General features: G+C 44.0%; 3 protein-coding genes, 2 long non-coding RNA genes and 2 pseudogenes across 6 annotated transcripts; 6 read left to right on the top strand and 1 right to left on the bottom strand.

Annotated features, from left to right (window-relative positions):
• The window catches only part of LOC121560723, a 4,538-nt pseudogene extending 1,587 nt beyond the window's left edge, over window positions 1-2,951 (top strand).
• A 13,537-nt stretch (window positions 2,952-16,488) lies between these two features.
• LOC121562555 lies at window positions 16,489-29,982 on the top strand (annotated as a pseudogene).
• On the top strand, window positions 29,574-38,433 carry LOC123484928. The gene is made up of 5 exons (XM_045215708.1): window positions 29,574-29,611; window positions 36,127-36,255; window positions 36,776-36,812; window positions 37,002-37,276; window positions 38,135-38,433. The coding sequence occupies exons 1-5, from the start codon at window positions 29,574-29,576 to the stop codon at window positions 38,340-38,342; spliced, it is 687 nt and encodes a 228-aa protein (XP_045071643.1). The 3' UTR covers window positions 38,343-38,433.
• Window positions 38,434-40,256: 1,823 nt separating this feature from the next.
• On the top strand, window positions 40,257-43,424 carry LOC121564740. Its single transcript, XM_045215709.1, has 4 exons — window positions 40,257-41,804; window positions 42,087-42,295; window positions 42,638-42,725; window positions 43,170-43,424. Exons 1-4 carry the CDS (start codon window positions 40,484-40,486, stop codon window positions 43,352-43,354), a joined length of 1,803 nt encoding a protein of 600 aa, XP_045071644.1. The 5' UTR covers window positions 40,257-40,483; the 3' UTR covers window positions 43,355-43,424.
• A 2,299-nt stretch (window positions 43,425-45,723) lies between these two features.
• Window positions 45,724-48,543, bottom strand: LOC123484933. 2 transcript variants are annotated; one of them, XR_006658790.1, is made up of 3 exons: window positions 48,525-48,543; window positions 46,033-46,190; window positions 45,724-45,925 (listed from the first exon to the last, which is right to left on the bottom strand). It is a non-coding gene; the product is annotated as an uncharacterized LOC123484933 (long non-coding RNA). The 2 variants fall into 2 exon arrangements; XR_006658789.1 differs by lacking the exon at window positions 48,525-48,543 and adding an exon at window positions 46,520-46,579.
• Window positions 48,544-50,007: 1,464 nt separating this feature from the next.
• Window positions 50,008-54,888, top strand: LOC121563391. The gene is made up of 16 exons (XM_045215707.1): window positions 50,008-50,042; window positions 50,459-50,502; window positions 50,742-50,819; window positions 50,966-51,031; window positions 51,144-51,248; window positions 51,417-51,494; window positions 51,611-51,697; window positions 51,779-51,877; window positions 52,202-52,306; window positions 52,546-52,644; window positions 52,767-52,814; window positions 52,937-53,017; window positions 53,134-53,369; window positions 54,044-54,113; window positions 54,201-54,290; window positions 54,736-54,888. Exons 4-16 carry the CDS (start codon window positions 50,996-50,998, stop codon window positions 54,886-54,888), a joined length of 1,287 nt encoding a protein of 428 aa, XP_045071642.1. The 5' UTR covers window positions 50,008-50,042; window positions 50,459-50,502; window positions 50,742-50,819; window positions 50,966-50,995.
• Window positions 54,889-54,958: 70 nt separating this feature from the next.
• Window positions 54,959-55,541, top strand: LOC123484926. The gene is made up of 3 exons (XR_006658786.1): window positions 54,959-55,045; window positions 55,152-55,256; window positions 55,424-55,541. It is a non-coding gene; the product is annotated as an uncharacterized LOC123484926 (long non-coding RNA).
• Window positions 55,542-71,014: the final 15,473 nt, after the last annotated feature.

Here is a 71,014-nt window from a genome sequence, read left to right as displayed (position 1 = left end):
AAACGGAAACTCTCTGCAAGTTTCAGGCAAGTTTATGGGCCAAATGTCCCCTCCCGTTCTGAAATTGAAAAGATGCGAGCACCTGCGAAATCGGGATTTGTCCAAATGATTAGTGGTGAAAAATCAGCGTACCGGAACAAAGTTGTCACATCCCAGTCTGTTGACAGACGCTACTTCCAGTTATGTTACGTGCGTCTGTCCAAGAGAGATCAATAGCCAGCTGAGACGCACTGTAACACATATAGCACTGTACCACGGTTCAGTTGAAAACTGGGCCACGTTCAGTCGACAAATGTTGTTGACATGATTTCTCATTCTACCTGTCCGAGAGGCACGTTCGTTCTACATGCTGTATTTCTATCTGAACGTTGCACAACGTTTTGCTCAGCTGAATGCATCCCAGTTGTGAAGGCCAGTCTGTTGAAATCCGTGTGGCAGTGCCCTCTGTCTGTGTCCCTCTGCAGGTGCAGCCCATTGAAGAGCAGAGGGGGCTCTGAGGGAGCTGGTGGAGGAGTGTGACCTTCCCTTCCTGCCCACCCCCATGGGTAAAGGGGTGCTGCCTGACGATCACCCCAACTGTGTTGCTGCTGCCCGCTCCAGGTCAGCCTCTCCTTCTCTCAGCTGGCATCATATTCATGTACAGACCATTGACTGTATAAGTAGGACCAAGAATTTCCCTGACCATTTGAACGGACCAGGAAACTCCTGAAATCCCTATCTATAACTAGTCTCTCCTGGCCAGGTCATGTCAATGTAAACTGGTGTCAATCAAACAACTACACTACTCCTATAACTAGCCTCTTTTCATTACATTTTGTTTTGTCCCTGCTCTCCTCCTCCTCTCTTCCTATCCTCCTCCTCCTCTCTTCCTATCCTCCTCCTCCTCTCTTCCTCCTCCTCCTCCTCCTCTTCCTATCCTCCTGGTTCTATGGTCTTGGTGGGGACTGCAGAGCTCTGCTCCAGTCTGATGTTGTGGTCCTACTTGGTGCCAGACTCAACTGGATCCTGCACTTTGGCCTTCCCCCCAGGTTTGACACCCAAGTAAAGGTCATCCAGCTAGGTCAAAGGTCACCAGTAGGGTTTCAATTTTTTTCGGATTCCAGATTTTCTGCTTATTCCGTTCTGATTTCTGGAATCTTCCAACAGGGATTTCTGGGAATTTTGGGAAAGTAACTGTAATTTTGCAACCCTAGTCACAGGTCATTTCATAGTGAACTACATTTCATTGTAACCAGGTATAAAGGTATTTGACTCAGTCTATTGGATTTAGTCTATCAATTATATAGCTTCTCTATAAGTCTTTGTGGTCTCTCCAAATAATGTCATGGCTGTCTTAGTGCTGTACAGTACATCTATATTTAAGCAATAAGGCCCGAGGGGGTGTGGTATATGGCCAATATACCACGTCTAGGGGCTGTTCTTAAGCACGATGCAACGCGGAGTGCCTCGATACAGCCCTTAGCCGTGGTATATTGGCCCTATACCACAAACCCCAGAGGTGCCTTATTGCTATTATAAACTGGTTACCAACGTAATTCGAACAGTCAAAATACATTTCAAATCAAATCAAATCAAATCTTATTGGAAATTGAAATACAACAGGTGCAGACATTACAGTGAAATGCTTACTTACAGCCCTTAACCAACAGTGCATTTATTTTTAACAAAAAAGTAAAAATAAAACAACAACAAAAAAAGTGTTGAGAAAAAAAGAGCAGAAGTAAAATAAAATAACAGTAGGGAGGCTATATATACAGGGGGGTACCGGTGCAGAGTCAATGTGCGGGGGCACCGGCTAGTTGAGGTAGTTGAAGTAATATGTACATGTGGGTAGAGTTAAAGTGACTATGCATAAATAATTAACAGAGTAGCAGCAGCGTAAAAGGATGGGGTGGGGGGGGGCAGTGCAAATAGTCCGGGTAGCCATGATTAGCTGTTCAGGAGTCTTAAGGCTTGGGGGTAGAAGCTGTTGAGAAGTCTTTTGGACCTAGACTTGGCCCTCCGGTACCGCTTGCCGTGCGGTAGCAGAGAGAACAGTCTATGACTAGGGTGGCTGGAGTCTTTGACAATTTTGAGGGCCTTCCTCTGACACCGCCTGGTATAGAGGTCCTGGATGGCAGGAAACTTGGCCCCAGTGATGTACTGGGCCGTACGCACTACCCTCTGTAGTGCCTTGCGGTCGGAGGCCAAGCAGTTGCCATACCAGGCGGTGATGCAACCAGTCAGGATGCTCTCGATGGTGCAGCTGTATAATTTTTTGAGGATCTGAGGACCCATGCCAAATCTTTTCAATCTGAGGGGGAATAGGCTTTGTCGTGCCCTCTTCATGACTGTCTTGGTGTGTTTGGACCATGATAGTTCGTTGGTGATGTGGACACCAAGGAACTTGAAGCTCTCAACCTGTTCCACTACAGCCCCGTCAATGAGAATGGAGGCGTGCTCAGTCCTCTTTTTTTTCCTGTAGTCCACAATCATCTCCTTTGTCCTGGTCACGTTGAGGGAGAGGTTGTTATCCTGGCACCACACGGCCAGGCCTCTGACCTCCTCCCTCAACGTGACCCATGTTATACGGTCAAATATACCACAGCTTTCAGCCAATCAGCATTCAGGGCTCGAGTCACCCGGTTTATAAAAGGGAACGTGTGTGTGTCAGCCTTAGCATTATGTGGTGGTGCCTGGTTATTTCTGTTGTGTTTAGCTTGAGGTTTGGCCACTCCTCCAGCTGCTGTTACATGTGTCACGCACGGCGCTCTTCCTGTCGTGTCGTTGCTGGTATGTTGTAGTAACGTTCCACATACGTTATTTATGTCAAGGTCAATGTCAAGGTTGATCTGTGTGCTGAGGAGATGGGGAACAACGTGCAACCTGCTGCTGCTCTCCTGGGGGACATCAATACTATTGTCAAGCAGGTAACACAACACAGTCCTGGGGGACTGGAGATCCTGGTTTGAACGAACTGAGCCGGGAATGGCCGGCTCAGTTCGTAGAGCATGGTGTTTGCAACGCCAGGGTTGTGGGTTCGATTCCCACGGGGGGTAGGAAAAAAAAAAGTAACGTATGCACTAACTGTAAGTCGCTCTGGATAAGAGCGTCTGCTAAATGACTTAAACATGTTAAATGTAGAGGGCCCCGTAAACAGTTCCACAAACGTCAGCATGAGTGCGCTGACTGTGGAAGCACTAATCACTGGACCAAAGCTCACTGTCAGATGCACCAGCTGTGCGTCAAGTGCTTTTCTCCGGGCCACATGAGCTTTGACTGTAGTGAGGCTGGGCAGCGACAGAACCCTGGATGTGGACAGACTGGCAGGTCTCAGGAAAACTAGAAAGCCTCCGTTCTGAGGAGGGCAATGTGGGGCATTCTTATTTTTCCTCCACTGATGATGATATCCAATCTGTTTATTCTTACTTTTGTGAGTCAGTACCCAAGAACAACACAGTCATTTTTCAGAACACAATCAGAATGACAGTTTGTTTTACACCACTGTGCTAGTACAGGATAAAGTTGAGCTGAAGGGGATGTTAGATAGTGGGTCCATGGCTACTACTCTGCGCGCAGATATTGTACCTCGGTTGAGGGAGGCAGGAGTGGTAGAGGGGAACTTTCTAGCTCCTTCAGACATCATCCTGGTGGGTTGTGGTGGGAACAAACTAGCCCAGTGGGCATGTGTGACTTAAAAATTCAACTTTATGGCTTCTGTTATGTAGTCCCAGTGCTTATTGTTGATGGGCAGGTTGATGAACTCATTGTGGGCACTAATGTGTTGAAGTCTCTGATTAGACAGTTCAAATCAAATGACAGCTACTGGCGGGTGGCGGGTACACCAGGTTCCTCTAGCCAGTGTGATGTCAAATCTGGAGAGATGGAGAGGAGACTCCATCCCAGATAAAGTGGGCACCATTAAGTTGAAGAGAGCAGTAACGCTCCAACCCATGAGTGAGCATCTGGTGTGGGGCCGCCTACCCCCAAAGACAAAACTCTCTGTGGGCAGTACTGTTGTTGTCGAGCCCAGCACGTCTCGTTGTGTGAATCGACACATACTAGTGGGGAGAGTAGTTACGCCTCTGTGGGGGGATGGATGGCTCCCTGTGAAGATTGTGAATCCAACAACATCGCCAGTTACCCTGAGACGAAATGCTAAAGTGGCGGATGTGTACCCTTGCATTGCATTGGAGTATTTTAATGATGTCAAGCAGCAAGCAGCTCATCAGAACGTGGCAAAGGCTCAATGTGACAGATCACATGGCAGTCTGACAGCTAAGAGTTCAGTTGGTGGCAGTGTAGATAATGGCAACAGTACACTGAGGAATCTTGGACTTCAAGGCCTGTCTGTTGAGGAGTGTCCAGTTTCACAGTTCTGGAAAGATAAACTTGTCAACTTAATTGGGAAGTATGACACAGTGTTCTCTAGACATAGCCTAGATTGTGGCGAGGCAAAGGAGTTCTGCCTTCGCATACGGCTGACTGATGACCGCCCATTTCGATGACCTTATCGTAGGCTGTCTCCAGCTCATTACCAAAAACTCAGGGAAACACTGGATGATATGGAGGAAAAGGAAATCGTCAGAAAATCCAGCAGCGAGTATGCCTCACCATTGGTGCTGGTATGGAAAAAGAATGGGGACTTGCGCCTATGTACTGACTTCAGGTGGTTAAATGCCCGCACAGTAAAGGATGCTCATCCCCTGCCTCATCAGGCTGATGTACTGGCCACGCTGGGAGGTAATGCCTTCTTCAGCACAATGGATTTGACTTCAGGGTATTACAACGTGCCACTGCATGAAGAGGACAAGAAATACACTGCCTTTTCCTCCCCTTTAGGTCTGCACGAGTACAATCAGTTACCTCAGGGCCTCTGCAACAGCCCGGCTACTTTTATGAGAATGATGCTGACCATCTTTGGTGACCAAAACGTTCTAAGTCTCCTTTGTTACTTGGATGATCTGATGGTTTTTGCTAAGACGGAGGAAGAGAGTCTGCAGAGACTTGAGATGGTTTTTCAGCGGTTGCAGGAGCACAACCTTAAACTGTCTCCGTCTAAGTGCAAGTTTCTGAGGAGGTCTGTAAAGTTTTTGGGCCACATCATTTCTCAGGAGGGTGTAGCCACTGACCCTGCTAAAGTTCAAACCATTTTGAATGTGACTGAGAGTGAAGCTGAGAGTGAAGCTGATGGTGTCACACCGTCTCCTATCAAAATAGGTTCTTTCCTTGGTATGGTAGTATACTATCAGCACTACATTGAGAATTGTTCCATGGTTGCTAGGCCATTGTTTCAGCTAACTACAGGTCAGAAGAAGCCTAGGAGAGGCAAGGGTAGGAAGAGGCCTCGCAGGCTCACTGCTGCAGACTGGACTGCCGAATGTCGACTCGCTTTTGAAGCTTTGAAATCAGCACTAGTTGACCAGGCACTGCTGGTTCATCCAGATTTTTCTCAGCCATTTCTACTTTCCGTGGATGCATCTACTAGTGGTTTGGGAGCTGTACTATCACAAGTGCAAGATGGGAAGGACATAGCCAGGCCGATAGCTTTTGCTAGTAAATCTCTTAATCATGCACAATCCAAGTATCCTGCTCACCGGCTGGAATTTCTAGCCATGAAATGGGCCATTCATGATAAATTCAGCCATTGGCTGCGAGGGCATAAGTTTACTGTGTGGACCGACAACAATCCACTCAAATATATTCTTACAAAGCCGAGACGATGCATGCGAGCAGAGATGGGTTGCAAAGCTGGCACCCTTTGAGTGGCGCAGTGGTCTAAGGCACTGCATCGCAGTGCTAGCTGTGCCACTAGAGATTCTGGTTCGAATCCAGGCTCTGTCGTAGCCGGCCGCGACCGGGAGACCCATGGGGCGCCGCACAATTGGCCCAGCGTTGTCCCGGGTAGGGGAGGGAATGGCCGGCCGGGATGTTGCTCAGTTGGTAGAGCATGGCGTTTGCAACGCCAGGGTTGTGGGTTCGATTCCCACGGGGGGCCAGTATGAAAAATAAAAATGATGTATGCACTCACTAACTGTAAGTCGCTCTGGATAAGAGCGTCTGCTAAATGACTAAAAATGTAAAATAAAAATGATATCCAGTACATACAGTGGGGAGAACAAGTATTTGATACACTGCCGATTTTGCAGGTTTTCCTACTTACAAAGCATGTAGAGGTCTGTAATTTTTATCATACGTACACTTCAACTGTGAGAGACGGAATGTAAAACAAAAATCCAGAAAATCACATTGTATGATTTTTAAGTAATTAATTTGCATTTTATTGCATGACATAAGTATTTGATACATCAGAAAAGCAGAACTTATTATTTGGTACAGAAACCTTTGTTTGCAATTACAGAGATCATACGTTTCCTGTAGGTCTTGACCAGGTTTGCACACACTGCAGCAGGGATTTTGGCCCGCTCCTCCATACAGACCTTCTCCAGATCCTTCAGGTTTCGGGGCTGAGATCCCCAAAGCCTACAAGAATTCTGATAGTGAAACTCCACTCAGCTGGGATGGTGCTGTGCCTGATGTTGTTAACTTGGTTGAAGATGCTTTGTCAGTCTGGTCTGTGACAATCTACCAGGATTCTGATCAGTCGTCTGACACTACTAGTGTTGAGTCAGAAATTGAAAGTGTGCTGGCTCCGGATATGCTGATCTGTAGTACTCCCCAACCTGAGGTTAGACCTTTGAGCACGGTTGGTGCTGTCCGTGACATTCCTGCTAGGTTTTTGGGTGAGGGTGTTCGGACAAGACTAGGTAGATTCATTAATCCAGTGAATAGGCTAATCCAAACTATGTCTACACAGGAAATGAAACAATTCTTGGTTTCTCAGTGACATTTACATTTACATTTTAGTCATTTAGCAGACGCTCTTATCCAGAGCGACTTACAGTTAGTGAATACATATATATATATTTTTTATACTGGCCCCCCGTGGGAATCAAACCCACAACCCCCAACCTTTTCTTTGCTGTGTGTATGTGGTAATCTAAGTGGGTCTTAGAGTGATTTGTGGGTTTGTCTAATATTTTTGACAATTCATGTAACTTTGTGTGTAGTTCATCAGCATAAAATGTATTTGGCATTTTTTGTATAGGGTTGAATAAGGGATTAGCTACCTCTTATTTTTCCTAATCCTTCACGTGATAGCTTTCCAGCTGATCGACCATTTGTGGGTCTAGAATTAAGGGACTACACTGGGTTACTCTGTCGCCCTGAGCGTGTGAAATGTTTTTTTTTCTTTCTTTGCTTTGTTACCTTCGAGGTAATGTGTTTTGTTTTGTGTTTATAATCTAGTGTAAAACAGTAGGGGTGAATGTAGTAGTGGGATGTTGTTCCCCTAGATTATGCACCAAGTTGCACACAAGGACAGTTCAACTAGGCCAGGTCAAGAGGGGATGTTAATAAGTTAATAATAATAATAATAATAATAATAATAATAATTCAATGTGCTTTTTATTTAATTACAGCTGCATAGCTAATGTAATTTTTTGGTGTACAATTTTTTTTATATATCTATATTGCAAATACACCTAATTGTAAAAGTTTTGTATATTTTGGTTTGGTCCATCGCGGGTTATCTGTATTTATGTACCCTCTTATTGTTCTCTTTTGCCTGTCCTTCAACTAGCAAGGTATGTTGTCCTTGGCGCCGTAATTTGTCAATATAAAACTGTGGTAAAGTTACACAAAGTGCTGTTACGCAACTATAGGTTTTGTTACAATGTGGACAATATAAAGATTTATGTTAACAACTTTCACCGAGCTCGCTAATTTGGGTACCTATTGTAACTCGGGAGTATTTGGGTCAGTGTTTGAGTGAGTTTCTATGTGCTCACGCAGGTGCCCGAGAGCTGTGGCTGCACCAAGGGCTAAGCTATTGTGTGTTGTCTCTTCGTGTACAGGTATGTCATTTATTTTGTCAGAATTATGTTGTATATCATTTTACTTGTATTGTATAGTGTGTTGTTAGGCACTGAATGTGTGCATGCAGCACCTGTTCTCTTTTGCCTGACCTTCAACTAGCAAGGTGCCCGAGAGCTGTGGCTGCACCAAGGGCTAACATCATTTTCTTGTCTCTTCGTGTGCAGGTCGAATAAAAATTATCCAACCATCAGAATTCCAGTTGTGGCAGTGTCCTAATTAAAAGTACACAACGCAGAACGAACCACGCTACATATGCATAATGATGTAGTAAACAACATCGCTCTGCGTGGGAACTTTTGGTGGGGGGAAGTAGCCTTTATAAGTCTCCATGGTGGGTAAAGACCATCACTTCGTTGTCTTGTTGGGAATAGTAATAATTTGTGACAGTACGCATTGTATTAGTCTAACGGTTGTTTTTAATTTAGTTTCTCACATTAAACAGACATTTGAGAAGGATTTGAGAAGCGAATTGCTTGCAGTTGTACCTATGAGACACAGACACACTAAAGCTGTACAGTGTAGTTAGAAAAGTCAATTTACATTATTTGCAGATGTGTTCCCTTTTATTTACAAATCGAAAAATGTAACATTTGAAATGAATGTGGCAGAACAGTTAAGCATAGAGTTCCTGTGGAAGTCTTCTCCTTCAGTCTTTTTGCCTCCTATGCCTCGTTTCCTATTAGATGGGATTTTCCCAATGCCAAGTTCACCTGAGACAGCCGCTATCCAGTGTCATGTGTTGCTGAATTACAGATCTCGCTATCCCAATGTCGCTGCTGTCCATGGTGCTGAAATATCCAATCTCGGCTATTTGCATACATAGGACCATCCACACTTGACACCACACACACAAGTTAATGCTAATATCACACACACTTTTGAACATTGCACAACCTGCAACAAGACACTGAAACAGCACTTAACAGTTTGTTTGTTTCTGAATAAAGATGCGAAGAATGAAATCAATGTGTGGAAGGAGATTGGACAATGTATAGGCATTCCCTATAGCTGTATTTGACTGGAGCATGATCAGATTGCTTTGTTTCAGCCAGAATGGAAATTTGGTCTGAGAAACTATGCCCATTATAGCATGACTATTTCAGACAGAATTCACTTAATATTGTCTGTAAAAATATAAATAAGGCAATGTTTATATGACCCCCTTTCAAACATTCACATATTTATCATTTTCTTGCAGATATACAGTGCATTCAGAAAGTATTCATACCCCTTAACTTATTCCACATGTTGTTTTCTTACAGCCTGAATTCAAAATGGATTCAATTATAATATTTTCTCTCACACAGCTACATACAATACCCCATAATGACAAAGTGAAAACACGTTTTTGAAATTTTTGCAAATGTATTGGAAATGAAATACAGAAATATCTCATTTACATAAGTATTCACACCCCTGAGTCGATTAAAGCTGTGTCTTTCTGGGTAAGTCTCCAAGAGCTTTGCACAACTGGATTGTAAAATATATGCAATATACATTATATAGACAGCCATTTTTTTTTTTTGCCATAAGTTTTCAAGCCGAATTAAGTCAAATCTGTAACTAAGCCACTCAGGAACATTCAATGTCATCTTGGTAAGCAACTCCAGTGAATATTTGGCCTTGTGTTTTAGAGAGTGTGCGGAAAAAGTGTGACACCACTCCGGCCCCCCAAGGACAGGAATTGTCCATCCCTGATCTATATGGTAGGAACAGTACCAGACCTGAATGAATGTGTCTGTTTTGAATATTCACGGAGACAGAATGATGTGGTTGATAGCAGAGACGTCATGCCCAAAGGGGGCACAGGGTCACCTGCCCCCTCAGATTTGTGATGTTTAAATTTGTCTTGTTATTTTTTCTCTGTCATACTACTAACCATGAATTTGGCTTTAGCTAGCCCAGATAGGATCCCATTCTCCCAACCTAATAACTACACTGAACAAAAATATTAACGCAATATGTAAAGTGTTGGTCCCATGTTTCATGAGCTGAAATAAAAGCGTGAAATATTTCGTTTGCACCAAAAGCTTATTTTTCTCAAATTGTGTGCACAAATTTGTTTACATCCCTGTAAGCGAGCATTTCTCCTTTGCCAAGATAATCCATCCACCTGACAAATATGGCATATCAAGAAGCTGATTAAACATCATGATAATTACACAGGTGCACATTGTGCTGAGGACAATAAAATGCCACTCTAAAATGTGCAGTTTTGTCACACAACACAATGCACAGATGTTTCAAGTTTTGAGGCAGCGTGCAATTGGCTTACGGACTGCAGGAATGTCCACCAGAGCTGTTAACAGATACGTTTATGTTAGTTTCTCAACCATAAGCCAAGGCGGCTTTAGAGAATTTGGCAGTACTTCTAACTGGCCTCACGACTTCAGACCACTTGTAAAGCAGCGTATGGGCGAGCTGTTTGCTGATGTCAACGTTGTGAATGCTCCATGGTGGCAGTGGGGTTATGGTATGGGCAGGCATACGCTACAGACAATGAACACAATTGCATTTATCGATGACAATTCGAATGCACAGATATACCGTGGGATAGTGTACGTGCACAAAGTGAGTTTGTAGCATGTATATCATTCTTACTTGTTGTTCTTTATATTTACTACCATTGCCTATTGTAAGTTGCCTCTCTGTGTTTTACTGTGTTGTGTAATACTCCGCAGGTAGCATTATGCCATTAATACAGCCCTTCCTTTGTTAATAGCGTTGTTGCTCTACTTGTGCTATCAGTTATTGTGCATATTCATTAGCCCTGTTATCTGTCCATTACAGGACCACTATCATTCCACTACCTTTCCATGTCCATTTCATCCGTGTGTGTCAATAAAGTATCCTTGAATGTAACTCTGAGGTTGCCTTATTCCCCTCTTACCGGGGAGGTGAAAGCGCAACCTGGTCTCAGAACATTTCGTATTATTCTGTATGTACAAAGCTGTGATCAAGCAAAGGGTGGCTACTTTGAAGAATCTCAAATCTGAAATATATTTTGATATGTGTAACATGTTTTTGGTTACTACATGATGCCATATGTGTTATTTAATAGTTTTGATGTCTTCACTATTATTCTACAAAGTAGAAAATACACAAGACACAGAGGAGGAGAAACTATCCAACACCCTGGGAGAGAGAACGAGTGACCTCAGTCGAACTCACAGCCAGAAAGATGGGTTAGATACAGGAGAGGAGGAGGTTACCCCGGATGCCATCACCCCTGCTCCTGTGAGCAAGGAATGAGAGGGGAAGCCTTCTAATCAGGCCAATGGGCAGGCGGAGCGAGAGGTCATAGTGATAGTGATTCACACCCAGAGAGAGACAGACAACCCATACAACCTCTTGGCTGAGATTAACCACACAGAGGTAGAGGCAGAGGGCCTTCAGGGCAAGCCAGTCAGCCTGCCTGCTCTGATCCTCAAGTCAATTGTATTTAAATTCATATTCATTAAAGATTTTTAGTCAAGACTTGAAAAGTGTAATTTATTTCAAATGATAATTATTCTGTGTCTGCAACCCTCAAGAACCAGGGTGAGTCTGGGTCCCCCTTTAACTGGGCAAACACAACTTGCATATTGTCATAGACTAGGCCGAAACTTTAATCTTTTAACCTTGCTTAAATAAAACAATGCATTTTTAATAGTGAGCAAGAGTTTTCTATGATGATTAAAGTTTTTTTGTCGCGCCCTCCACTTTTTTGTCAAATAATACATCTAAAAAAAATGTAATAAGTTAATTATTAAAAGCATTAAAATTGGGATTGGGATGTTTCCCACCTATTTATACAACCTACTCCACAAAGTTTAGAGAAATGTTCTGAAATTAATTAAGAATTAAACAGAAGAAAATCAGAATTGAAGGCAACTATAATGCAAAGAATTTAATGGTATATGGTTCAATCCTGTTTCTGGTCTAATGAATAATTAATATTGTTCCTCCTCTTCCTTGTGGCAAGCGCAGCAGCACACTGCCCTCCAAAGCCTGCAAAAAAAACGCTGGACTGCCCCTTTCCTCGCCCTGCATGGAACATCCAGGGTCACGTCCTTGGTGACGTGTGGGGTGACGTCCAGGGTGACCACAGCAACATCCTCTGGAAAGGGACAAAAGCGGGACAGAATGTAAATAAATGCAAACCGTAGGTTCTAAACACTGGCCAGTTGAATGGGATCTTTTATTTCAGCTCATGAAACATGGGACCAACACTTTACATGTTATCATGATGAACGGCACCTGTCAGAGTGCTTTCTATAAGTCTTACTCACCTGCTTGGATGTCAGATGGCAGAGTGGCGTAGACGGCCACCATGAGAGGCTTTTCTTCAGGTGTGACGTCCACAATCTCCAAGAGTGAAGAAGCAGGGTATGCATCTGTGTTAGGGGTGAGGTCCACAAGCTCCAGGTGGGAAGAAGCAGGATGTGCCTCTGTGTTTGGGGTGATGTCCACAAACTCCAGGTGGGAAGAAGCAGAATCTGCCTCTGTGTTTGGGGTGATGTCCACAAGCTCCAGGTGGGAAGAAGCCGGGTCTGCCTCTGTGTTAGGGGTGATGTTCACAACCTCCAGGTGGGAAGATGCTGGGTCTGCCTCTGTGTTAGTGATGATGTCCACAACCTCCAGGTGGGAAGAAGCTGGCTCTGCCTCTGTGTTAGAATTGATGTCCGCAATCTCTAGGTGGGAAGAAGCCGCGTCTGCCTCTGTGTTAGGGGTGATGTCCACAAGCTCCAGGTGGGAAGAAGCCGGGTCTGTCTCTGTGTTAGGGGTGGTTTCCACAACCTCCTGATAGGAAGAAGCCGGGTCTGCCTCTGTGTTAGGGGTGATGTCCACAAACTTCAGGTGGGTAGAAGCCGTCTCAGCCTCTGTGTTAGGGGTGACGTGCACAATCTCCAGGTGGGAAGAAGCCAGGTGTGCCTCTTTGTTAGGGTTGATGACCGCAATCTCTAGGTGGGTAGAAGCCGGGTCTGCCTCTATGTTTGGGGTGATGTCCACAAGCTCCTGATGGGAAGAAGCCAGGTGTGCCTCTGTGTTAGGGGTGATGTCCTCAACTTCCAGGTGGGAAGATACCGGGTCTGCCTCTGTGCTACGGGTTTTGTCAGCAACCTCCAGGTGGAAAGAAGCCAGGTGTGCCTCTGTGTTAGGGGTGATGTCCAAAACCACTATGTGGGAAGAAGCCGGGTCTTCCTCTCTGCTACGGGTGATGTCAACAACATCTAGGTGGGGAGAAGCTGGGTCAAACTCTGTGTTAGGGGTGAATCCCTCAACCTCCAGGTGGGCAGAAGCCGGGTCTTTCTCTGTGTTAGGGGTGATGTCCACAACCTCCGGGTGGGAAGAAGCTGGGTCTGCCTCTGTGTTATGGGGGGATTTCCACAACCTCCAGGTGGGAAGAAGCCTGGTCTGCATCTGTGTTAGGGGTGACAATTAAAATCCTGATTGGCTCTACTACTACAAGGCACCAGGATGTCATGACAAAAGGCATCTGTCAGAGTGCTTTCTATGAGTGCTACTCACCTGCTTGGATATCAGCTGGTAGTGTGGCGGAGAAGGCCACCACTAGGACAGGGGGAACTCGCAGGGTGTCTGCAGTAGGCTGGAAGTAGCTTTTCACCTCGTCCGCCACAAAGGCACAGACAGAGCTCATAAAAAAGGGGGTCTTGAGGTCATCCAGGGAGAAGGACTGGCTGATTCTCCCGAGGATCGACCTCACAGAGTCAAAAGCAGCAGCCCGGGAGAAAGGGGTGTGAGGAGAAGAGGCCTTCAACGTGTTGGAGAGCTTCTCCCCTACGGCCACCACCATACTCACAGCCATCCCGCTTAGGAGGATGGGGTGATCTGAATGGCCTTCCTCTGGCTGAAGCCACAGGGCCAGGAGGATCCTGGGCACCAGCTCCACCACCACCTGGGATGGGCTGAGCAGGTTGCTACAGGGCTTATTGGACAGCTTGTCCAGAATGCTCCTCACAGCTCTCTCCACGATGATGTGGACCTTGGGGTCGCTGAAATCAACAAAAAGCAGCAGAGAAAGCTAAACGATGTGCAATGTTCACACAGAGAACACTGCCCTAGTTATTTTCTACATAGCTCCAGATGTGTAGATGAATGGAGCAAGCTGTATGCAGGGCAGTACATGGAACTCACATGTCAGCTCCAGCTGGAGAGGTGGTGTGCATAGAGCGGCGGAGCTTGCAGACAGCCTTGTGCTCCATGTCAATCATTTTTAGGCAGGTGTTTACTTCCCAGGTCTGCCGTAGGAAACAGGAAGTCCCATTAGTGTAATTTCACAACAGATATATTCTGCTGTACTGACTAGTTGTTGAAAGGCTAGAAAGGAGCTCACTGACTGATAGTCTAAGTCTCTAACTCTCATTCTCTTACCAGCCGAGCGAGTTCGTTCCCCTCCTCCAGGGTTTCCTTCCACACCCTTCAAATAAAACACAAAGCATTTCAACTTTCCTGGCTTCCTATTTATCTGTTGTTTATTTTACCCACACCTCCTGGAGTGCTGCTGGTGACAGAGAATGGCAGTGAAGGTGAGAGCTGACGTGGTACTCACCTCTCCCTAAGGGATTTTTTGCCCTGAGACACCAGCCAGTCGCTCATGTGCTCCATGGTGACATGGGGCGAGACCTGGCCTCGACTCTGGAGCAGCAGATAGTGGACCATGAACTTCTTCTGCAAGATGAGGTAAGGTGTGAAACCGTGCCACTAAAGACCATATAATGTGCTTTCAGAAGGGCCTCTCGCAACATTTCACAACTGCTCATGTCTCACAATTTGCAAGTGATATTAAAAACTCTTATGACCATCTTCTCTAAACTGTCTTGAAATAAAACTCTTGTTTTGGGATTAAATCTATCTCTTTTTTTCTGTGGTTACTGTTTTTGTGGGATGAATCTTACCTGTTTATTGTAATATGCTTCCTCCCAGCAGGCCTGCAGAGTCTGAAAATAAAGGCTGCTTCTACAGAATTCCTTTGAAGATAATTAAAATAAGTATGCTTTATTAGGTACATTATGCACAGGCATTTACAGTATGCCAAAAGGAATATCTCCTAAGATTACCTTAGTGGGACCATAAGTGAACTCAGGAATGCTCCCAACCCTATCCATGGTCAGAGGGGGACGAAATGCAGCGCTATAAATATACGGGATGCTCTAGAGATAACAGGAATGACTTAAAGTCGCGAATGATCAATGCCTGTGGAGTCGTCCAATATGCTGCGCTGAGAATTGAGTTGTAGGCGATATTTGGATATGTTTGGCGCAATTTACATGTTTACATTCTATTGCCATGGAGAAATTGAGTTTCTAGAACCTGTTTTCTTCTATGTCTTTATTTCGTGAAATATTAAGATCTTTATTTTGTCATAATGTGTATATGAGGACGTTGGAGCCCGTTCCGATTCATGACGCGGTTATCCAGCTGCATGTTGCATAGACCTACTAATCCAACCTTGGCTTACAAGTTAAATTAAATTAGTATATATGCCTATACAAATCTATTGACCACATCCATTTAAATCAATGATTGTCAATTGAAAATGTGGTAGTTGTGTTATCCTGTTGTGCGTGTCAGGGCTCCTCTTAAGCACGTTATTCCAATATTTCCTAGAATTGACGCAGGTTACACTTTTGCAAAACTACTAGGTTAAAAATAAGAGCATGAATGACAATAAAGGTATGACTTGAATTATATGTGTAGTAGTGTGATGTTGTTCCCCTAGATTATGCACCAAATTGCACACAAGGACAGTTCAAGTAGGCCAGGTCAAGAGGGGATCTTAATAAGTTAATAATAATAATAATAATTCAATGTGGTTTCTTTATTTAATTACAGCTGCATAGCTAATGTTATTTTTTGGTGTACAAACATTTTTCTGTATCTATATTGCAAATACACCTAATTGTAAAAGTTGTGTATATTTTGGTTTGGTCCATCGCGGGTTATCTGTATTTATGTACCCTCTTATTGTTCTCTTTTGCCTGACCTTCAACTAGCAAGGTATGTTGTCCTTGGCGCCGTAATTTGTCAATATAAAACTGTGGTAAAGTTACACAAAGTGCTGTTACGCAACTACAGGTTTTGTTACAATGTGGACAATATAAAGATTTATGTTAACAACTTTCACCGAGCTCGCTAATTAGGGTACCTATTGTAACTCGGGGAGTATTTGGGGCAGTGTTTGAGTGAGTTTCTATGTGCTCACGCAGGTGCCCGAGAGCTGTGGCTGCACCAAGGGCTAACCTATTGTGTGTTGTCTCGTGGTGTGCAGTTATGTCTTTTATTTTGTCAGAATTATGTTGTATATCATTTTACTTGTATTGTATAGTGTGTTGTTAGGCACTGAATGTGTGCATGCAGCACCTGTTCTCTTTGCCTGACCTTCAACTAGCAAGGTGCCCGAGAGCTGTGGCTGCACCAAGAGCTAACATATTGTGTGTTGTCTCTTCGTGTGCAGGTCGAATAAAAATTATCCAACCATCAGAATTCCAGTTGTGGCAGTGTCCTAATTACGTGACCTGCCGACTGGTCAGCTCAAGCCGACCGCCGGAGCTGTGCATGTGGATGAGGTGCACGACCTGCGCATGTGAATTTGTTGATGGCTTACTGTAAGTGAATATATACTGTAAACAGTGAAAGTGAATGTAGCATATTCATTAGATACAGGTATTCGTGCTTATTTGTATGTTTTGGATGAATTTGTTAATTGCATTTATTTTTTGGGTATTTGAATGCACTAAATTACATTGTATTTTAGTGCTCTGTTGAGCCATGGAAGATTCTCAAATCCATAAGACGTGTTATGCTGGGGATTTTAGTGTGGGTAGAGGGAGGGGTGTCCTTCCATTTACACCAATTGTACAGTCAGCTCCTGGGAGTAGAGCGTTTGCTAGTCCTGAGTTTGCAAGCACTGGGAGGGGTAGGCTGTTTGTTCCACCTGACCAGGGTATCCCACCTCTGTCTTTTGATGTACCATCATCCACAGTACTCGGTGATAATGGGACGCCTCCGAGTCAGCTTAGTGACCTTATTAAGCAGATTGGTTCAGAGATAGGAGAATCTATCAGAGCGAGTTTACTGCAGCCTGGGGTTTCAAGTCTTTCTCCTGCCCGTCCCCCTCACCAACCCCAGCAGTTTCCCCTGCCTGAGCAGTGTGGGTCAACCTTTATTGATGCGTCCAAGCTGAATCTGGTTGTGAAGTCAGATGTTAGTGCTCCACCTCTTTTTAGGGGTGATGGCTCAGATAAGTACTCTGTCCTGGAGTGGGAGGAGTTAATGGAAGTCTACCTAGAGAAGAGGGGTTACACTGGGTCTGGGAATGTTGGGGAGGTGATGTCTAGGCTCATGGGGAGGGCACGGGATGTGACCAAAGTCTGGAAGCGTAACAACCTTGTTGTCACAGATGTTAAGGCGGTGTTCAGTGTTTTCAAGCAACACTTTGGGGATACTGTCTGCTCAGGTATGCCATTAGCTGATTTCTATTCAATCAAACCATATGCTAATGAGGGTCCAATAGATTTCTGGATTAGGCTTAACAAAGCTGCAGAGGCAGCCGAACAGTACCTTGTGAGTGAGGGCAGGACCTTACCCAATCAGTGCTCAGAGTTGGCAGTCATGTTTGTACGCAACTGTCCTGATAAAGAGTTGGCCCAAGTGTTCAAGAGCAAACCCATTCGTGACTGGACAGCCAGTGAGGTACAGGATCGGTTGGATGAACTGTTAAGGGAACGTAAAGCATGTAGAACACAACTTTCACAGCAGGTTGCTGCTGTTTTTGACTGCCCTCAGGAGGGAGTGGGTCCTGTGAAAATACCTAATGTGTCATCTTTTTCTCAATGTGGCCGTGAACCAGACCAGGCACCATCTGTATCTGAGGGTGGGACATTAAAGAAAGTTTTGACTTTGTTAGAGAAGGCTCTGGTCAGCAATACTCAGCAATACTCAGTCTGTGAGTGGCGCAGTGGTCTAAGGCACTACATCGCAGTGCTAGCTGTGCCACTAGAGATCCTGGTTTGAATCCAGGCTCTGTCGTAGCCGGCCGCGACCGGGAGACCCATGGGGCGGCGCACAATTGGACCAGCGTCGCCTAGGGTAGTGGAGGGAATGGCCGGCTCAGTTCGTAGAGCATGGTGTTTGCAACGCCAGGGTTGTGGGTTCGATTCCCACGGGGGGTATGAAAGTATGTAGCCTAGTTGCAGTATGTAGCCTAGTTGCAGTATGTAGCCTAGTTGCAGGACGTAGCCTAGTTGCAGGATGTAGCCTAGTTGCAGTATGTAGCCTAGTTGCAGGATGTAGCCTAGTTGCAGTACGTAGCCTAGTTGCAGTATGTAGCCTAGTTGCAGTATGTAGCCTAGTTGCAGTATGTAGCCTAGTTGCAGTATGTAGCCTAGTTGCAGGATGTAGCCTAGTTGCAGTATGTAGCCTAGTTGCAGTATGTAGCCTAGTTGCAGGATGTAGCCTAGTTGCAGGATGTAGCCTAGTTGCAGGATGTAGCCTAGTTGCAGGATGTAGCCTAGTTGCAGTATGTAGCCTAGTTGCAGGATGTAGCCTAGTTGCAGTATGTAGCCTAGTTGCAGGATGTAGCCTAGTTGCAGGATGTAGCCTAGTTGCAGTACGTAGCCTAGTTGCTGTATGTAGCCTAGTTGCTGTACGTAGCCTAGTTGCAGTACGTAGCCTAGTTGCAGTACGTAGCCTAGTTGCAGTACGTAGCCTAGTTGCAGTACGTAGCCTAGTTGCAGTATGTAGCCTAGTTGCTGTACGTAGCCTAGTTGCAGTATATAGCCTAGTTGCAGGATGTAGCCTAGTTGCTGTATGTAGCCTAGTTGCTGTATGTAGCCTAGTTGCAGTACGTAGCCTAGTTGCAGTATGTAGCCTAGTTGCAGGATGTAGCCTAGTTACAGGATGTAGCCTAGTTGCTGTATGTAGCCTAGTTGCTGTATGTAGCCTAGTTGCAGTATGTAGCCTAGTTGCAGTATGTAGCCTAGTTGCAGTATGTAGCCTAGTTGCAGGATGTAGCCTAGTTGCAGTACGTAGCCTAGTTGCAGTACGTAGCCTAGTTGCAGTATGTAGCCTAGTTGCAGTATGTAGCCTAGTTGCAGGATGTAGCCTAGTTGCAGGATGTAGCCTAGTTGCTGTATATAGCCTAGTTGCAGTATGTAGCCTAGTTGCAGTATGTAGCCTAGTTGCAGGATGTAGCCTAGTTGCAGTATGTAGCCTAGTTGCAGTACGTAGCCTAGTTGCAGGATGTAGCCTAGTTGCTGTATATAGCCTAGTTGCTGTATGTAGCCTAGTTGCAGGATGTAGCCTAGTTGCAGGATGTAGCCTAGTTGCAGGATGTAGCCTAGTTGCAGGATGTAGCCTAGTTGCAGTACGTAGCCTAGTTGCAGTATGTAGCCTAGTTGCAGTATGTAGCCTAGTGGCAGGATGTAGCCTAGTTGCTGTATATAGCCTAGTTGCTGTATGTAGCCTAGTTGCAGGATGTAGCCTAGTTGCAGGATGTAGCCTAGTTGCAGGATGTAGCCTAGTTGCAGGATGTAGCCTAGTTGCAGTACGTAGCCTAGTTGCAGGATGTAGCCTAGTTGCAGTATGTAGCCTAGTTGCAGGATGTAGCCTAGTTGCAGGATGTAGCCTAGTTGCAGTACGTAGCCTAGTTGCTGTATGTAGCCTAGTTACAGGATGTAGCCTAGTTGCAGGATGTAGCCTAGTTGCAGGATGTAGCCTAGTTACAGTATGTAGCCTAGTTGCTGTATGTAGCCTAGTTGCAGTATGTAGCCTAGTTGCAGGATGTATCCTAGTTGCAGGATGTAGCCTAGTTGCAGTACGTAGCCTAGTTGCAGGATGTAGCCTAGTTGCTGTATGTAGCCTAGTTGCAGTACGTAGCCTAGTTGCAGGATGTAGCCTAGTTGCAGTACGTAGCCTAGTTGCAGGATGTAGCCTAGTTGCAGTACGTAGCCTAGTTGCAGTACGTAGCCTAGTTGCAGGATGTAGCCTAGTTGCAGTACGTAGCCTAGTTGCAGGATGTAGCCTAGTTGCAGGATGTAGCCTAGTTGCAGTATGTAGCCTAGTTGCAGTACGTAGCCTAGTTGCAGGACGTAGCCTAGTTGCAGGATGTAGGATGTAGCCTAGTTGCAGTACGTAGCCTAGTTGCAGGATGTAGCCTAGTTGCAGTACGTAGCCTAGTTGCAGGATGTAGCCTAGTTGCAGGATGTAGCCTAGTTGCAGGATGTAGCCTAGTTGCAGTACGTAGCCTAGTTGCAGGATGTAGCCTAGTTGCAGTATGTAGCCTAGTTGCAGGATGTAGCCTAGTTGCAGGATGTAGCCTAGTTGCAGTACGTAGCCTAGTTGCAGGATGTAGCCTAGTTGCAGTATGTAGCCTAGTTGCAGTATAGGCTAGTTAGTCTCCTGAATGGCGCAGTGGTCTAAGGCACTACATCGCAGTGCTAGCTGTGCCACTAGAGATCCTGGTTCGAATCCAGGCTCTGTCGCAGCCGGCCGCGACCGGGAGACCCATGGGGCGGCACGCAATTGGCCCAGCGTCGTCCAGGGTAGGGGAGGGAATGGCCGGCAGGGATGTAGCTCAGTTGATAGAGCATGGCGTTTGCAACGCCAGGGTTGTGGGTTCGATTCCCACGGGGGGCCAGTATAAAAAAGATATGTATTCACAAACTGTAAGTTGCTCTGGATAAGAGCGTCTGCAAAATGTAAATGTAGTGCAGAAATTGCTATTTTTGGAGTACCAAACAACAATCCTTCTCTGACCAATAGACAGCTAGATGCCATTGCCTTTGCCTCCCTGTTAGCCCGCAGAAGGATTTTATTGGATTGGAAATCTATCAATCCTCCCTTAGCCTCTCTTTGGCTCAAAGATCTGAAGCTGTTCCTAAAATGAGAAAAAATGAAGTTACCATTCGAGGGTCAACCAACTCATTTTATTCCTCCTGGGACCCGATGATATCCTATTTTGAACAGCTCCAAACACTTCCTCCAGATTACTACTCTTGGCCCCACCTTGAGATTACTGCTATATAGGCCTATAAAATCACTTAATCACCTGAAATTGTTAGGCTATTACATTTTTGCTTGAAGTAACGTTGTTGTATACTTTTGTTTTGTTTTCTGACATGTAACTCAATTACTTTCCCTTTCTTTTTAAATGTGTTTGGAGGCATTCTGGGGGGAGGGGGAGGTCAAAGGGGGACTAAAAGGGGAGAAATGTACCATGTCTTTACATGTTATCTTTCATTCATTGTGAATACAAAATATATCATTTTAAAGGGAAGGCTTTGAAGCCAGATTTAGCGGATTTTGCTGTTTAGTTTTCCTCAACCTGTGTTTTGTTTCTCTCTCCTCTCCCTGTTAGATGGTGAGGCTGCTTCTCTCCAGAGGAGCCAACATTAATGCCTTTGACAAGAAGGATCGCCGAGCAATCCACTGGGCTGCTTACATGGGTGATGAGTTTACCACATCATTTACATTCTGACTAATGTCCTTTATACCAATGAATGAATGAATGAATGGACTGTGTGTTAGTCTCACAGCTCAGCTGTATGAGCCACGTCTAGTGTGTTATGTCAGAATCATGTACTAAGTAGGTTGATTAGATGTTTTCAGTTGTACTAACATGATGTAGGTGTTGCTTATGGTGCTGTGTACCACTGTAAACTAATCTATCTCTCCCTCTCTCTGCCTATCTCTCTGTGTTTGTGTCTCTGTTTCTCTCTTAACCCCCTTACTATCTCTCTCTCTCTCTCTCTCTCTCTCTCTCTCTCTCTCTCTCTCTCTCTCTCTCTCTCTCTCTCTCTCTCTCTCTCTCTCTCTCTCTCTCTCTCTCTCTCTCTCTCTATTTATCCCTCCCCCTCTCTCTATTTATCCCTCCCCCTCTCTCTCTACCATAGGGCACATTGAGGTGGTGAAACTGCTGGCCTCTCATGGATCAGAGGTGTCCTGTAAAGACAAGAAGGCCTACACCCCTCTCCACTCTGCAGCCTCCAGTGGAATGATCAGTGTGGTCAAGTACCTCCTGGACCTTGGTGTGGATGTGAGTCAACACGCATTCAAATGTGTAGGGGGTTTTTCATAATAGTAATGAAGAGAGAGAGGTTAGAGCCAGTGATTTGGACCAGGGGGTTTTCATAACCAAGTGATGAAGAGAGAGAGGTTGGACCAGGGGGGTTTTCAGAACCAAGTAATGAAGAGAGAGAGGTTGGACCAGGGGGTTTTTCAGAACCAAGTAATGAAGAGAGAGAGGTTGGACCAGGGGGTTTTTCATAACCAAGTAATGAAGAGAGAGAGGTTGGACCAGGGGGTTTTCATAACCAAGTAATGAAGAGAGAGAGGTTAGACCAGGGGGTTTTTCATAACCAAGTAATGAAGAGAGAGAGGTTGGACCAGGGGGTTTTCAGAACCAAGTAATGAAGAGAGAGAGGTTGGACCAGGGGTTTTTCAGAACCAAGTAATGAAGAGAGAGAGGTTGGACCAGGGGGTTTTTCAGAACCAAGTAATGATGAGAGAGAGGTTGGACCAGGGGTTTTTCATAACCAAGTAATGAAGAGAGAGGTTGGACCAGGGGGTTTTCAGAACCAAGTGACCTGATCAGGAATGTATTGTTTTGTTCTCTCCCCCCTCTCTCTCTCTCTCCACTCTTTTCCCTCCCTTGCTCCCTCCAGATAAATTAGCCCAATGGGTTCGGTAACACCCCCCTCCACGTGGCATGCTACAACGGGCAGGATGTGGTGGTGAATGAGCTGATCGAGTGCGGCGCCAACGTGAACCAGGTGTACGAGAAGGGTTTCGCCCACTCCACTTCACGGCCGCCTCGCGCCATGGGGCGCTCTGCCTGGAGCTGCTGGTGGGCAACGGGGCCCTCGTCAACATCAAGGTGAGGAGACCGGATGACCAACACTGTGTCTGAACTAAATAACACCCTATTCCCTATGTAGTGCACTACTTTTGACCAGGGGCCCATAGAGCAAGGAGCCGTGATGACACTGCCTGTGTCCCAAATGGCACCCTGTTCCCTTTATAAGTACACTACTTTGGTTCAAAAAGTAGTGTACTTATAAATAGGGTGCCATTTGGGACGCACACACTGACGCAGCACATGGCTTAGTATTTGGCCCTGGTCTACATTCAAATACCAATGGAATAGGCCTAACAATGCAAACTAAATGCAATCAAGCGCTCCTCCAATACGTGTTTGATTTTGCCTGTGGTCAGCAGCACAGACTGCCGTGTGAACCATCTTTGTCTTTCTATCTGCAGAGTAAAGATGGAAAGACCCCCCTCCACATGACGGCCATCCACGGACGCTTCTCCAGATCTCAAGCCATCATCCAGAATGGTGAGTCGCTGTGAATGCTCTCAACTGAATATATATGAACCAGTAGGCTCTTCAGCATTGTCTTTTGTCTTCAAACCATGATTCACTGGCACAGAGCAATGTTACTTGCAATGTGGTTGAACATGAAGCTTCATGAGGCCTCTAGGGTCAAGTGGTTGACGTGTGTGTGTGTCTGTGTGTGTGTATGTGTGTGTGTGTGTGTGTGTGTGTGTGTCTGTGTGTGTCTGTGTGTGTGTGTGTGTTCTGTAGGTGCTGAGATCGACTGTGAAGAAAAGAATGGAAACACACCTCTGCACATCTCTGCTCGCTACGGCCATGAGTTACTCATCAATACACTCATCACGAACGGAGCTGACACAGCCAAGTGAGAACACACACAGTTTCCAGCAAAAATGCAACATGCATCTGCAATTCTGTCATTGACCGAATTCCCGCTTGGAGACTATGCTCAACACATTGTGGTGTGTGGGGGTTGATAGACAGGGCATTGCAGCATGCTGATGTGTTGATCTGCTGTGGGGTTTAATGAGGACTGTGATGTGGTGCTGTTTCCAATCTTAGCTGAATCAACTGTAAGTCGCTCTGGATAAGAGTGTCTGCTTAAAGTCTCAAATGTAAAAATGTGTTGCAGGCGAGGCGTCCATGGGATGTTCCCCCTCCACCTGTCTGCTCTCAGTGGGTTCTCTGACTGCTGTCGGAAGCTCCTCTCATCAGGCTTTGATATAGACACCCCTGACGACTTTGGAAGGACCTGTTTACATGCTGCAGCAGCTGTTGGGTGAGTGGACTGGTCCAGGCTTTACACCAAGGAATATTTAGTTCATGAACTGGAAAGCCACCAGAAAGAACAAACACATATTCACACTCTTACATTTCACATTGTTTAGCAGTATTAAAAAATCGTATAGATCATTAGTGCGGTATCATTTCTGTATAATGTGGTTCCATGCCATGGTGGTATTGACTTGCGCTCTGGTCTAAATTGTCTTTATATCTTCTTGAAAGAGAAGAGAAACCTGCAAACTGCTCTTGCTAGTATCACTTTTTATTATTGCTTTTATTAGCATTATAAAAACAGTGATACTAGCAAGAGCAGTGTACGGGTTTCTCTTTTCTCTAAGGTTCTCATTGTTACCATCCACCTGATAGCTCAGATGTGAAAGGGCCTTTCTGAACTTGATATCTTGTTACCAGGAACCTGGACTGTCTGAATCTGCTGCTCAACACAGGGGCAGACTTCAACAGAAAGGACAGCTTCGGAAGGTCTGTCTGTGGCATCAAATAACTTTCATATGTGATCTTTATGATAATGGGGAATATAGTATAGGGGCATATAGGAATTATTATGGGAAATATTGGGCGGCAGGTAGCCTAGCGGTTAAGAGCGTTGGGTCAGTAACCGAAAGGTTGCTGGTTCAAATCCCCTAGCTGACTAGGTGAAAAATGTGTCTATGTGCACTGCAGCAAGGCACTTAACCCTAATTGCTCCTGTAAGTCGCACTGGATAAGAGTGTCTGCTAAATGACGTAAATGTAAAATGTAAATGTTTTACAGCTCCAATAAGCTGTTTCTGTTGTTGATGTTGAATGGTTTCTGTGCGTTCTTCTAGGAGTCCTCTGCATTATGCGGCAGCCAATTGTAACTACCAGTGTCTGTTTGCCTTGGTGGGGTCTGGGGCCAGTGTGAACGATCTGGATAAAAGGGGTTGCACCCCGCTCCACTACGCTGCTGCCTCCGACACAGACGGAAAGTACGTCTCACACCTCTCTTACTGTTGTGTGTGTTGTGGTGCCATGACCTTTCACATTTCACTGTAGTCTGGAGAGTATGTTGTGGTGCCATGACCTTTCACATTTCACTGTAGTCTGGAGAGTATGTTGTGGTGCCATGACCTTTCACATTTCACTGTAGTCTGGAGAGTATGTTGTGGTGCCATGACCTTTCACATTTCACTGTAGTCTGGAGAGTATGTTGTGGTGCCATGACCTTTCACATTTCACTGTAGTCTGGAGAGTATGTTGTGGTGCCATGACCTTTCACATTTCACTGTAGTCTGGAGAGTATGTTGTGGTGCCATGACCTTTCACATTTCACTGTAGTCTGGAGAGTATGTTGTGGTGCCATGACCTTTCACATTTCACTGTAGTCTGGAGAGTATGTTGTGGTGCCATGACCTTTCACATTTCACTGTAGTCTGGAGAGTATGTTGTGGTGCCATTACCTTTCACATTTCACTGTAGTCTGGAGAGTATGTTGTGGTGCCATGACCTTTCACATTTCACTGTAGTCTGGAGAGTATGTTGTGGTGCCATGACCTTTCACATTTCACTGTAGTCTAGAGTATGTTGTTGGCCGTGTTTGAATACATACTAGTGTTAAATCTGCAGTGTGAAAGCTTGGCCACGTCTCCTTTGGGAAAGTGTCTCTGCTTGCTTATCTGTCTGTCTTGATGTTGGTATAATGATTAGTGAACTCTTGACCTCTGACCTCTAGGTGTCTGGAATATTTGCTGCGAAACGACGCTAACCCAGGGATCAGGGACAATCAGGGCTACAACGCAGTCCATTACGCGTCTGCGTACGGACACCGCCTCTGTCTGGAGCTGGTGAGTCAGAACCACAGGGGACTAGACGCCCTGCATTCACAGACCTGTAGGGGGACCTGTCTCCAGACATCATTTGTAATAATTGATGATTCCTTATTATATCATTGATTATTAGTTATTCAAATCCATTCTTGTCTCCCCGCCCTTCCTCCCAGGCGGTGACGGGTCATGAGGAGTGTGTGGAGGCCCTGCTGCAGCACAGCGCCAGCTTCCTGGTTCGGGACTGTAAGGGGTGGACCCCTGTCCACCTGGCGGCGGCATCCGGACACATCGGGGTGCTGGGGGGGCTCCTACACGCCGCCCAGTCAGTGGAGACCCTCCCCGTCATCACAGACAACCAGGGCTACACGCCACTACACTGGGCCTGCTACAACGGTACGTACTGGACTAACGGAACACTAGATATTTTCTGATTTTCTCTCTTCAGCACCGTAAACATGTCCCTGAATTAGGCAGGCCATACAACGGTACGAACTGACTAACTGGACTGTAGCTCTGTTCTCTCCTCCATGAAGTGTACACTCATTCACTCCCTCTTGTGGCTTGAAAAGCATTCGATTGGTGTGGACGGAGCCATGTGGGGGAATGAACAAGACTACAACAGAATTAGGGGTTATGACTCTCAGTGGAGGACCTTACACTGAAACAGGACTTTGTCAGGGATTGACATAGCATATGTTGTAGCTAAAACATCTTTTGTGACTTCACCATTGTCAGATGTGTAGCTTTCTCTGAGAGTATTGTTGTGGTCTGCAGCGACGTCATCTTTTTCCTGTATGAATCAATCTTCCACTAGGCCATGACACGTGTGTAGAGGTGCTGCTGGAACAGGAGGTTTTCCACAAGACCGAGGGCAACTCGTTCAGCCCCCTCCACTGAGCTGTGATCAATGACAACGAGGGGGCTGCAGAGATGCTGATTGACACTCTGGGGCCGGCCATTGTCAACGCCACTGACACCAAGAACCGGTAACTACAGCACATGACAAAGTCTTTTTCTTCTGTAGAATAATGTTGTCTTGGGAATAAAATGACCTCTGGGGTTGGATGAGGGATTGTAGATTACTTTTAATACATCTATTAGTGATTTTATATTTCTATGGTATAAACAGGGTTAATTGAACAAACTTGTTTATAACAGTCCTACATGATATCGGTGAAATACGTTTCCTCTCTCTCCAAGACCCCCCTGCATGCGGCGGCTTTCACGGACCACGTGGAGTGTCTTCAGCTGCTGCTAGGCCACAACGCCCAGGTCAACTCCCCCGATGCCTCCGGGAAGACCTCCCTCATGATGGCTGCTGAGAACGGACAAACCAACGCTGTCGGTACGCAGCCCCCTCTCCTCCGCTTTGCCTCGCCCAGCCGGCTTAAGTTCAACATGTCTGTTTTACATTTTAATAAGTCGCTTCATTTCCTAATTGAGTTTCTTTATGTTTCTCTGTCTGTGTCAGAGCTGTTGGTGAGCAGTGCCAAAGCAGAGCTCACCCTGCAGGATGCAGTCAAGAACACTGCTCTTCATCTGGCCTGCAGTATGTTGAGCATCCCCACATGAAGATGACGTTCATCTGAACAGTTGGCTCTCTCTGGTTAAAATTTTGGTCTGACATGTTTGACTCTGGTTTTTAAAGGGGCATGAAACCAGTGCTTTGTTGATATTGGAGAAGATTACAGACAGGAACCTCATCAACTCGACTAACGCAGCCTTACAGACGTACGTATGGTTCAGCTGTATTAATTGGGCCAGAAGAATTGGTCCTCTGTAGCTCAGCTGGTAGAGCACGGCGCTTGTAACGCCAAGGTAGTGGGTTCGTTCCCCGGGACCACCCATACACAAAAAAAATTATGCACGCATGACTGTAAGTCGCTTTGGATAAAAGCGTCTGCTAAATGGCATATTATAATTATATAATTAGAAGAAGTGCACTATATAGGGAATAGTCTGGCATTTGGGAGGTATCTTCATTTGCTTCTGGCTAATCTAACGGTACTTTCTCCTCAGGCCGTTACACGTTGCAGCCAGAAATGGTCTGACAGTGGTGGTTCAGGAGCTACTAGTGAAGGGTGCTAGCGTGCTAGCAGTCGATGAGAATGGTAAGATCCATAACGCTAACACTGTTTTCTTCTGTACTTCTCTTCTCAATGTGTCCACAAATGTTTCTCTCTAGTCCACTGCTTGGTTATTGTCTTAACTTTGTATCTCCTAGCCTGGTGTTATTTCATGTTTTTCACCAAAAGTGTTGTAGTAAACGGTGATGCTCCTGAAGTGACCCTCTGCTGTTCTGTTTGAACCCCTCAGGTTACACGCCTGCCTTGGCCTGCGCCCCCAACAAAGACGTGGCGGACTGCCTGGCGCTGATCCTGGCCACCATGATGCCCGTGTCCCCCTGCAACCCTGCGCCCAGCCTGTCCTTCAGTGCCATTAACCACTACACCACCAGCCCCTCCAAGAGTGTGACCTTCGACAGCCTGCCCGTGCTGCGCAGCGAGCACAGCTCCTACTGCAGCTTCAACAACATCGGCCACCGCGAACACGATGGAGGCTTCTACAAGGATGAGGAACTCAACGACTCAGACTCAGAGACATACTGAGGGGGGTGGTGGTCGCTGCCCAGGAGGGGAGCCAAGGGCAGGCAGATGGACAGTGAAGTGGGGCAGAGGCCACAAACAAATCCACACATACACACCGTGTCTTAAATCACCACAGCCAGCTTTGGGAGGGCACGAGCCGAGACAGTCCGCACAGGAGCCTTAAGAGTCCCGCAGTTGGAGAGAGAGAAATGGAGGGAGGGAGGGAGAGGGGGAGGCACAACAGGCTGGCTGGCCACACTCATCCTCTCATACCACCAGGTGTCCTTCCAGCAGATACTGGACTTCAGAGGAACTGCTGCCTGCTATACCCCACCTTTACCTTTACCCACAAAGGTCCTAAACGGTAGAAACTGTCCAGCCAACAGACAGACGGACACCTTATGACGGCAATAACCTGTAGTCCAAGGGGATAGTAGCACTTCACTGAGTGAAAAACAGACATGGACCAAAAGATGTGGAAGAAGCCTTTTCAAAACCTGTTTTGACAGTAGAAATGGGATTGAGCGTTTTGGGCTGAGAAAAAACATAAGGAGTGATGTTTCATTTATGTTTTATGAGAGTGATGGTCATGTTTATCCGCACACTAAGACAGACAGAACGCACCTAGCCTCTTGGCTGTAATCCATGTGGGAGGAGGGGAAATCATTTATTTTTTATGAACAAACATTTAAATAAAATCATTCATGTCTTAAGCTCCTGACCCTCTGTGGGAACCAAAAAATCGTAGAGTAATTTCAAAGAATTTCCATCCCCAATGGCACCCTATCCCCTTTATAGTACACTACTTAAGACCAGGGCCCATAGGGTTCTGGTCAAAAGTAGTGTACTCTATAAAGAATAGGGTGCCATTTAGGACGTACAGTTTTGCATTTGTATGACAGGACTATTTACATTTGTGTTTTTAAACCTACCTGTCCTTTGCCCTCTAGAAAATATTTTAGAAAGAATACATGAATGAATAATTTACTTTCTTGTGATATTTATGTCATCATTTTGTGCCTTCTTTAGTTACTGAGGGGAGGTTAGGAGAGTAGAGGCAGCTGTATGAGCGAAAACAATGATGCACACTAAGTACTACAACGTTTGTGAAAAGCACTGATACTATTCCGAGGCAGAAAACATGCCTCCCTTGGAGAGGAGAAACACTGTAAACCAATGGTAGGACAGCAGCATTTAGATTTTCTTCTGTTGAAAAAAATATATATATTATTTGTCTTGGTCTTATAATCAATGTATTTTGACAGGTTTTGCTTGCTTTAACTTCTTCAAAAAAATGAAACCACTCAATCCTTTTATGTGATTGCTTGTTCAATCCCCCGTTTTTGTCTCTTTTTGAAAATCATTTTAACTGGAAATATGTACAATACATATGCTATGTTCGTCAAATCAGGATCAGGAGGTTCACAGGTTTTTTCGTGTCCTTTTTTTTTCTTTAAAAGGATGAAACTAGCATGTACATATGAAATAGTGACTGAATTCGAAACTCCCATGAATTCTTTCAGTATCTGAAGATTGCTGTATATTTTATGAGTAATACAATAAAGAAATGAGTTATGTTATTTAATAATGAACTATGGGTTATCTGTTTTATGTGACAACCGCAGTATCAATTTCTAGGTGACAGTGGTGCTAATCCCAAAAGAAAGGCTACATACAACAAGGAACAAGAAGTCTATTGGCAAAGTGATGAATATTTTTTATTTATTTATTTTTATTTATTTTATTTCACCTTTATTTAACCAGGTAAGCCAGCTGAGAACAGGTTCTCATTTACAACTGCGACCTGGCCAAGATAAAGCAAAGCAGTGCAATAAAAACAACACAGAGTTACATATGGGGTAAAAAACATAAAGTCAAAAATACAACAAAAAATATATATACAGTGTGTGCAAATGTAGCAAGTTATGGAGGTAAGGCAATAAATAGGCTATAGTGCAAAATAATTACAATAGTATTAACACTGGAATGCTAGATGTGCAAGAGATTATGTACAAATAGAGATACTGGGGTGCAAAAGAGCAAAATAAAAACAATATAGGGATGAGGTAGTTGGGTGGGCTAATTTCAGATGGGCTGTGTACAGGTGCATTGATCGGTAAGGTGCTCTGACAACTGATGCTTAAAGTTAGTGAGGGAGATAAGAGTCTCCAGCTTCAGAGATTTTTGCAATTCGTTCCAGTCATTGGCAGCAGAGAACTGGAAGGAATGGCGGCCAAAGGAGGTGTTGGCTTTGGGAATGACCAGTGAGATATATATTATTATAATATTGCATGTACCTTGGCCTAACGGTGTGGGTTATGTATTTTATTTTTCATGGCGTCCTCAACATTACAGTTTTAAGGGCAACAATAGCCTAAATTTGTTTACAACTCGCAGGATTTCCATACATGAGCTTTCAACAACACAGAGAGTTGCATCAGCACGAGATCGAAAGTGCGTCAAATCTGTACAGGTCATTGTTACGTCATCACTGATAAACGTTGAAACTGATCAGAAACCGCTGGAGCAGTTCAGTCTAATCCTCCCTAGTGCTGGAGGATTGCGTTTGTTTTCGCTCTGGATGCGCGTTCATTTTGGCAAGGAAATGTGCTGATTTTGCAAGGAGATGGAGAATAAAGAGTTCAAGGTAGACATGTTATTTATTTTTAAATCTTCAATTATATTAATTACTGTGGATTAAATATTGTTTAACAAATGAAATAATGTGCTATTCATGCTGTAATATCAAACTAGCAAGTATATGGCCGGGGAGTCATGAGAGTTGGCTAAAGGTACAGTAGGGTCAAATGGGGGTCAAAGGTTATGACAGCACCTTCATAAATTCGTCCAAAATGGCACCCTATTCCCTATGTAGGCTAGTGTACTACTTTTGACTAGGAGCCATAGAAGGGTTGGCTGACGAAAATGATGCTCGCGCATCGATGGCCGGAAGTCGTGTATCTTGTTATGATTCTGAACCTCAGCTAACAACAAGCTGCCATGTGGGGAATCGTAGCTCTGTGGCATGTTTCAGCTCGTTGTATGGTGTTATTGATACCATGTCTTGTTTTGAGGTGTTTTGACTGATATCATGTCTATGCAATGACGAAAATTCGCTACCTAGCTAACCAACAACAACTGTAACAATGTATTTGAGACGAGTTCATTGTTCAAATGTATTTATGTTTGCATTAAACATTTAGAGACTAAATATAGTTTACATGTTGTCTAAGTCAAACCCTGTCTATTTTGCCCCATAGTTGCATGCCAGTTTTGTTGCTTAACAACCAACCCCTCTATAGAGTCCCACAGTGGAGGTGTGATAATACCCATAAAACCTAGCGGTCAAACAGGGAAATGGTTCCAATCGTTTTTCCACCATTCATTTTTCCCATAGGCGATTTTAGAAACACATAAAATAAGGGCTGTATTTCGTGTAGGCTTACCCTGGCGTGACGTTTTTGTAACCATGTAAATCTCTCTCGGACAAGTTGATGTATTTGATGTATTTTTCTATTACATGTATGACATTTCATTGAGATATTTTGTGTTTTAATGACGCATAATTGAATTCCAGCCTAACTCTGCTTTCTGTTGTCGCCATCAGGATGCAGTGGTGACCAGTGGCGGCTCCTGAAAAAATTCTCAGGAGGGGCAATTTTTCTGATGATTTAGGTGACCTACACACATTTAAAAAAAGATATGTCCAGCAACAACATGAAGACAGGGGCAGCATATAAGTCAATACCAGAAGCATTTATTGACTGATCTCAAAAGTGTTGGCTTACCAGGGTTGGTGGAGCCCTCAGTTTCATCTTTGCCTCGCAAAGCTAACTCAAACACTCCGCAAAACTTCACACACTGGATTAGCCGGCTGAGGATGTGGCGGTTCTTGCTAATGTCGTAGTAAATATATTTGTTATAGTGAATATGGAATATGATATGTTGAGTAAAATGTTGTGCTAAGATCTATTTAGGTCAGGAGCTGGTTATAAGTTCTGTTCCTATCCAATAACAATGGACAAAAGGGTCCTATCTTGTCAGCCTTGTCAGCAGGTGGCCAAGGACAACACCCACGCCATAGGCCTCTCAGTTCTTCCAACTCACGAGTTCTTGCTCTGAGGACACACACACACACAAACACACACACACACACACACATCATCACTGTTAAACACACACACACACACACACATCATCACTGTTAAACACACACACACACACACACACACAAAAATCCCCTCTCTTAGGCTGAACATTTGAAGACAGAGAACCCGACTCAGAGCCAATGCAACAGTGACAGTAGCCTGCAGGGGACCTCGCCCAACTCATCAGGACCAATCAGAAGATCAGAACTACTAGATTGAACCTACTTCATTTATTGCATAAAATGTCTGCACACAATGTTTCGGGGCTCTCTTCAGATAATAATAATAATAATAATAATAATAATATATGCCATTTAGCAGACGCTTTTATCCAAAGCGACTTACAGTCATGCGTGCATACATTTTTGTGTATGGGTGGTCCCGGGGATCGAACCCACTACCTTGGCGTTACAAGCACCATGCTCTACCAGCTGAGCTACAGAAAGTGGATACTCATGGATGCGCATTGCAATTGTAAAATGTCAACACAATTGGAGACACCACGTCATTTTTGGAGACATGTTATTGACAGTAAACTATTGTAGATGCGACTGCTAACTAAATAAAACATTTTAGCTGGCTAGCTAATCATCTTAGCTAAATGTGGGGCAAACAATTCAGTTATTTACCGTTAATTTGAGGGATTGGGGTGAAAGAAATCGAGTTACATAGTGATACTTTACGATATACTGTATTGACAATATCGCAATATTTTAGCGCTAGTTGGCTGTACCTGCACCAAAACACCATTATTGTTCCTTCATAGCTTGTTCTCAATCTTTTCACATTGGGAGCAAATTTGTTTTCAGCACTTTTATTTCCATGACTGATCAAAACTCGTTCTCATGGCTTTCTGATCCCTCTGCAACAGACATATGGTGCGCAATAAAATCACAGTATCGAATCGCAATACGTATAGAATCATGAGACTCGCAATGCTGATGCATATATCTTATCGTGAGGTTCCTGGCAATTCCCAGCCCAAGTTCATTTGCCACAACAAATCTCTTCGCTAGCAAACGCGATGTCTTCTCCAAAACGGCAATGTGTCTCCAGCAATGTTTACTTTTTTGACGTTCTATGGCATCTCCACTTTCCAAGCATATATGACCACATGTAATATTTTGGTAAGTGATGCAAATAGTGAACTATGTAGGGCCAGGATGTAAAATATATGTAGCTGCAGCAATTTCTCTTATCTGATATGGTAAGTAATGGGGCTTAATTTATAGCTCCCTAAGAGTTTGACGAACGGGTCCGTGAACGCGATTCCAGATATATTTACCTCTGAATAAACTGCCTTTATTACACCATATCCACATCCAGTAAACTTGTGATTATCAACACTAACCTCATCGTTGTGGCGGCGGACAGCTAGCCTGTATCCCTCGTCATCCAGTTGAGTGAGTGGCAATGTCTTTTTTCGTTCGTACCAATTTTTGGAAAATCCTCGGGTGTAGGACTTTCCGCCTTTAGTAGAAACCTGTTGAATTATTAAATTTGGTCTGGGAGGTCCTAATTGTTTCGTTGCCAATTTATCTTCATTTGTTCGCCGACAAAAAGGAACTTCTTTCAAACAATCCACTCTTTTCTCAGTTACGTTCATGGTTACGTAACGTATGACGAAAGCGCGTAAGTGCAAGCCCACAGACACCCATTGAGATTGTATTGAAGGCTCTGAAATTTGAAAAAAAATAGATTTTACATGGGAGTCTATTACAGACTTCTGGGCGATTTTCAACCTGACTGAAATCGCCCCAAAAGGGGGGGGAGCCATTTGAAGCACGACTTTAGCCTGATTCGACATTTAGTGGCAGTGTGGCACTATGGCAGATCAGACGTATAGATTACAACACTGATAACTACTGTTGCCGTGATATACAGTGGGGCAAAAAAGTATTTAGTCAGCCACCAATTGTGCAAGTTCTCCCACTTAAAAAGATGGGAGAGGCCTGTAATTTTCATCATAGGTACACGTCAACTATGACAGACAAATTGAGAAAAAAAAATCCAGAAAATCCCATTGTAGGATTTTTAATGAATTTATTTGCAAATTATGGTGGAAAATAAGTATTTGGTCACCTACAAACAAGCAAGATTTCTGGCTCTCACAGACCTGTAACTTCTTCTTTAAGAGGCTCCTCTGTCCTCCACTCGTTACCTGTATTAATGGCACCTGTTTGAACTTGTTATCAGTATAAAAGACACCTGTCCACAACCTCAAACAGTCACACTCCAAACTTCACAATGGCCAAGACCAAAGAGCTGTCAAAGGACACCAGAAACAAAATTGTAGACCTGCACCAGGCTGGGAAGACTGAATCTGCAACAGGTAAGCAGCTTGGTTTGAAGAAATCAACTGTGGGAGCAATTATTAGGAAATGGAAGACATACAAGACCACTGATAATCTCCCTCGATCTGGGGCTCCATGCAAGATCTCACCCCGTGGGGTCAAAATGATCACAAGAACGGTGAGCAAAAATCCCAGAACCACACGGGGGACCTAGTGAATGACCTGCTGAGAGCTGGGACCAAAGTAACAAAGCCAACCATCAGTAACACACTACGCCGCCAGGGACTCAAATCCTGCAGTGCGAGACGTGTCCCCCTGCTTAAGCCAGTACATGTCCAGGCCCGTCTGAAGTGCATTTGGATGATCCAGAAGAGGATTGGGAGAATGTCATATGGTCAGATGAAACCAAAATATAACTTTTTGGTAAAAACTCAACTCGTCATGTTTGGAGGACAAAGAATGCTGAGTTGCATCCAAAGAACACCATACCTACTGTGAAGCATGGGGTTGGAAACATCATGCTTTGGGGCTGTTTTTCTGCAAAGGGACCAGGACGACTGATCCGTGTAAAGGAAAGAATGAATGGGGCCATGTATCGTGGAGATTTTGAGTGAAACCCTCCTTCCATCAGCAAGGGCATTGAAGATGAAACGTGGCTGGGTCTTTCAGCATGACAATGATCCCAAACACACCGCCCGGGCAACGAAGGAGTGGCTTCGTAAGAAGCATTTCAAGGTCCTGGAGTGGCCTAGCCAGTCTCCAGATCTCAACCCCCATAGAAAATCTTTGGAGGGAGTTGAAAGTCTGTGTTGCCCAGCGACAGCCCCAAAACATCACTGCTCTAGAGGAGATCTGCATGGAGGAATGGGCCAAAATACCAGCAACAGTGTGTGAAAACCTTGTGAAGACTTACAGAAAACGTTTGACCTGTGTCATTGCCAACAAAGGGTATATAACAAAGTATTGAGAAACTTTTGTTATTGACCAAATACTTATTTTCCACCATCATATGCCAATAAATTCATTAAAAATCCTACAATGTGATTTTCTGAAATTTTTTTCTAATTTTGTCTGTCATAGTTGACGTGTACCTATGATGAAAATTACAGGCCTCTTTCATCTTTTTAAGTGGGAGAACTTGCACAATTGGTGGCTGACTAAATACTTTTTTTCCCCACTGTAATTGATTAGAAAAAAAATCCCTTCCTTTTCCCGTTTGGCAGTGCGTCGCCCATTTCGCCCTATTGAACAGGCCGCCCCTGGTGGTGACGTTCACTACCGTGACCCACAAGGATGAAACTTCCCAGACCAGCCTCACCCTCAGCAGGGGAAAGAGAAGCTACCCAGACCTACACACCTTTGTGCAGGACATGAAGGACGAGTAAGTTGCTCTTTGGCTTCCCCATGCATCCCCTAGATATGTTCCCTATCTCAATTGCATACTCCTCGTGTCCTCTCTTCTCAAAACCCATTGGATGAGAAAGCCAGAGGTCCCGCCCTTCTGAACTTCTCATCCATTGGGTTTTGAGAAGGAGGCGAGGAGATTGAGAGTCTCCCATAGTCTCGGGCCAATACAAAGGACTCAACGGACCAAATAACCAATCAGGGATGTCTGGGTGTGGCCTAGTTCCATAGAGGTCCATCCATAACGTAGTCTAAGATAATAGAGGTAATGTCCATCCATAACGTAATCTAAGATAATAGAGGTAATGTCCATCCATAACGTAATCTAAGATAATAGAGGTAATGTCCATCCATAACATAATCTAAAATAATAGAGGTAATGTCCATCCATAACGTAATCTAAAATAATAGAGGTAATGTCCATCCATAACGTAGTCTAAGATAATAGAGGTAATGTCATGTAGTTCATTGTGTACTTGCATTTATTTACTTTTCAGCCATTGGAATCTGCTGAGTGAGAATATGCGTGCCGGGGTGAGTTATAGTCACCTCTAAAGTAGTTAATGTTGGTAAAATGGACCAAGCATTCATTTGTGGAAATCCTGCAAGACCTTTAATCCTGAACCACTGCTTTAATTGACTAGCTTGAGTAAATGGTTCTACGTTTTATATCAGTGCAGCCCCTTTAACAAACTAACTCTGTATGGTCTTTTAACATTGCAGATGAGCAGACATGAGTTTAGTGCCAAGTGCATGGATATTGTAGCATGGGTGATGGAGTCTACATCCACTGTGGTTGTTCCCGCCCTTGACCTCACCATGCAGATAGAGCTCTCTGATTCGCCAAGCTCTTCTGGATCAGGAAGTAATGAGGCAGGAGAGGTGACCTCTCTTGGCCGCAGCGTCAGATTCAGCTGTAGTGGAGGAGCCAGCAGGTGCACCAGCGCCAGAACTGCCTACAGCACACGCACTCCCACGCCTTTCCCCTCCTCTCACAGGTACCTAGCCCTATCCCCTCCTCTCACAGGTACCTAGCCCTATCCATGCCTCTAACAGGCACCTAGCCCTATCCACGCCTCTCACAGGTACCTAGCCTTATCCACGCCTCTCACAGGTACCTAGCCCTATCCATGCTTCTAACAGGTACCTAGCCCTATCCATGCCTCTCACAGGTACCTAGCCCTATCCCCTCCTCTCAAAGGTACCTAGCCCTATCCTCTCCTCGCACAGGTACCTAGCCCTATCCCCTCCTCTCAAAGGTACCTAGCCCTATCCCCTCCTCTCACAGGTACCTACCCCTATCCACGCCTCTCAAAGGTACCTAGCCCTATCCCCTCCTCTCACAGGTACCTACCCCTATCCACGCCTCTCAAAGGTACCTAGCCCTATCCCCTCCTTTCACAGGTACCTAGCCCTATCCCTTCCTCTCACAGGTACCTACCCCTATCCACGCCTCTCACAGGTACCTAGCCCTATCCCCTCCTCTCACAGGTACCTAGCCCTATCCCCTCCTCTCACAGGTACCTAGCCCTATCCCCTCCTCTCACAGGTATCTAGCCCTATCCCCTCCTCTCACAGATACCTAGCTCTATCCCCTCCTCTTTTTGCAGGTATTTCCTGTTATAGGTACAAATATCCATTCCAGATCCACTTAGTGAGAAATACTACTTAGACACTACACAACCACTCTAAAATGTTTACTCTGAATGTTAATGTTTGGTCTGAGTGTGGTTTGAGATGGTTCACAATGCTTCCTTTGAATAACAATAACAAGGTTGAGTTTGTGTCCCAAATTCTTGGATCATATTTTTTATTTTGTTACCATATACTATTCATTTCTGTTGTGCATTCTGCAGGTCCATGACCTCTTTGCTAAGTGAGAACGAAGAGCGATATGTCTCCTCACCTGAGGGTGGCGATAGAGAGATGAGACACAGACCACACTCAGCACCACTGAGATCTGTGTTTGGCATCTCTGAGGACTCTGTCTTCGACATGGTCCAGAGCGGCCAGTCGCAGGGTGACATCATACCGCCGCCCAAACGGAGTAGACAGGAGAAATAAAGACCTAGCAAAATGTCAACGGATGGCAAGTTTATGATGGGTATTGTCTAGTTGGTTATAAACCTTCTCAACTCCAGATTGGCTGAGCTAATGCGAAGTGTCAGTTAGGGAACTCTAGTTCTGCTGACTGGAAGTATCTCAGCAAGTCAACAGTTTGCCCAAGAGATGCTAAGCATGGTGACTTCTAAGATGTATTCCCATGCCATAGAGCATATTGCGCTCGGCCACAAGTCTCCCCTTGAGTTAGAGAGGGAGCTTGAGGCCATCTTGGGTCCTCTGGCTGGACAGGTCATAGTCATCATCATAGATAGCATCATCAAGGCTAAAGCCAACAGAGGAAATGAGGGGAGAGCGTCCAGCCCCTTGACCTATTTTCTAACTGACATTTAGGCAGAAATACAAAGCCTAGTGGTTCACAGATCGGCTAGCAGAGCATCCACCAGACTGTCCAACAATGACCCACTGCTGAACATTTCCAAGTCAAAGGTCTTAAGATCAGTTCTGCTCAAAATGGCAGAGCTCTTTGGCCAAGGTCCAAGTGCAACCTGTCTAGTTCCACTAGTCCAGAGTCAGTCCAACAACTCAATTTGCGACTGGACTGTGAATGCAGGCACCATTCATCCAAGTACATTTCTGTCCGACAACAGAGTGACAGAAGTGTCATCCGATGTTGTGGATCTTGTACTTGAGTTTTTTTGGATAACAGGATTTTTGGATAACAGGAACCCGTCAAGGCCACAGAGTGCCTGCTCCCACAACTCAGCTAGTGGAGCAATAGATATGAGAGCTCTTGCTGGGGACTTGGTCAGACAGGTGTCTGTCAAACTCAGCCCATTTGTCTCTGAGAGTCAACTCTCCACCATGTCCATGACAGATCTGTCATCATCTTTTTCTGACTCCACCTTGAAGCAGTTGTGTTCTCGCTCTGTTGTTGCTCTGGCAACTGCCTGTCAAGCAATCAAAACAGAGCTCGAGAACCAGATACCTACCAACCTGGCAGCCAGAGACCTACTATCGTCTCTGGTAGAGACCATTGAGGACATGGATATCTCTGACATCCTCCAGGGCCCGTCGGCCATTTTGGAGGAGGCTGCTGTGATAAAGCACCCAGAGATGTCCACCTCGACAATATACAGATCTCTGCTTCTCGACTCATCTCTCGCCTCCTCTAAGATGGTCACTGAGAGCATTATCTTCAACAACCCATGCCCATCAGAGGAGAATGTAAGTATTCAGAAGGAGCTCCCTGCTGATAAAGTTGACATCCTCCATGGTCAACCACTGGAGGAGTATATTGTCAAAGCTGAGCAATGCATCACTCAGGTCATTCAGGATGCAGCTTTGACATATACTGCTGCGCTGGATAAAACCGACACTTGTGGGAAACTGTCGGAAATCCTATCTGTCCATGTTTCCTCAGAGAATATTGAGGAGGCATCCTCTGATCTCTTTGGTGGAATTATTTCCGACCTGCATGAGGTATCTGAGGTCAATAAGGCCTCCATGCGTACGAAATCAGGTCACAAAATGTTCTGGGTGGAAGTGAGTTCAGGTTCCCAGAAGATTTATACCAAAACCCTGGACAAACTAAGGAAGCTGTTCACCTCCCACCATCTCACTGAGGGAAAAAATACTCCTGTGCAAATCGAGCTTTCTGCAACTGGACTACTTGTAACTGAGACCACTGTGCAGGAATCTCCTGTAACTGAGGCCACTTTGGCAGTGTCTCCTGTACAGAAGACAGACAGTAAGACCCCTTCTAAGTCCCCAGCTTCAGCCTACCAGCTCACCCTCGACACCTGCACTAAAGGGGTAATCAAACAGGTGATCTCGGTGATGAGAGGGACACTTCAAAGGAAGACTGCTCCGCTTCCGTTGGGGAGAGCACGTAAAATTCATCCTTCGACTTCAACCAGAAGTTGGACTCGATAATTTCGAAATTGGAGGACCTCTCCATTTCGAGTGATGTGACGTCAGCCGAGATTGCCACACTCACGCGATCTCTTAGTGCAGCCAGCAGAACCTCTAACATTTCCATCCAGAGCTTTCACAGTGCTGAGTTCCGAGCTAAGGCCAAACACATTGTGAGTGAGACCATTCTCAGAGCTGCTAGCAAAGCCAGCCATTCTTTGCTACAGAGCATGCCTAGCACCACCTTCTCACACCATGCGGTTTCTACAGCCGAAGATATAGTAAATATTATCATGCAAGACCTTGAAAGTGTATCCCAGTACACTGTGGACGACGCAGACTCCTTCCCACTAGGAGAGAAAAAGCTGGAGTTCCAGCTCAAACCCAGAGTTGTCTTTGACAACTTATTGGATGCTGCTCAAACCATGTACCACAGAGTAAAGGATAGACTGAACATCTTTTTCTCTTTTCCACCAGTGTCAGTCACCACAGCCAAATATGTGCTGGACTCCGCCCCTGTGGAGACACTCAGACATTCTAAGTCCGCTGACACTGCTCTTGTTGAGGACAGGAGCCGCCCTCCGTCTGTGAGAAGTGAGAAGCCTTTGTCAAAAGTCTGTTTGGCTAAAAGGTCTAAAACCCTTCTGTCTTCGAGTGGCTCTTCAACAGACCACCATGTAATTGACACATGCAGTGAGGATGTCACTCTGCCCACCAGGAGTATGTCAGTTGTGAGCAACAACAGTTTGAAGAGAGCCTCTCCTCTCCACGGCAGTGGATTGAGTGAAAGTTGCAAACCTCTTGTGTCTCTAAAAGACGTAACAGTGGCAGTCAGCCAAGAAGGCTTTAGCAAAACTGCAAAGAAGACGCTCAGCTTGATCCTAAATGTGATCAAGTGTAGAGTGGCCAACTCTGAGAGTTCATCTGTTGGGCAGATTGCAAGTGAGGAGTGTCTGATAGCCACTAACATGTTAGACTCTGTACTGGAGAGCCTTGACCAGTTGCCTGACATGAGCGCTGCCGATGAGATCACAAGGACAGAATCCCATACCTCTATCGCAATGGACGAGACAGGTTCACGGTCAACGCTTGTGAGCCAACAAGAAATAAACATATCTGACACCAATATCATAGTGAAAACTATAATGGACACATTGAAGACGGACGACCCAGAGATGACTTCAGCAGAAGAACATCTGGATAGGCTCCTGTCAGTTGAAGCCCTTCAAGGTGCATCTGGCAACCTGATCACAAAGGTCCATGGTCTCATTCAGGAGATAACCATAAACCGCCAGCTTCAATCCATGGTTGGCCACAGAAGCCTCTCTCAACCAGCGCTGCCTAAACCAGCCCTGAGGAAGCTGTCAAAGGACGATGCCTCAGAGCTCATGTACAACTTTGCCCAGACTTCTGTTAGGAGACTCCTGGGGCAGTGTATGGGAAGGCCTATGCCACCATCGGCTGAAATGGTTTTGGATCAGGTCATCAAGTTGATGACAGACGTGGTGATGGACAGCCTGACTTATGTGTCCAAGTCTACAATGGAGGATGGTAAGTGAAAGTACCTCTTTTCATCTGCATAGGACTTAATTGTAACATGCTCAATACATTGCGTTTTATGATGTAAAATTCACTGGGTGTGTCCAAAATGGCACCTTCTTCCATATTTAGTGCACTACTTTTGACCAGACCCTATGGGTCCTGGTCAAAAGTAGTGCACTATAAAGTGAAGAGAATGCCATTTGGGATGCAGTGACTGACTTCAATGGCTGCGTCCTCTTCTCCCAGTTATTGTACACAGGTCGGTCACACTAGCGTGCTCTTCTCACTCAGACACCAGCAATGCCACAAGTGACATCACTCATGGTGTTGTAGCTGACCTTAATGCTACTGAGGAATTCCCTGCCAGGAGCCTTAGCCCGGCTGATGTAAAGGCTGACGGCATGGCCCGCCTTCCCTCTGCCAGAGGGGAAGAGACTAAGAAGAACAGGAAGTGGCGTTTCCTACCGAAAATGCATAAGTTTCCAAAGATCATGATTAAGGTAGGGTGCTCTGTGTTTTGAGATTACCTCTGTAAGGCAGGGCTGAAATTTACCCTACAGATTCACTACACCCCTATTGTCTCTCAGCATTAGAACAATACTGTTGTCATTGTCTTTAGGAGGTTGAGTGAGGACGCTGTAATGCAATCCTAATACACATGGGAGAGAGTCAATGGCTATGTCCCAAATGGCACCCTATTCCCTATATAGTGCACTACTTTTTACCAGCGCTCTATGGGCCCTTTTCAAAAGTTGTGCCTTACGTAGCGAATAGGGTGCCTTTTGGGATGCACACTCTGTATTTTACACAGGCTCAGTTGTCCTGATGTGTTTTGTCAACAGCTGTTCAAGACAAAAGGGGAACCGAAGAGCCACCCTAAACAGGATGCACTGCCTACCAAACGTCTCAGAGAGACTCATATTTCACAGGGTAAGTGATAAGCATCGATAATGTCATATTGATGTATCACCCTATGACAAGCTTGTTTAAACAGTGACAACAGATACAGGCAGACCGACGGACAGACAGGCAGACGGACAGGCAGGCAGGCAGACAGACAGGCAGACGGACAGACAGACAGACAGACAGACAGACAGACAGACAGACAGACAGACAGACAGACAGACAGACAGACAGACAGACGGACAGACGGACAGGCAGGCAGACGGACAGACAGGCGGACGGACGGGCAGACAGACAGGCAGACAGACGGACAGGCAGACGGACGGGCAGGCAGACAGACAGACAGACAGACAGACAGGCAGGCAGGCAGGCAGGCAGACGGACATGCAGGCAGACGGACAGGCAGGCAGGCAGACGGACAGACACAAACACACACATTCATTTTCTGATCATGAAATGTTCTTATGACAGATGCTGAGTGTGAGGTTCCAGATTTTCCATCCACTCCCCCTCCCAAGGAGGACCTGACAACCACACCGGCCCCTGCTCCCCAGGAGTCCCAGTCCCGTAAACGCCCACTCATAGTCAGGGTGTTACACGCTCTCTCCAGAGCCATCTCCAAACCATTCAGAGGAGCTTCTGGGAAGAAGAATTAGCCAAATGCCTGATTTTATTAATATGATATTTTAATCAGAGCCTTTATTTAATAAAACATTACTGCATTGATTTCTGTCTATAGTAGTCTTCATGTATGTGCAAGATAACGGTAAAGTACTTCAAACCACATAGTCAAAAGTATTCATAGTGAAGTACCGTTTATGATTATTGATTGTGGAAATACACATAATACAGAAAAGTTGTTGTCACATATAAAGACAGACATAAAGGAGAACTCCGTAGACCAGTCACATTCTCAAGCCATAACTAAATCCATGAATGGATCTCCTATAAGATGACAGGAGAACATTTGTAACACTTTCTATGAAGCCTATATCTATAATGCATACACTCAAGTCATTTACATTTTACATTTTAGTCATTTAGTAGAAGCTCTTATCCAGAGCGACTTACAGTTAGTGAGTGCATACATTTTTGATTTTTTTCATACTGTCATACACTCATAATGACTGAATTGAGTTAAGTGTTAAGTAAAGTGCAGTTATAAACACATAATGAGGGCTTATTATGTATTTCTTGCAATAAAAAAAGAAAAATGCTACTAGTTTATTAAACATTCATGACTGCTATTGCACGGCTCATGTCCACACTTCTGTACAATAGGGGGCAGTAATGCACCATAACGTTGGATGCCAACTGCCTATAAACCCCACTGAAGAAGAAAAAGCTACTCATGTAATGCATGCTGGAAAGCAGACAAAAACTAATGATTTGCAAGAGATCTAAACATGATTTATAAGCTACTGAACAACAAGTCCAAGAAAGCATTGCTAACCGCGTTTGCACTTTGAACAGATTTCTCGACAATAATAATGGAAGATGTGACTGGGGCTCAGCTCATTGCAGAGGCACTAAAAGCTCAGGTGAAGTGTGTGCAATTTATATAAAACAGTGTTATACTGTGTAACCGTGTTGCTAAGAATATATTAGTCGCTGATCATGTCCTTGGCAGTGAGAATGTAGCACTACGAGTTGTGAAAGTGTGCCAAAGGTCATTGCACTGGTATAGCTAACTATTAATATTGTTGTAGAAAAACATTTAGATGTTTATGTGGAATAGCAAATGTTAACATAGTGAGTTTTTGTCCTGGGTCCGCCTGGGTCCTGCAGTCGGTGAAAAGCAATTGCACTGCCTGCATCTCAGAACTGCAGCCGCCTTGATCTCATGAGGTTATCGTTGCCCGCGTGTGCATGACGTCAGAGAAAGTCGGGATCAAGTCGGACACAAATCTAACCAGCATGCATTGGGCGATGATCGCCGGTGATCGATTCTGCGCAGACCTGGCTCATCTCAAATGGGCCTCTTGTCTATGATCTGTCGGCATGGTTATACTGGCCTGTGGCCTTCTTGGAGGCCTTGATGATATCGGAGGGGGGCTCCCATTTGAAGCAGGGCTCCAGATTGGCCATCTTTATGGTCATTATTGAGGACAGGGTGCCATCCAATGCTAGGCTGTTTCTTCTCTTGGTTTTGTTCAGTCCCACAACTGAAAACACCCTCTCAGCATCTGCGTTTGCATGGGGCAACACCAGGACAAGCTTGGCGACGGCAGCAAGCCTCTCAAATTCTTTGGCTCCTGTCACCTATGGAAAATGCACCAAAACACAATGGAAAAACATACCTTGATTTTTGATTGATTAATACTGTGAGTATACTGTAGGTTGATCCATTAACAAAGTTCAGATAAAAACATGCATAATTTGAAACATGCATGACACATATATGCATGCAACAATTTTAAGCAACAGATGTAGCCAAGCCACACCTGCCAAAAGGAAAAATTACCTTATGCTTCCGGGTTGCCATTTCAGCCCAGAAGCTTTCCATTTCAGTTTAGTCCTGCAGGGATATCATTGGCATGGTCTGATAATTTAGAAACTCCTCACCCAGAAGGTCATGCTCCTCTGGCCAATGGTATGGGAGGAGATGGGGAAACCTATTTATGAAAGTAGAGTTACAAGTTGTTACGTTTTAGGTATATAGTCATCAACCAGCAGCAGTTCATACACATCTTTGAGGAGAAGCCACATAAGAATATATCATGTGCAGTTTAGGAGTGAACACACCTCATCATAAAACACAGGGTATTTTAGCTAAGATGATAGACAATAATTAGAGAAAAAAAACTAACCTTTCAACAAAGTACAGGACATCTTCGATGTCACTTTCAGCCCTCTGCCGTATCTACAAATTGTGCGTGCTTGATCAGTGGCTCTTCCAGTGGCAGCTTCTTAAGTGCATAGTCCACAGCACTTGTCAGGAAACACAACACAGCTTCATGGAATGAATCCACCTGCTGTGGTGTGATGTCACCCTTGTCGAGTAATCTGTTAAGTTTAGCCCTGGTTGTGAACCCAATACAGCATATCGGTATAAGGTACAAGGCTAAATATCACATATCACAGTGTTTGATCATAATAATAGTCAAATACTAACCTGGTAAATGGTTTGCCTTTTCTTCAAAGGCAATTTCACAAGGCTCCTCATGGCACTGCAGAGCTGCTGGAACCATAAACTTGGAACATAGCTTGCGTACGAATTTCACCATCTATAACAGACATTTACCAAAATAGTAGGTGAAACCTGTTTTAGAGGAACCCTGCAGATATCAGCAAGAAACACAGAATGGAAAAAAACAGCAAAATCCAATCCCACCTCATCATGTAACAAAAATATTGATGACTGCTCTCTCTGAAGCAGCAAGTTGAAAGAAGTGAAAGTTGGTACAGTGGCTTGGAAGAACAGCAGGTACACTTCTGTCATGGGGTCAGTGAATGTCTGCACAAGTCTCTTGAACCTGGCCTGATTTTCATCTTGAATCAATCAATAAATAACACAAAACAAGAGGTTGTCATTAATACAAGTATGCGACTAACAATCCATGTAGTTGCTGCATAATGAAATTGAAAATTGATGACCATACTAGCAGATTTATAGTAGCTGGCCAGAGGTTCATAGAGCCTCAGGATCCTGGTCACACAACGTTCAAGGCTTAGCCAACGGACCGAGATACGCAGGAGGACCTCCATGTACTCCGCTTCATGGAGCTCACAAAACTCTGTTTTAGACATTAAATCCATATCATATATTTTCTACAGCTCAGCATTTCAGTATTACACTTAATAGTATCAAACATGCATACCTGTCAGGTATCCTTTCCGATTTGTGCTACCCTTGAACCAGTAACCGATGTCCACTACCACATCCTCCAAATCAGAACCGGACACCTGCAATGCATAAATCAATCATAACACATTCAGTCAATGCACATAATTAGGATACAAATAAAAAGTTACATGTAAAGATAAATCAGGCCTTAACTCACTTTAAAAAATCTTTTAAAAATCCCACTCCTGCAGCTTTGGCGATGTTATGTGCCACATGACAAGGACAACCATGAAAATAGGTGTTGGGATGCTTCTGGAGCATCCTAGAGGCAATGGAATTACGTGGTCCAATGTTCACAGCTGCATTGTAAACTGAGAGACCAATGCAGTTCTCCCAAGGGATGCCATGCTCCTCTATGGTGGAGTTAATTTTGGTGAAGATCTCACTTGCTGGCCCACAGCTCGTCCCACTTGTTGTGCACATATTTAAGAACTGGTGGACAACTTTGCTGCCCGTGAAGACCCGGACAGTAAGCGGGTTCATCTTTTCCACTCCTATAATGACAAGTTAGAATCATACAGATGTTCATGTTATTAGATGTTTAAAAATACACAAAGCACATGTTTTGCAGAGGAGAAAAATCTCAAATAGTTTGTGAAATACCAGTGTCATTCGACCCATCCGTAACAAGGGTATACGGGGCTTTTTTCATCTCCTTCACAAGCTCCTGTGTGAAATATGGTGCGAGTGCTTCATTGGTAATGCAGGAAGACTTAGTCCTGGCACACCTGTACTCCTGCGCTGTCTTCGAATCTCCGAAACATTCTTTTAGGAGAGGCCCCAGGTGGTCCGCAAAGGCTAGGGGGACGTTGTGAACTACCAACCCAGCTGTCATTTTGACCTCAGCCCTTCTTGTCTGTAAGAAATAAAAAATTATTAATCCTCCCAAAAGACCATAGTTTATTTAAAATAGACGCCTGTGATAATAGGGCACAGGTAAAAACACATTCAGCAACTAAGATCTCATATTAAGAAAACTGGACTGTACTATACTGAAATACAAACCACAAATTAGTCAAAACTATCAACCATGACTTTACCGTGATCAACTAGAACACAAAACTCTTGACTGAACCTTGACAGAATCATTACACATATCATACCTTAACCTCTTGTGCAGACATACCCCCAACAGATGGAACGGCCATTGCATATTGGGATATTGTGGCTGTGGACTGGAGAGCTCGTTGCTTATCTTGGTGGCCTTTTGCTTTTTATATGGCGCACTACATCTGTCACACCCTGGTGGCAACATGAGTTTTCAATACGGCAGACTGCACACCAGTAGTGCGTGTTGAGGCTCCCTCGGGTAATAAATGGCCATGAAGAGGTCCACTCATTTTGGAAAATGGATCTATATGTTGCTGCTCCAGCCAGAGCACGACTCTTCTGGCCCTGCTGTTGGATTGGGGGGGTCTCTTCTTTCTGTCCCTCTGTGTCTCCTTCCATCTGCCCTGTTGGTTGTTCTATTTGTCCTGTCTGTTGCTCCTCTGCATGGGCGTCAATCTGTCCTGTCTGTTGCTCCTCTGCTTGTTTGTCAGTCTGTCCTGTCTCCTGCTCTCTCTGTCCTTTGTGTTGCTCCTCTGTCTGTTGTCCTGTCGTTTCTATCAATCGTTCTGGCTGTTCTGTCAGTGTGTTTGTCTGTCTTTTCTCACTTGGCTGGTTCTTTAACTAAAATAAAAGGTTTGGCTTTTGTCCTGGCAAAGGTCTCTTACGGGACATCTTTGAAACCTTAAACAATTCAAATGGTCATGTTGGTTGAATAACTCTACTCTCAGTTACAGAAACATACCTACTTCTATTGCCACATTTCCTGTATTTATGTTCATTTCTTTGGAATACATCTTCCCTGTTCGAAATCAGCTGAGTTTACGTTCACCCACTAAATCATGTTCACACGCACAAACAAATAATATATTTCAAGATTTAAAGTTTAAGAGAGTGAGTACTCAATTGGACGACATTTCATTGTTACATACCTAGTCTCAGCTCAGCTTCATATCAGACTTGTTGAGGTAGTGACCGTTTCTTCTCCTGTCGTCATTCGCGGCAATGGTATCTCTTCTTCTGTCGCTAACTTCGGGGTGCAGCGCATATGGTTCAGTGGAGCTATCAGTGGCTCACTGTATTAGCGAGGATCACTACACCGTTTCGACCACTTTGACCACCAATATGCAGCCTACAGTTTTTTAGAGAGACAATAGATTTGTGGGAGTCCTTCGTAATTAAAACACTAACCAGCCGTAACATACGCATTCGATTTCTATTGTCTGCCATTTTCTTTTAGCCTCTGATTACTTTTATCTCCTAATGAAGATTTGTGTTGGTGTACTGGTTTTCCTCAACAGCCACCCTCTTTGGATGTATTATTGTTGCCGGCTGTACAGCCAGAGCTTGTGTGCTCGCCCAGGGTTTCAATTTTAGTCTATTTTAGGATTAGGGTTATGTCATGAAACGTGGGCTACTAGGCCTACATTATAAATATGACACAATCAGCATTTCACTTTGGATATGAATAATCCAAATTATCAATCAGTTATCAAAACGCTCAGATATAACCACCAGGGCAGGAGGGCGAAGAGATGAGAAGAGTAGGCTATCTCAGCTGATTTATGCAGGAGATTTAAAATAATAATGTAAAACATATCTGTAGGCTTTTTAGTAACTATTTGAATGATGTTTTAGTCCAATGCATGTTGGTTGAACGCTTTGACACCTTGAACGTGAAAGTGAGTGGTTCAGTGAGTGTCTCCACCTAGAACATCACAGAGCTGATGAACGTTCTTTTTCAGAACCATGGCGAGCGCATTGTGACGCTGTCCCTTCTACTCCTACTCAGAGCCATAGATACAGTATTTTCTAAATGGTTATACTCCTACTGTTCTCTAAACAATGGTTTCATAGTTTACAATTGTATAAACTCCCAAATCATGCTCAAAATTCAATTTAATTGATGTCACTGTTGAGTGTTTTTTAATCAGTTTGATAAACATGTTCATCCCATTGTGACATAGCCAACCATGACTTATGGAATACTTTGACGTATTAATGGTCCCTATAAATCCCTGTAATTCTAAGAAAGAATTGTCAGATGGTTTTGAACTCAGTCAAAATCACTGCAGTATGTAGAGCGATAATGAGTAGGTCTATGTTCAGTCGTTTGTTGAAAGCGACCCCGCTGAGATTCCTCCGCAAGAGGTCGCTTCTGTGTGCAGCTGACCTGTTGTTTGCGACTGGTTCGGCAGTCTACTTTAATAATAATAATAATAATACGCCATTTAGCAGACGCTTTCATCCAAAGCGACTTACAGTCATGCGTGCATACAGTTTTTGTGTGTATGGGTGGTCCGGGGGTTCGAACCCACTACCTTGGCGTTACAAGCGCCGTGCTCTACCAGCTGAGCTACAGAGGACCACATATAGCAAATATGACGGTATCGGTGTGGATGCACTGGCCACCGTGGAGAGCTTGGACCGTGTTGTCACGGTTGAGGAGGGTAAGTTTACATATTTGACAATGTCTAAATAGTAATAGTCCCAAATGCCACCCAATACCCTATTTCTTATTTTGACCAGGACCCATAGTTCTATGGTTAAAAGGCGCTGGTCAAAAGTAGTGCACTAAATAGGGAATAGGGTGTCATTTAGGTAGCAATCATGGTGATGACATTTTTACAGTGTAGCCCTAGATTAACAACAACAAACAAACTTGCTCCTTTGAAACCAAACCCTTGCTTTAGGTTTAATTGAACATGTTGGTACATTATGCAGACACATAAATACATTTGATGTCATACAATATAAAACACAAGTAAGTATATGATCAGCCTAACTACATGGACAGATGTCTGGTGTCTTGTAGCTAGTATTTCTTAAACTTAGAGAAAACAATCCTTTATTGTTTTTCATAAAGATAATGAGCCCACCCTGGACCAGGAGGACCCAGTCCTTGTTCAGGTAAGAATGCTGCAGCCCTATCAATAGCTTGGGTGCCAGTCTTTCCGCTCTCTTGCCAATTCCATCGTGGCAATATGATATTGGCATCACAATCCCATAAGGAGTGGACAGAGAGCTGAAACAGACTGGCACCCAGGCTATAACAATACTGCTTCATTAGCAGGATTGGTTCAATAACAATCTGTCATTCAAACTGTCATTTTACTGACTCATTAATTAATTCTGATTTTCTTCCTTAGTATGTGGTTGAGGAGGTTGGGCACCGGCCCTGTCTGGCTTTAATCCCTTGGTCTGGACCTCTGTGGGTTCCCAGCTCTGTAAGTCCATCCATTCTGATACTCTTTGGTCTTCTCTCTGGTCTTAAAACTGGTTTATGTACTTTAAACATAAACATGACGTTTTCTGAAGAACAATATGGAAATACATTTCTGGAAACATATTCCCTATTTTTTTATAACTGCAGCCAACATATTACCTTACCCAAGCTGGGAGGATGCTGGTGAGAGAGCTGGCAGTGTTAAACACGCAGGTAACCATGCAGATTATTGGACAAAGCTCATCTGATCTAATAGGCAGGATTACCTTCAGTATCCACTACGGTAGTGAAATACTTTGATGTTCGTTCCCTCATTTTCTCACAGATATTCACAGTGGAGCAGCCCATTTTCATCTGTTTCACTCCTGCTAGGAGGATGGTATGGAATGAACTGTCCTCTCAAAATGAACAGGTAGCCATTCATATGCAGGTACCTCAGATGTTTCCTTAACCTTTCAACACAGACCTGTGTAGTGTCTCAGAATCTATCATGCAGTGGCCTCCTCTTGCGATCCTCCCTATTCCAGTCTGTCAGTCCTATAGGCTACCTGTCTATCATTCAAACTGACTCTTAATTGAATCCTGTCTTGTTCCTTAGTATGTGGATGAGGAGGTTGGGCACCGGTCCTGTCTGGCTTTAATCCCTTGGTCTGGACCCTTGTGTGTTCCTATCTTTGTGAGTCTATCCATTCTGATACTCTCTGGTCTTTAGAGGATATTAAAGATTAACATCAAGTCACTAGTTTTCTATAAAACCACATAATGAAAAAACATATTCCCTTGTCTTCATAGCCTGTCTTCTCCAAGGCCAAACCAGTCTACTACCTCACTCGTGCTGGGAGAATGCTGGTAACAGAGCTTGCAGTGTTAAACACACAGGTAACCAAACACATTATTAACCAAAGCTCATCTGATCTTATAGGGAGAATTTACTTTACCCTGTTCCCTTTTTTTTCACAGACTTCCAAATTGGTTATTGAGGAGCCTACCATTCACCTCACTGAAGCTGGGAGGCTAGTGCTTGACGAACTGTCAGCACCTTCAGATAGCCATTCACAGGTAGTCAATCACATTATTAGACAGTCATAGCTGATTAGTAATAGTACACATTACCATGGGCGGCAGGTAGCTTAGTGGTTAAGAGCGTTGTACCAGTAACCGAAAGGTCACTGGTTCTAATCCCCGAGCCGACTAGGTGAAAAAAAAATCTGTTGATGTGCCCTTGAGCAAGGCACTTAACCCTAATTGCTCCTGTAAGTCGCTCTGGATAAGAGCGTCTGCTAAATGACCAATTTATAATTTATTTATCCTCTATCTCCACAATTGTGTGTCTTATTAATCACAGAGCAATCTCTATAATTAGGGGATGTCTTTGTTTTTCAGCCAAATAGGGAAGACTCTGGTTTTCCCTATGAGAAGTTGCAGCTGGTTGGGAACTGGGGTTCGTTTCATTTCCATTACTGGAATATCCATTATGGACGAGTGCAGGTACTTCAGACATATTCTTAACATTTATGAACACACCTGTGTATTTGAACTCCCAATTGTCTCTGGGTTTTCTTTTGTATGTCTGTCCCTAATTGAAACCTAGGGGAAACTTGTCGTACGAACATCATGTGGGCTCTATATCACTGCCAGGGATTATACTCAGAACTGAAATCACCTGCCAAATCTACAGCTAACATATAGAGAGAGGTCTGGAGACTGAAGGAGTTTTTTCTTTATAGCAAAATGAAGAGGACATGCATCACCTGTGCATTGTGAGGGGAGTAGAGATGCAGCTGTGGTGGAGCAGAGTCATCCAGGAAAAAATCCTGGACCCATGGGTGAGAGATTCTCAACAGGTCTTTCGTCTCAAATGCACCTGATTTGTGTCAAATGACGCACATGCTATAGGTCTACTTATATTTCCTGGATGAAATGTAATGTTTCTCTGTCTCTTTTAAAGGGTCTCGTCCAGGTGGTCCTCACCAACAAGAAGCTGACTGGTATTAAGGTACAGTCAGGCAATTTTTCACAGAAAAAATGTAAAGTGGCAAATGTCCATTTACCTATTTGAATAAATACATGTTGACAGAAAATGAAATGACACGTTCTAATCTCTTGCCTCATTTTTAGTTCCTTGGTAGAAGGATCCATGGACTCATGTCCTGCCTTGTCAAGAGGAGGTCTGAGTTCACCTATTATGAGGATGCCCAGGTACACCCCCGTTGTTTCTCTGTGTTATGATTTATTTCAGTGTTTGGTTGAGGGGTTTTTCAATATGGTGGTTTTCAGTGTTGGGCTGACAGTGTCACATGTTGTGTGTTAAACAGCAGGTGGATATCTCCACCACAGTGGAGGGGTACCAGGAGAGGGGGGATGAGATGATGTCATATCAGTTCTCCACCTCTGACATCATCACCACCCCTCATGAGCCGTCCTCTGGCTCCTCTCACCAGTTCCCCCAGAATTCTACGCCTCCCCTTTCCCTTCCGATTCCCCTCCCAGTCCCCCTCCACCTTACCACTCCACCCAGGACCAGGACCAGACCCCTGACAGCACTCCTCAGGTAAAACTCTTTCTACAGTCAATAATTCTTATTTCATTTGTACTTGTGTGTACAGGTGTGTGTCATTGTTTTGGTATCGATAGGTTTGTGTTGTCTGTCAAGGGTCAAGTTGTTAGGTCAAGATGAAAGTATTGTTATGATGTCACTGAATGTTTTGTCTGCTTCAGTTGATGTTGCAGGTGAAATGCAGTTTAGTAGAGTTTAAGTTAATGTGATGTCTGTTTTAGGAGTTTGAGGAGGAGTTTGTGGAGGAGCAAAATAATGCTGCAGATGTGCCCCAGCTGCGGTGGGTTCGCTTTCATGTGTTCATCTATAGTAAAAACCTTTGCTTTAGTTATACAGATGTAGGATCTTAATTTGAGACAGTTTGCTACAGCAGGAAAATAATCCTGCAGCAACAGGATACATTTTTCGTTAGGGCAAATCGAGTCTAAAATTTAAAAGTGGAAATTACAAACTTGAAAATTCCAAATACGCTACAAGTTTGCATTTCCTGCCATGCAGGAAAATTCTCAGCAACAAAAGAGTGATCAAATTAAGATCCTACATTGGTATGGTCTTTCTGAATCCTGCAGTTATAATATAGGCTAACATAAAATGATTTCTTAATTTCATGGCACTGATGTTTTAGCTTCTTAGGTTGAACATTTGTTATTGAACATTTCTATTTACAGGCGTTACTTTGAAAACCAAGGGACAACCAACTTCTCTCTGAGGCTGGCCGGTATCAGACGTGCTATGGAGGTGAGAAAATGTGAATTTAGCACTTTTTGTATTTCACTTCATGAACATTTCTGGACTATTTGTAAATGTACTGTCTTGTTCTCACAGGCTCTGACATCCTCTGACAGTACCTCCCTCAATTACCTCACCCACGCTGGGAGGATGGTGTTGAGTGGACTCTCCGAGCTCAACCAGCAGGTAACCAATTACATAATTGTGCAACGTTCATCAGACCAGATATATAGTTCCCACTGGGCACAGATGTCATTTCAACGCCTCGTTTTGATTTACATTTGGTTGAGTTGTCAACTAATGTGAATTCAATGTGAAATCCCCCCCAAAATTAACGTAATTGGATTTAGGTTAAAAGACGAAATTCCCTTACGTTGATGACTTCTTTCAAATCCAATCAGTTTCCCACTTTGATTCAACATCATCACATTGACATTTTTTATTGATACAACATTGATTAAACCAGTTCTTGCACAGTGGGTTACCTTTAGGCAACAGTGATTCATAGGGTTTAGTTGAGAAGTTTCAACGTCATACTAGCCAAACAATCGGAGGCCCTTTGAATTACAGACCTGAATCTTTGAGTTTATTATCTAAGTTTTAAGGAATTTTATGATTGTTTTGTTTTGAGGATGTGAGGCAGTTTCAGCAGGCCTACGACCTACTGGTGAACTTCATTAATGAGCCAGCAAACAGGGAGCGACTAGAGCAGGAGATGGCTCTCGTAGGAGTAGGTCTACATGCAAGCTTGAGCGTTAGCTGCAGGCACCATCTTCTCATCTAACATCTACTCAATGAGACTTTCTAAAGTGCTTGTCAATGAAGATTATGTAATTATCTTATTTGTTTGACTTCAGATTGACCGCATCAACTTCGCAGATGTTTTTTATGAATTCGTTCTACTAAGCCTTCTAGAAGGAAAGACATCTCTTCCTATATCTGTAAGTGGCCCTAAGAATGGAACATCCTGTTGTTTATCTATGCTATACACAATGTTGTCATATCAGATCTGTAGACAGTCACTCATGTCCCCTGTTCCTTCTCCAGAAGCCTGGTAGCTTCCTTTATCTGCTCCTGCAAGTCATAATGAGGATTGACCCTCCTGGAGGAGCCTGGACAGAGGCTGCTGAGAACTTCTACCTCCTCGTTAAGGTACATTATTTCTCTCTCTCTCTCTCTCTCTCTCTCTCTCTCTCTCTCTCTCTCTCTCTCTCTCTCTCTCTCTCTCTCTCTCTCTCTCTCTCTCTCTCACTCTCTCACTCACTCACTCACTCACTCACTCACTCACTCATAGTTGATGATGTGTCTGTTGTCAACAGGGCCAGATGAAGGCATGGCTAGAATCCATCTTCAACCTCAATGAGTCAATCTATGAAAGCCCAGAGAGGCTCTCGGGGGAGGTGATGGGGAATCTAGAAATACAGGTTGAGTTCCTGCTGTCCAGACTGGATTAAGGTTCCCAAACTGAGCTGAGGGCCCCATCACAAAATAAAGTGTTTTGCATTTAAACATTATCTGTCAATGGTAAACAAATGTTACATCATGTGTAGGGGAGAGTGGGGTAAGTTGAGCCATTTTTACATTCAGCATTACTCTGTCAAGGGAAATATATTATTCTTTCAAAAATACACAGTATCTGTCACGACTTCCTCCGAGGCTGCCCCTCTCCTTGTTCGGGCAGGCTTCGCGTTTGTCGTCACCGGCCTTCTAGCCACTGCCGCTCCTCATCTCATCATTCCATTTGTTTTGTCTTGTTTATTACACACACCTGGTTCATATCACCTCATTAGTACCTGTATAAGTGTTCCCTCTGCCCCCTTGTCTTTGTGTGTGATTGTTTATTGTGGAGGGAGAGAGAAGCTCGGTGGAGCTCCATGTATTTTGTATCGCTGGGAATATTCCCTGTGTGCCTTGTATTTTCCAGTGCCCCTGTTTTGCGACTGGAGTGTTTTTACTAGGGGTGTAACGATCCATCTACTACATCGATGTATCGATTTATATTCCTATGATCCAACTACATCGATCTGTGCTCGAGCGAGTTGGCCTTTTGGACAACATATATTGATCTAACATCGTTTTAAAATGTAATAAATCGATTGTATCGATACTAGGAAATAACCCATTGGATTTAAGCACGTCAGACTTTATATGGATGTTTTTTTCTTAGCACTTTTAATGATAAAGGCTTTAAACATTACTCGATTCAGTCTGCCTATCCGTGACGTCATCGTGCCAGCAGCAGCGCAAAGGCGCCAAGACAACAAAGCATAGCATGGCGGATGACAGAGGAGAAGCCGACGAGCAAGAAATTATCAAGCCACCATTGCGGTCCTTACAAGAAACAGGAATCTAGGAAACTTCACCTGCACTGTCCAGTATCCAGGTATTTATTTCAGTCACACTGGTTGAATTTTTGGCTAAAAGGTTACTGAATCGATTTCAAGTCACTGAATCGTTTCGGATCGTATCGTTCTAAATGAACCAATATCGTCCTTGAATCGTATCGACAGCCACGAATCGTGATACAAATCGAATCGTTGTTAAAACGACTCATTACACCCCTAATTAAAAACTACAAAAATATATTGTTTACATAAGTATTATAATAAACACCCTTTGCAATGAGACTGAGATGAATGAGATCAAGGTGATCATGGTTTAGACCAGGGTTCTTCAATTCCGGTCCTGGAGGGTCCAAACACTTTTTTTTTTCTACTTGGTAGTTAATTGCACTCACCTGGTGTCCCAGGTCTGATTTAGCCCCTGATTAGAAGGAGAGGATGAAAAACAGAGGTGTTTCGGCCCTCCAGGACCGGAATTGAAGAACCCTGGTTTAGACACTCACAGAGTAGAAAGACATTTTGTAAATGTGATCATTCAGATCTTGTTTTTTGCAACAATTGAACAAAAACCAGTTTTGGCTTTATCATTATGGGGTATTGTGAGTAGATTGATGAGGGAAAAAAACAATTTAATCTATTTTACAATAAGGCTGTAACGTAACAAAATCTCAAAAAAGTCAAGGGGTCTGAATACTTTCTGAATGCACTGTATATAGACAGGTGTGTGCCTTTCCAAATCATGGCCAACAAACTTAATTAGATAGAATCTGCTCTTACCCTGAGAAACAGATTTCCCAATGTTCTCCTCCTCTTCTTCATCTTTCAAGTTGACATTAAGCTCCAGTGTTTGACTGCAGTCTTCCAGCTTCACTGATGCCATCTCTGGATATTGCGATGCAAACTGGGCTCCACTGTCACAATCAGGACCCAGTGACTGTATGTTTGGACTCAGTGTGGAAGGAGAGAGGCAGGCTGGGTTTGTCCTCACTGTTGATGTTACCGGCCTCAGACTTAATCGACCAGTAGTAATATAGAGAGCACAGACACAAAAGTTAGTGTTGACAGTTCTGGCACTTTCTTTATTCTCTAAAAATATTTTCACTTTTTTCTTGTTCAATTATCTAATTCAGTGTTTGACTTGGACTGAAATAGGTGCTAATACTCATTTTGGGTGCCAGTACTGTTTACATTAAGGTGCAGGAGCTCCACAATACTTTTGAGCTAATACCTAACCTATAGTAGATAAATGCATAAATTACTCAAAATCCATTTTGTACAAGGTTACAGTTTGTTTTAGACAGCACTGTGTGCTAATTTCCTTAAACCTTGTCTTCACTGTATTACTTAAATCAAAAAACAATTGTATTTCCTGTTCACACCATAGCAACATTTATTGATAAAGACAGAAACTACTGAATGTGTCTGAATATTAGTACACATGTAGAAAACTGATTAAAATAGAATTATGTACATCCACTCAGACAAACCCAAAGTCTCTAGCTATGTGACTTGTAAAATAGTTTTTGTCACGTTCTTCACTTGGTTTGACACAAAAATAACACATCAAACGTGATAATACCTTAACAGATGTGTTACCTAGCATGGTATGACATGTTCTTTCAACATTAGAAAGTTTAAACGTGCTATTACATACCTCTAGTAATAAATAGAAACGGACACAAAGGTTATCTTCTTGACTGCACAGTTATGGCGCTTTCTTTATTGTGAAGAATGGTGCCGCCTGCCCGGAACTGTCACACTCTGGCTCCGGGACTTTTTATGTTGAGCCAGGGTGTGTAGTTTCCGTGTGTTTATGTACTGTGTTTTAGTGTCTAGGTGTTCCTGTTCTATGTTTGGTCAAGTGACTCCCAATCGGAGGTAACGAGTGTCAGCTGTCGGCTCGTTATCTCTGATTGGGAGCCATATTTAAACTGTATGTTTTCCCTTGTATGTTGTGGGTTTTTCTTCCATGTTTCAGTCTGTGTACTGAGGACTTCACGTATCGTTCTGTTTGTTGTTTTGTTTCCAGGCTTTAATTAAATAAAGCATTATGTTCGTTACACACGCTGCGCCTTGGTCCACTCTCGTATATGACGATCGTGACAGAAAAACCCACCATACCAGGACCAAGCAGCGTGTCCAGGAATCGGCAGCCTGGACGTGGGAGCAGCGGCGTCAGCAGGATCAACGGTGGACAGGCGAGAGGCAACCCCAACATTTTTTTAGGGGGGGGCACACGGCAGGGGCGACTAGGGAGCAGGAGTTAGTGTGGCAGAGGATGGAGCTTTTGGAGGCGATAAGGGAAAGAGTGAGAAACGAGGCACGGCGAGAGGAACTCGGTAGGCAGCTGAGGGAGCGGGGGGTTATGACGAAACCCAGTCCCACTCCTCACACCAAGCAAGTGGTGTGCGTCACCAGTCCGGTCCGGCCCATTACTGCTTCCCGCACTAAGTGTACGGCGCACATCGCCAGCCCAGCCCGGCCGGCTCCTGTCTCTCGCACCAAGCCTACGGTGTGCGTCGCCAGCCCAGCCCGGCCGGTTCCTGCTCCACGCACCAAACCTACGGTGTGCGTCGCCAGCCCAGCCCGGCCGGTTCCTGCTCCACGCACCAAACCTACGGTGTGCGTCGCCAGCCCAGCCCGGCCGGTTCCTGCTCCACGCACCAAACCTACGGTGTGCGTCGCCAGCCCAGCCCGGCCTGTTCCTGCTCCACGCACCAAGCCTACGCTGTGCGTCGCCAGCCCAGCCCGGCCTGTCCCTGCTCCACGCACCAAGCCAAGGGTGCGAGTCGACAGCCTGGTCCAGCTCGTTCCTGCTACTCGCACCAAGCCAGGGATGCGAGTCGTCAGTCCGGCACAACCCGTGCCTGGGTCATCGGTGCCAATTCAGGTACCGCTCAACTGCTCCACTAAGGAGCTGAAGCCTACCGCTCCTGCTACGTCCAGTCCAGCTCCAGCCAGCGGGGCCAGACCGGACCAGGGGCGCTATGGGGGGTTTGTTGGAGGGTGGTGGGCAAGCCCGGAGCCGGAGCCACCCAGCCCTCCCCTGTTTTGCTTGTATTTAGGCGCGGTCGCAGTCCGCGCCTTTAGGGGGTACTGTCACACTCTGGCTCCGGGACTTTTTATGTTGAGCCAGGGTGTGTAGTTTCCGTGTGTTTATGTACTGTGTTTTAGTGTCTAGGTGTTCCTGTTCTATGTTTGGTCAAGTGACTCCCAATCGGAGGTAACGAGTGTCAGCTGTCGGCTCGTTATCTCTGATTGGGAGCCATATTTAAACTGTATGTTTTCCCTTGTATGTTGTGGGTTTTTGTTCCATGTTTCAGTCTGTGTACTGAGGACTTCACGTATCGTTCTGTTTGTTGTTTTGTTTCCAGGCTTTAATTAAATAAAGCATTATGTTCGTTACACACGCTGCGCCTTGGTCCACTCTCGTATATGACGATCGTGACAGGAACTTCCTGTTCCCCAGTACCACAGTGCAACGGTCCGTGCATTCCGTTCCGGGATCCTTGGGACGGCCCTACCCCATTACATGAGAAGAGGGTAGCTGCAGCGGCATCCTCCCGGACACTAAACATTTTTATTGAAAAATAATGTTTATTTTCATTTCACATTCAAATACAAGTACAAATTCAGTGCATAACGTTGTACATAACATGGATTTACAAAAACAGTACCTTAACTGTATCAAAATAGCAAAACTCCTAAAAAAAAGTGCTGTTCTGAGGAACCTGACCAGGTAAAAGGCCTACATTCAAGAGAAGCATGTAAACAATTGCCTCTAACCATCTCCCAAAGCTGATATTTCAAAGGAATAAAAACTATTATAGAAATAAAAACATACACATATACCAAAGGGAACTCTGAATAAACCTCATTGTATATCGAATATTTACAAAGCCTACATTTCAATTTACATGACAGAATACAGTTATACATAGGCCTATATATAGGCTACAAAAAAACGTTTACAAAGAAGGGTATATCCCTTTCCATCTATGTTTAACAGATGTGATGCCCCACTTATCTATTTCGAATTGTATTTTTTTTCCAAATTTCTTGTTTTATAAATTTAACCAATCCCGTCGGTGACCACTTGAGGGTGTCATTGACCGCACCACATCTGGCCTCCCAAAGTTTGGACTTGATAAGGGAAACCAGAGTCAATAATTCTAATAATTGCACCTTTTCCACATTTTTTAGTTCAAATTAGGCTACCCCTTCATAATCAATGTTTTTTAAAATATTAAAATCTATTTTAATTTTCTTCCAAACTATTTGGGCAAAAGAGCATTCCCATAAAACATGGGGAATTGTTTCAATTGCTGTCACGCTCGTCGAACAGAGATGAGGACCAAGGCGCAGCGTTGCAGGCAAACATACTCTTTATTTAGAGACACGATCAAAAACAACAAACGATACGTGAAAGTTCACGGTCTAACATAAACAGACTAGAAACAAGATCCCACAAAACACAAAGGGAAAACAGACAGTTTAAATATGGCTCCCAATCAGAGACAACCAACGACAGCTGACACTCGTTGCCTCTGATTGGGAGCCACTCAGGCCAACATAGAAAAACAATACTAGAATGTGAAACCTAGAACAAAACACATATACTTTACACACCCTGGCTCAACATAATAGAGTCCCCAGAGCCAGGGCGTGACAATACCCCCCCCTAAAGGCGCGGACTCCGACCGCGCCCACCAAATACCACAGGGGAGGGACCGGGTGGGCACTCCACTTAGGCGGCGGATCCGGCTCCGGGCCTGATCCCCGCTCCAACCCCCCAAAGTACCCCTGGTCCAGTCTGGCCCCGCTGGCCGGAGCTGGACTGCACACTGGTGGAGCGGATTGCTCTAGCTCCGGCGTGAAGCATCTGAACGGTGCCGGACCAGCCACCGGTGGAACAGGCACGGGCCGTGCCGGACTGACGACGCACACCACTGGCTTGGTGTGGGGAGCAGGAGCGGGCCGAGCCGGGCTGACGAAACGCACCACTGACTTGGTTCAGGGAGCAGGAACGGCGCGGCCGGCTGACGGGCGCACCACTGACTTGGTGCGGGGAGCAGGAATGGGCCGAGCTGGTCTGACGAAACGCACCACTGACTTGGTGCGGGGAGCAGGAACGGGCCGTGCCGGGCTGACGAAGCGCACCACTGAGTTGGTGGGCGGAGCAGGAACGGGCCGAGCTGGGCTGACGGAACGCACCACTGACTTGGTGCGGGGAGCAGGAACAGACCGGACCGTACTGGGGACACACACCACTGGCCCTACACCGGGATCTGGAACGGGCCGGACCGGACTGGTAACACACCCCAGTACCTCTCGCCGTGCCTTTACACCTTCCATCCCCTCTTCGACCAGTAGCCCCCGTAACCTGGCGGCCTCCTCTGCCAACCCGCTGGGCCGCTCTATCGCAGCCTCCTGCTGCCCCGACGTCGTGAGCCCCCCCCTAAAAAATTTCTGGGGGTCTCTCTTCCCCGTGGGCCAGGCCTCTATAGTTATCGCCCAACTCTAGCTCCTCTGCTTCCAATTCCCGCCATTCAGCTCCTCATTCGGCTTGACCCAGTCGAAGCTCTTCCTCCACTGCTCCCAAGTCCACCCTCTCTGCTCCTCACTAGGCTGCTTGGTCCAGTTCTGGTGGGATCTTCTGTCACGCTCGTCGAACAGAGATGAGGACCAAGGCGCAGCGTTGCAGGCAAACATACTCTTTATTTAGATTTTGATTGGGAGCCACTCAGGCCAACATAGAAAAACAATACTAGAATGTGAAACCTAGAACAAAACACATATACTTTACACACCCTGGCTCAATATAATAGAGTCCCCAGAGCCAGGGCGTGACAATTGCGAAACAGTTGTCAGCAGTCCTGTGTGATCCATCCAACTACATTTGAATGTTGAACCACTTGACTTCAATACATCATCAACGCAAATAACATGAACAATAAAAATAGTATAGTATCTGAAGATTATGCCTTTGTTAAATGTTTTTCATGAAGAAATAGAATGTTGTTTATGGTAGTATCAAGAGGGAATGTTTTAGGTGTAATACCACATACCACAGACAGGGGGTGGGTTGTAGACAGGGGAGACTGGTGATTGGCCAGAAGAGGGGGCATCAGTGTTTATAAATAGGGGTTAAACGATGAGACGTTAGAACGGCCATAGCAATCTTGAGGAGCCGTTCTCCGGACAACGCGTGTCTGTAATTTATGCTGTAACCTCGTGGTATGAATAAAACTTCTAACATGATGCAGCATAACGGACTCTTTGTTGACAGCGATAATTGCCACCATTCATCATATACGACATAATGGCGCCCAACGTGGGGCTTTGGTTTGCGTCTCTTCTGTGTTTCAGTCAAGCGCCGAGCTAACTCTCTCTGAGGCATGGAAAGGGTGAGTGTTCTTGCCGCTTCGGAGTTTGTTAGATTGGATATGACTTGTGTGCACTGAGGAGCTGCTCCATTATAACCTAGCCTCAGGTGGCGTTACTGCTGGTCGACTGGAGTCTGCTAAAATGTTATTTCATTGGTAACGATAGACAATGATAATTTAGAGCAATAAGTTTATATTTCATTGGTAACGATAGGCAATGATAAGATAGATTTTCATTGGTAATGGGTGACAATGAGGATTTAGAGCATTAAGATAGATTTCATTGGTAACGGGTGACAATGACGATTAAGGCAGATATGCGCATTCTTTAGGGCACTGGACCGCTTCAAGACCCCCGAGGGGGCCATTTTAGATAATGGGCTGGCAAATCCGTGTGTACGATAGAATGTATATTCGGTGGGTTTCTTTTTTTAAAGAGAGCTCGGATTAATGAGGTTTATCTGATTGTGATTATGATTTGACTCTCGTCCGACGGGATGTTTGATTGGATCTGATTTCTCGGTGTAATGGTCATTAGTCTCGGCAACAAAAACGGTAGGAGAAATAGGTTAAAAAAATAAATAGGCCAGTGCAGGGTATGTTTCTGTGTGGTAGGCTGCAGGTAGCTAGTGGCTAAGGCTAAGGGCTAGTTGTGTTGTGTGCTACAGGCTAACGTATCCTTAGAGATTCCGTTGCGACGGGTGAAAGTCTCTTAAACTTGTTTATGTGTTTGTAAGTCAGGTTATATGTTTTGTGAGCTCTGTTATGTGTAATTGTGTGATTATAAGGTATATAATGGTGACGCTGTAGCGTAATGCTATCGGTCTATTGTGTGGGAAGCATGGGCTTAAGGGGTTGTGCGCATGTGCGTGTGATTTTACGGGGCTAACAACTACGACATGAGGTCGCGTTGAGCCTACAAAACAAAATGGTGGCTTAGGGTCAGAGGTCTTTGGGGTTTCTTTGCAGGGGTTTAATAGCTACTGAGAAGGAAAGGTGGACACCATCTTTTAAAATCGTTAGAGTGACTTTTATTTGAACGGGAAACTATTTGGCGATATGTAGTAAAGGTATAAATCAAATATATGTTGACGGAGTATAATTAATTAAATTAAAAGACGATTAAAATTGAATGAAATGTTTTGGAGCGATCTATAATTAGTCCTGAGTTTAGTCTTAGAGTGAATAATGTAGAACGAATGAATTTTGAATGGTTGGAAATACTCAGTGATGGCATGAACTACTAAAAGCTGTTCTTGTGTCTTTGTCCCTTGTCATGAGAGACAGGAGAGAGGGGGAGCGAGGAGATACAGGAAGTGATCACGTCACGTGGCAGAGGATCAAGTCAAAAAGGTTTTGGTACTGATTATGGTTACAAAATCTTTCCCTAACAGGATATGTGATGTTATGACGATTTTACATAGACTTGGCAAATACTATTTCATTAAAAATTGCATTTTGGAGGCTATGTGCATCACTGGGGTTTAATTACAGATGTGTTGGGAATCCAGGATGGATTGAGGAGTCTTCTGTAAATTTATGATAATTAGAGCTAATAGAGCAAGGGGTTATGGGAATTGGAGTATTGAAGGGTTGTAAGGTTAGAAGGCTTTGTTTATGGGTATTTTAGTCTGAAGATGACTAACTTGCATTTACTTGCATTTGATGGGTTGTGGTAATATACTCAACACTAATCGATATTGGTGACATAGGAATAGGAATTGGGGTTAATTATTCAGGATTGTTAATGGATTTGTTTAGGTTATATTAAGAATTACAGGGGGAAGGCTACTTAGGCTATACAGGTTAGAATAACATAGTTCACAATAAAGGAATATAAAGGGCTTGATATAGGGGAAAAATTGATTAAAATAGTCATTTTTTAATCAAAGTAGTGTTAGGAGAGACTAATGGCAGAAGTTAGTACACCTTTCTCACATATGGATTCAGCAGAAAGACATCATCCAGCAGGGTGATTATGGCATCAGAGATGAAGACGAATACGAGCAGAAACGACGATGAAGATGAATTCAAAACTCCAGAAGTAAGAAGAACCGACATGTCTGGAAACGAAGAGAAGGAGGTTTAGAAAGATGAAGGAGAAGAGGATGATGGAGAATGAGAGTGATTGATGAGAGGTCATGGGTGGAGGTGACTCTGTGATCAGAGGGAAGTGGCAAGAGAGGAAAGAAGAAATGGATACTAGAGATTTGATCTCTGATGGAAGTTGAAGATGAAGAAAGCGATGAAGATTTGGAGATTAAAGGTGCTTTATTTTCAAGAGGAGTTTGTCCTACAAGGACTGGCACAGAAGATGATGGAAGATGATATTTCAAGAACAGAAATTAGAAGATAACCTTTTGAAGAATACTGATAGGTCCACAACGAGAAGAACTGGACGAAGAAAACTCAATCAAATACAACTTATAACGGGTGGTGGAGAAGAAGAAAAGTATGAAGAATCAGAGTGAACCAAATCAACAATCACTGTCACAGCTTCAACTGAACAATATCAAATGCAATTGTACCAGCCAAGGGGGGGACCAGATGTTCCATATCGACCGCCAGTTTCTGGACAGACACAGAATTGGAGAGGGAGAAGAACAAAGAAGAAGGAGGAATATTTCAGCTACACTTTCAGCAACTTTCAGAAGACTGGTATAATTATGGACAGATTGGGTACTTTACCTGTTCATGCAACAAGTCAGGAGGAAACAAGAGAACATTTTTAAGGAAGATACAGGGGCAATTCAAGATCACCTGTTAGTGTCTAGAATATCCGGAAGGGGGGTATCAGCTGAGAGCATCGATTAGAGAAGAAGAGAAAATAGTCAACAATTGAAGTAAAAACAACTGACCATTAGAAGTGATAGTGAATAGGGGAAAACTTATCTGGGTTTAGGCCTAAAGAGGTTAAACATATCACTAATTGATAACGAATTAGGATAGGGATTTGAGGTAGTAAAACAGTTAATCAAAATAGACATACTAATATTAGAAGATACTGTTATTGCAGTGTTGGGAAGAGAATTGAATTGTACAATAAGATGTACACTAGACTGTCTAAGACAATCTGTCTGAAAAGTTAAAAGGGGTGATTATTATTCTGGGTTACATTCTTACATTAAGGGATTTCAGGCTAGGCTAGGCTAAAAGGGGGGTTAGTCGTTTTGCCAAGTCTGTGTGTAATGAGTCAGGAGCAGGTGGGGAATTCCCAATCACATATTCTAAAAATTTGGTGGTAAGAGATTTTGTCAATAAATCAGGGGAAAAGGTTTTAAATGTTATGAGAGAAAAGATTAGATTAAAATAAGTTAGGAGAACTAGGGGTGAAGGAACTCTGAGACAGTAAGCTAAGTTTCAAAGTTAGTAGTAAGACAGAGAGAGAACAGTGAGGAAGGACATTTTAAAGTTTAGTGGGAAGATATGGTAGGAGTTTAAATCGATTAGGAGCAGATGCATTGAGAAAGTATGTGTTGCTGAATGATTTGAGGGTGATTGAGTATCTATATTTACAGTTTCCAGCAGGGAGATCAAGGTCATTATAGGTGTACTTTGTGTAATCAAAAGTTTGAAAGTCAGGGATTTAGAGATAGGACTGAGATTTGGGGAAAAAGTGACACTAGTGGTGATGGATGGAAGTACAAGGAAAGAGTTCAAAGTTTTAGGGGAAAACTGGGGGAAAATTAGAGTAACTAAGGACATCAACACGTGAGGCTATTATAACAACAGTAAGAAGCAATTTAACTCTTTCAACATTGATAGGTATTAAAGTCATAAATATATTGCATTTGATTATAAGGGAACCAATACAGCACCAATTTTAGGGGGAAAACACTTATTAGGGTTTAGGATGGGGACGTTTCTCCCATATGGAGAGATAATTATGGAGAATAAGTGTTGTTATCAGGACCAGGAGTAAAAGGAGGTATAGTTTAGAAGAGGGTTAGGAGTGACTGTTCACTTATGTTGCGTAATGTTACAGAGAAAGGTCAGGGAGAATATGTGTACTTATCTAGTGCAAGCATTAGAATTTGTTGTGGTTGGGAATTATTGGGTAAAGGGCTATGTAATTCATAAAGTGATGCTTATAATGGAAGAGTTGAGGTCTGTAAAACTTTCCACAGTCACAGAGGGAGTTAAGGATAAGTTTATTACAGTAGTCACTCCAATAGGGAATAATCGAATAGGATGTTGGTAGTTTCCAACTAGAGGGAATTAAGGGTTTTAATTCATCAACTAAATCAACAATGTTAATGGTAACTTTGGGAAGGGATTAATGATACGATGGTAATAGCAAATGTAGGAAGGATGACAACAACTTTTCTGAAATTAAAGGAGGCAGCAAGAGAGACTCAGGGGTTTAGGTTACTACGAATAGGGTTAAAAAGTAGAGCAGATAGTAGTAGAGAGCAATATAGATTAATCTGAAACGGAGAAGAGAGATTCATCATGGAAGCTGCGGGATGGGGTCTTTTGATTTTGATGACAGAGGGGGGGGGCATCTGATCAGTGCTGCTCGTTCCTCTGTTGTGAAAATTAGAGATAGATTAACTCATTCTGTAAGAATCAGTGAGGAATCTTGAGGGTTGATGTCTGTTGGGGATGCCAGCCCAAGACGTGTTGGACGGTTGCGCAGCCTCTAGCGGGTCTGGGTCAGGGTTATGCTTTGTCATGACTGTGGTATCGGCAACAGTCATTGACAGATAAAATAATGTAGTTGTCAGAACAGTAGGGTTAAGTGTTCTTGGGTAAAGGGATTACCCTATGGGAATTGTTAGATGGAAAGTAAGGTCAGGTAACAGTGGAAACCTGAAGTATTCAGGTGAAACATTGAGGGCTAAAAGTTGTTGTTGTTCTAATAAAACATATGAGGTAAAGGGTATGTTTATGGGAATATCATATTGGGATGTTATATGATAACTTTGGATAAGCATGAACATAAGGTTAGAGATGACAAATATAATGTAATTTTTATGTAACAGGTAGTAGAAAAGCAGGACTTTGATGGTTAAATGATTAGCTTTTGACTGACAATGTGACTATGGGGAATCTTAGAGATATTTAGGGGTGTGGGGGGTGATAAAGCATCTATATTCTTACATTAGGGATGGACAGGATTTGGTTACATGTCAACATTGAAGCTTCCATATGAGGCTTTTACTATTAAAAGAGAGTTAGCACCGAACACAGCTAAATCTAGGGTTAAAAGGGTGACATGGCTACATGTCATAGTCTTCAAGCCTACCATTGGAGAATGAGTCTAAGGGAGAAGGGGGGACCTCTTCCATGATATGGTGTAACATTTGGGAGATCTGAGAAGATTTGGTTGCAAGATCAGTTAGGCCAGTAAGGGCAGTGATGGGTCAGATTTTAGTTTCAGCTTTGATAACACTGTGTGATGTTTGTACTGACTTTTGATAAAGTTATGAGATTGAGATAGGTTGGAGAAGTGGTGCCTGGAGACAACACTCAGATGCCGGTGTTGACTGTTCCTGATCTGGATAAAGATTGACAAGTGGAACTGATGGATAAATATCCTTTTTCATTATTTGATCATTTTATGTTTATTGTTTCAAAGAAAACATTTTGTAGGCTGATTTTAGTATGATTTTTAGTATGATTTATGAATCAAGGGGGGATAGGTTAATGTGATTCATGCATCATTTATGTATCATTTTTTAAATTCTTAGGTGAAATGGAGGTTTAATTTGAAAGTGGTTGTTTTGCAAAGGATACTGTTTGGTCGTTTATTTTCTTGTCATTCCAGAAGCATTTGGGGAACATGTGACTCAAACAAAGACAATATGAAGGGACAATATGACTGGAGGAGATGAAACAAGGAGGGTGTGGCTGATTCCATCATCAACGATGCAGTGGAAGTCGAGATTGGAGGAGGAGAATACGGAGGAGATGAAGTGTAGTGGACTACATTCCAGTGTCTGCAATGAAATATAGACATATTTGATGTGTAATACATAATTGTGTCATATTTTTAGGTATTGATTTTAGTAGAATGATGTTTGATGTTATTGAATGCAGATGAGGATCTTAGATGCTTTTGTTTATTTCGGTGAATGTTTAGGGACAGAGAAGGTCTAGGAAGGGAGAGATTCATTGTACGATTCGATGGGTTGACCAGCCGTACAATGGATATTTATGGATAGGATTTTGTTTACATGTGTATTTAATTACATCATAGTTTCAAATGTCTTTACATGATTTATGAGTTTATCTGGAGTACCGCGGTGGTTGCCTGGGGCAGAGGGACCGTGAGAGAATTTTACTGTCTTGATTGATGGATGGATTATGGCTGCCGGACAGTTTTTCGCTCTTACACTCCATAGAGATTTCTTCATATGTCATAGTAATGTATTTACACTTCATAGAGATTTCTTCATATGTCATAGTAATGTATTTACACTTCATAGAGATTTCTTCATATGTCATAGTAATGTGTTCACACTTCATAAACAGTTTGTTCATAATTCATAGTAATGTGTTCACACTTCATAAACAGTTTGTTCATAATTCATAGTAATGTGTTCACACTTCATCAACAGTTATTCATATTTCATAAGAAAGGTATTTACACTCTAGAGGAGAATGTTTTGGTTTAAGGTTAAAGATACTTAATAAGATAAGTTGTTACTAGTCATAATCCTATTCTGTTTGGTTTCGAGACGTTTAGTTCGTCTCGAAAGGGGGGAATATAGTATCTGAAGATTATGCCTTTGTTAAATGTTTTTCATGAAGAAATAGAATGTTGTTTATGGTAGTATCAAGAGGGAATGTTTTAGGTGTAATACCACATACCACAGACAGGGGGTGGGTTGTAGACAGGGGAGACTGGTGATTGGCCAGAAGAGGGGGCATCAGTGTTTATAAATAGGGGTTAAACGATGAGACGTTAGAACGGCCATAGCAATCTTGAGGAGCCGTTCTCCGGACAACGCGTGTCTGTAATTTATGCTGTAACCTCGTGGTATGAATAAAACTTCTAACATGATGCAGCATAACGGACTCTTTGTTGACAGCGATAATTGCCACCATTCATCATATACGACAATAGCCTGTCTTTATTTTATATGTCTGTAGAGCCTTGTACGATAAGACCAGGGTGAAGAGGCCTTCATAAAGTTGCCCTCTTAAATTACTAGAGGCCAAACTTCAAAGATGTCCATGGCACTGGACTGCAGTAAGAGCTAGGCCTACAGTGCGGCCTACGGAGCGGTCCTGGTGTATGGTCCTGGCTGCCTAAATGTTTCCTCCACATAATAAACTGCACAAACATGGCACTTTAGAGGGTTACTTTTACAATTAGCCTTACTGAGTCACTACAACAAACTTCCTATCATGGACATGAAATGCCATTAGGCCTAATGAAGATACCGTATATGTAAGTTACTTAGTTGGTGTCTTGTGAATCAACTGGTATGCGCAATAGGGTTTAATATTTCCTCGGTATTATACAAATGTTCCATCCCGAGAATAAATCACTCTTCTCCCCGGGTAACCCGGTATTTTCCGCCCATACCGGAAGTGTCATTCAAAAGCATTATATCGCTTATAAATGTCTGGATTTGATTAGAGCTTTGATCAGCATGAAAATACAAACCTGAAGCTACCTGAGCCTGATCAGACATATATTAAATGCATTTAATGAGCCCTACATTAACAACATTTAATGAGCCCAAGCCCCCAAAAAAGGCCAAATGATTGTGTGGTTTCCCAATAGGTCCACCAGGTCCTCACTTTCAATGACTGGAAAACATTGTTGCATTTAAACTTTGTATCACCAGTTAGTGTGATGAACATGATAAAATATATTTGCAATGGGAAGTAATAGCTGGTTTGTTAATTTGATTTTGGAAATGAAATGGTTGTGCTATTGTATTGTTCTGACTTCATGGGGCCTACTGGAGTGAATGGGCTGCTTATTCTCTAACATTATTTGATACTGTGTGAGTCTGCTGTCTCCTGGCTATCAGCCCTGTCTCTGTGTTTGACCAAAACTGGCTCTCCTTCAGCGCCATGGAGTGCACAGGTATTACGGTTGCTGTCCTTTCAGCACCACAAGCCTTTCACATCTGATGTGACACTGTTGTTGTCTCTATTGGTGATAGTGTGATAGTGGTGCTGGCTACCATAAGCTGTGCAAACAGTGCATTATGTTAAAATC

The sequence above is a fragment of the Coregonus clupeaformis genome, unplaced genomic scaffold, assembly GCF_020615455.1.
Source record: "Coregonus clupeaformis isolate EN_2021a unplaced genomic scaffold, ASM2061545v1 scaf0498, whole genome shotgun sequence".
Classification (NCBI taxonomy): domain Eukaryota; kingdom Metazoa; phylum Chordata; class Actinopteri; order Salmoniformes; family Salmonidae; genus Coregonus; species Coregonus clupeaformis.
This window is presented reverse-complemented; position numbering and strand designations above follow the sequence as displayed.

What these genes read in the sequence shown, in the direction of transcription:
- LOC121563391 (XM_045215707.1), top strand. Translation starts at nt 50,996, where the DNA reads ATGCTGGTGAGAGAGCTGGCAGTGTTAAACACGCAG. An exon ending in CTTCAGATAGCCATTCACAG is followed by an intron (nt 51,878 to 52,201) that starts GTAGTCAATCAC and finishes TTTGTTTTTCAG; the next exon opens with CCAAATAGGGAAGACTCTGG. An exon ending in AAAAAATCCTGGACCCATGG is followed by an intron (nt 52,645 to 52,766) that starts GTGAGAGATTCT and finishes TCTCTTTTAAAG; the next exon opens with GGTCTCGTCCAGGTGGTCCT.
- LOC121564740 (XM_045215709.1), top strand. Translation starts at nt 40,484, where the DNA reads ATGCCTAGCACCACCTTCTCACACCATGCGGTTTCTACAGCCGAAGAT. An exon ending in CAAGTCTACAATGGAGGATG is followed by an intron (nt 41,805 to 42,086) that starts GTAAGTGAAAGT and finishes CTTCTCACTCAG; the next exon opens with ACACCAGCAATGCCACAAGT. An exon ending in AGAGACTCATATTTCACAGG is followed by an intron (nt 42,726 to 43,169) that starts GTAAGTGATAAG and finishes TTCTTATGACAG; the next exon opens with ATGCTGAGTGTGAGGTTCCA.
- LOC123484928 (XM_045215708.1), top strand. Translation starts at nt 29,574, where the DNA reads ATGCCTCCCTTGGAGAGGAGAAACACTGTAAACCAATG. An exon ending in GTGAGAATATGCGTGCCGGG is followed by an intron (nt 36,813 to 37,001) that starts GTGAGTTATAGT and finishes TTAACATTGCAG; the next exon opens with ATGAGCAGACATGAGTTTAG. An exon ending in CCTTTCCCCTCCTCTCACAG is followed by an intron (nt 37,277 to 38,134) that starts GTACCTAGCCCT and finishes TGCATTCTGCAG; the next exon opens with GTCCATGACCTCTTTGCTAA.